Genomic DNA, 72089 nt, shown 5'->3' with positions numbered 1-72089 from the left:
AGATACCTGCATAGCCTGGAATTCCAATCTCCGGTATATGTTCGATTTGAATTGTTCCACGTTTGGTGCCTAAACTTCATCTACCAAGGTCATAAATTGTGAAATCTCTTCATGTAAATCGCACAATGCTATAGGAAACGAATTAGTCAATAACAGAAGAAGAAAAGCTGTAATCTTTGTTGAAATGAGGGCAATTAATTGTTATCAATACTACATCGTGCCTTTCACATAATGGAAACTTCAAAGCTGTTCCTCTGGAGGGAGTTTAAACAAATTTTGAACCCAGTCACATTATGCGATATTGGGAAGCTGACAAAGTGTCATATCAAACAAGTGATCACAGAAATGGGTTTCAAGTCGTATTTTAAAACAGAAAACGAAGCTTCCATTACGAACCTCGGACGACGGAATTTGCTGTGCTAGAGTTCATCATTTTCTGTTAGTCAGAAAAATTGCTTCTTTTTTGCCGGTGGCTCCATAGCTAAAAGGCTAGCGCATTGGTCTGACCAACTTTTGGTCGTGTATTCGAATCTCGCTTGGGCCTTGTTGAATTTGTTTACAACTGTTGCAACACACATTTACAGAAGCATTTTCCGTGTTGCTTGGAATTATTTCTGAGGGAACATCGTGAAGTGATTTTCCTCACGGACCAGACCTCATCTGCTTGACTTTCGAAATCCACATCTGTGTTTCCTCTTCGAGGAACATAAGGACGACAAGCATCTGATGCCAAGAATGTTCTAGTTTATCCGGAAGAACAACGTGATACAGTCGAAGCAGTAAAGTAACAGTGAAATAGTGGGGGAGGAAAACATACAGCAAAGTGGCTGAATGCTTCCGTTCCTTATGTAGAGGCAGGAATCTGCTGGAATCCAAATGAAACAGGTAGGAGGCTGGAAGAGCACAGCTAGCCAGGCTACCTCAACAGGTGGAGAATTCAATGATTAGCATGGACCAACTATTCACGACTGTGCCAGTCCTCGAAGGATAGTCGCCTGCCTGTTTACCCCATTGCGTATGCAAACAGAATCGGGTTTTAAAGCCCGAAGTGAAGAAAGAAGAGGCAAACAGTTCAATTCCTCATTTTCTGAATGTTGGCCTCTCCTCAGGCCTTTGTCATTCTCACAAGATGTGTCTGTATATTTCCCTCTTTGGATGAAAATGCGGTTCAGTTCTCCAGCAGCTCAAGATCAAATTTAATGGTATCTGACTTCAGTCTCATTCGCTTCTTCATTTGAGATTAAACCTTTGCAGGGAACGTGTCTTTGAGACGAACACTTCAGAAGTCAGGCTGCGGGCTACTGGAAGCTGGAAATGAGAATGGATGGATGTTTGATGGACTGGCATTGACATAATGCATTATTCTGTGCTGTAAAAGCTCGGTGTCACGAATAGCATTTTGGAAGAAACGTCTCATCGCTGGAAAAAAAACTATGCTGTTAAGAGAAGATGCAATTGCACCTGCCGTCCTAAATGTCAGCTAGTGGTTACAATTCAGCACTATCACCGCTGTGGTTTGGTTTCATTGCCTGGTCAGGGAATCAGGATTATTGTTCCTGATAAGGACAACAACAAAAGCAGAGCATCTTTGGCAGGAAACGCATAGTACACGCGTCCGCATGTGTCTTGAAATATTGCTGCAGGGCCGCAAGGTGGCTCACTGGTTAGCACTGCTGCCTCACAGAGCCTGAGACATGGCATGAATCCAACTGGGTCGACTGTCAGTAAGGTCCCTTATTCAGGAACAAATGAAGAGTAATAGGGTAAGGAATTGTTCTGTGAGGGTTAATCCCTGGAGGATCGGTGTGAATTTGTTGCATCAAATGGCCAGAATCTTAACTGTCCGCATTCTATGATACCTTACTGTGTTGTTTTAGCACATGTTCAGAGAGGGGAGAAAAGTGAAGAAAAACAGTCATTTCCCAGTCAGTGGTTGATCCATTGTGTGACAACCAACCGATTCACCTGTGACTGAACTAGCTCCCATCTTCCCTATACTGGTAACGACAGTATACACCATTCGAGCGGGTTTTCATGTGTTGCATCGGAACAGCATTCTTTCTCAAGATGGACTTCCCTGGGATATAAAAGACATGATAAAAGACATGGATGCCGATGACTGGAATCAAAAGAAGTCAGGAAGAATGGAAAGCGTCTACTGGGAAACAAAAAAGAATGGAAAGGAAGCCAACGAAGTACTGGGGTATAACGCCATTAGAACAGACAAGGCGGGGTTTCATGGATGGTGGAACAGATGAATAGATCATGTGGCGTGAAACCAGGTAAAACTGAATCCATATGGAAGTTTCCCTGATGATGTGAATTTGCTGAGAGTAAACAGGAGGGGAAATCCTTCATTCAGATGTATCTATAACTAGACTTTCGAACTTCAAAACCAGCGGTGAATGATTAGGAAAAGTTTGGAGCACTTTTTTTTCATTCTGCAGTAACTGAAATCGAAAATGATTATTTTTCAGGAAAAATGTGTCAGAAGCTGATTCTAAAGTATTTGTAAAAATGCGTGCAGAAACATAATGAGTGAATTTCACCAAGACAGGGAGTCTAGTCGGCCGGGTCGGGTGTTAGGTGCACAATTTCTAATTGGTTAACGTTAATTGGAAATATACCACATATCACCTTCAACTGAGTCCGACTAAGTGTAGAAAGTGCTGGTTGTGAAGAAAGATGTAGCAGCTTGTTCTACGTGAACTTCCATAAATTGTAAAAGAACTGAAATGTTTCTGTTAGCTCAGCATTAAAGGGAAGTCGGTAAGCTCAGTCCGCTGCATAATTGGTTTATGATATAAAGTGATGCCAACAGTGTGGGATTAATTATCGCAATGTCTCAGCTTACCATCAGAATCCCGATCTACCCACTCACCTAATCCTTTATACGATGGCGACAATCAAAGCGAAATTATACTATCGTGAGTGGGAACTGACCTGTCGATGGAATGCACCATTTTTTTCATCTATTGCCTTGGACATTTGGCTGCAATCACAGAAAAGGGAGTGAGACCATTTGCTGCTCACCCATCTCCCCCGAAAATATCCAGTGACAAGACTCGAAAAATGTTACTAATTGAATCCTATAATCTTTAAAGCAGTACTTCAAATATCTTTTTCATTTCGGTTCCAGTTTTGCCGACAATATTGTCCAATGAGATAAATCTAATAATCTTTGGATTGTTTTAATGGCCTGTGCGAGGTTGCAACAAAATCAGTAACATGAAACGAACTAAACATCCTTTCCAGAAGCACTGATGATGTCGCCTAGCCAGGGGATGAAGCGTTTGCGACAAAAACTTCCAGCTCAGCGAACAGAACCACAACAACGAGCCCCCGAGCTACAAATCTTCGCACAAACTTTGAACCTTTCCAGAATTTAACATAGCACAGGATCAGCGATATGAGAAACGTCAAATTCTTCAAACGTCACCTCTGTATCTCTATTGAGAGATGGATATTCACTCAGGGAGTATTTCTGCTGGTTGTAAGTTACTGAGGTATTTCCCAATGACAGAACACTCCACAAAATCGTTTTTTAAATAAATGCCATTTCAGTCAACTTTCTTTTGCAACTTTTAAATATATATGCGCACACGCATACATGCAAGTGCACACACATTTTTATATACATGTATATATGTTACAGATATATATATATATATATATATATATATATATATATATATATATATACATATATGTGTGTGTGTGTGTGTGTGTGAGAGAGAGAGAGTATATGTATGTGAAAAATATTAGGAATGGATGGCCGGACATTTGAAATTTCCTTCTGTAGAATGTGAGAGGTCAGGGTCTTCAATAATGTCCCAGATATCCACATCTACGGGAAGTGCACCCAACTCCATCTCCTCGGCAACTGCATTCGGGAACTGAAGCTTGATGTCAGATCATTTGGCGTCTGAGTGGAATTGAGCGAAGTTATAGGGAGGCAGTAACACTTCGGGTACAAGAAAGAGAGAGATGGGATACAGTCGGGAGCTGAAACGCTAACAGGCAGACAGTGCAGGCATCTGCTATGGCCGTGCCCCTCAGTAACATGAAAACCTTATTTCTTATTTTTGGGCAGGATGACTTACGAGGGGAAAGCCATTGGGTATAGGTCTTTGGCACAGAGTATGCCCATTTTTCTCAGAAGAGTGGGGGAGAGAGGAGGAGAGCATTTGTTATTGGGGACTCCATATCGATGGGAACAGATTGAGATTCTGTGGATATAGGGCAGACTCATGATTGGTGTGTTGTCTCCCAGCGACCAGGGTTTGTGATGTCTTGCATCGTGTTTTCAGGATCCTTAAGGGAGAGGGTGGGCAACCCCAAGTCATTGTCCACATATGCACCAACAACATCGGTAATAAAAGTGATATGGATGTATGGCAGAATTTCAGGGATCGAGAGTGACATCTTAAACCGAGAACAAACAGAGGTGTTCTCTCTGATTTGTTGCCCATTCTACGCCATAGTGAGGTGATGTGTAGGGAGAGAGCATTTGAAAATGTTGTTGCAAGGATGGTGCAGGAGGGAGAGATTCCGACACCTGGATAGTTGGGGCTCATACTGGAGTCGATGAACCTTTACAAACAGGATGGTCTTCGCCTGAACATAGAAGAGTACCAATACCCTGAGGGGATAATTTGCCAAAGCTCTTCATGATGGTTTGAACGAATTCAGCCGCAGAGTGGGAAGCTGAATTGTAGCTCCAGTTTGCAGGTGGTTGTGAGTGGTTTTGTGCATAAATAGCGTTTCAGGTTTACAAGAGTGTACTGGAAAGGATGAAGGTGGCTTGAGGTGTCTTTACTTCAACGCCAGAAGCATCAGGGATAAGGTAGGTGCCATGGGTTGTTACCTGGGACTTCGATGTTGTGGCCATTTCAGAGACATAAACGGAGGACTGAAGAGAATGGTTGTTCCTGGTACCTCAGTTTCGATTTTTCAGTCAGAACAGGAGGGTCGTTTCAGAGAGGGAGATGTGGCATTATTCGTCAAGGACAGTATTATGGTAGCAAAAAGGATATTGGTGAGGACGCGACTGAATCTGCTGAGGTAGAATGGACTGAGATTAGAATCAGGAATGGAGAGGTCACCACAAAAATGTTCTAGATATATGGAGGAAAAGATTGCAAACATGATTCTGGATAGGATCAAAACTGACAGGGTAGTTGTTATGTAGACCTTTAACTTTCCAAATATTGATTGGAAATATTATCAGTTCAGCACCTCGGATCGGTCAGTTTTTGTCCAATGTGTGCAGGAGGGTTTCCTGACGCAGCATGTAGACAGGCCAACAAGACGGAAAGCTACATTGGATTTGCTTATGGGTAATGAACTCAGCCAGCTGTTTGGAGGTAAGTGAGCACTTTGTTGATAGTGACCAAAATTCGGTTATATTTATTTAGTGATGGATAGGAATAGGTATTTATTGTAGAGCATGAGGTATCGAGGGGAGAAAGGCCATTATGAAACGATTAGGTAAGAGTTAAGATGCACCGGATGTGGAAAGTAACTTCAAGGGTTGTGCACACCTGAAATATGGAGCTTGGTCAGGGAAAAGCTACTGCATGTCCTTGGTAGGTATGCAAGCGTCATGCAGGGAATATGAGGTGGACACAGGGAGCTGGGTTTATTGAAGAAGTTGAATCTCTTGAGAAGAAGGAGAAGGAGGCGCACGTAAAAACATGAGATATGAAAACTGAGGTAGGACGCTTGGGAATTAAAAGCTAACCAGGAAGGGCCTAAAGAAAGAGCTACTTCGAGCGAAGAGGAGGCATGAAAAGTCTTTGTCTGGCAGGAACAATCCTGAAGCTTTCAATTAATAGTTCAAGAATAAAAGAATGTCTAGGATATGATTATGGCCTGTCAAGAACAGAAGTACGAAGTTGTCAGCGGTGTCCAAGGATAGCAGAGACACTGAATGTATTTTTTATCATATCAAAAATGAAAAAGACAATGTTGTCGAAGAGAGTATTGAGATGCAACCTATTAGATGAAACGAAATTGACATTCATAAAGAGGAGTTGTTAGCAATTTATGAAAGTCTAAAAATAGGTTTGTCCCCAGGACTTGATGGGATGTATCCGAGGATTCTCTGCGAATCGTGGGAGGAGATTGCAGAACGTTTGACTATAAGCTTTATTTCGTCAGTGTTTATGTCATTAGTGCTAGAAGACCCGAGTTTAGCAAATATTGTCCCCTTCTTCGCGAAGGGGAGTAGAGACAATGCTGGTAATTATAGAACAGTGATCCTTAGCTTTCTTGCAGCTAACCTTTTGGAACAGATTATGAGAGATAGGATTTATGATCATCGAAAAAGGAAGAAGTTGATTCGGGATAGTGAGTACGATTTTATGAATAGCAGGTTGTGCCTCACAAACCTTATTGAGGTCTTTGAGAAGGTGAGCAAACAGGTGGATGAGAGTAAAGTGGTTGATGTGGTGGATATGGTTTTCAGTGAGGCACTGTCGGCTGTTGCATGAAATACAGAGTCATGGGATTGAGGATGGTTTAGCGGTTTGGATCAGAAATTGGCTCGCTGAAAGAAGACAGAGTGTGGCAGTTCATGGGAAATGATAATCCTGGAGTTCAGTAACTGATGGTGTACTACAGGGTTCATTTTTGTGTCCGCTGTTGTTTGTCATTTTTATAAATGACCTGGATTAGGGCATGGAATGATGGATTCGTAAGTTTGCAGATGACATTAAGATCGACGATGTTGTCAATAGTGCCAATATCTGCTGACGGTTACAGAGGGGCATGGATAATCTGCAGAGCTGACCTCAGAAGTGGCAAATGGATTTTAATGTGGAAAAGTGTGAGATAATTTACTTCGGAAGGAGCAACAAGAATAAAGAGATTTTGGCTAATTGTAATATTCTTGGAAGTGTAGATGTGCAGAGTGATCTCGGTGCCCATGTATATAAAACTCGGAAAGTTATGACCCACGTTGACAGGTTTGTTTGCAAGGAGTTAGTTTTTCTTGGGAGATTGATTCAGTTTCAGAGCGACAGTATCACTTTGCAGCTCCAGAAATTAACTGGTGTGGCCGCACTCGTAGAATTGCGTGCATTTCTGGTCGCCACATTATACGATGGATGTGAAAGCATTGGAAAGGGTGCAGAGGACATTTTCTAGGATGTTGCCTTCTATGGAGAGATTGTCTTACGAGGAAAGGTTGAGGAACTTGAGGCGGTTTTTGATAGCGACAAGAAGTTTGAGGGCTGAATTTAGAGAGACATAGAAGATGATCAGAGGTTGCCATAAGGTGGACAGTGAAGGCATTTTTCTTCAAATGGTAATTTTGGCACAAGAGCACATCGATGTAAATTGAGGGTGATAGATACCGAGGTAGGTTCCTTTATCAGTGAGTAGAAAGGGTGCTGAATGTCTTGTCTTCAACACTCGTAGACTCAACAACTTTCAGGGCAATTAAATGGTCATTTTATAAACTTGCGGATTATGATGGTAAAATACTAGTCAGATTGGTATCACAGGTCGGTGCAACGTTAGGGCCAAAGTGAACTTTATTGCGGTGTAATATTCGGTCTTTGAACTGTTCTTCAGCTTGAAGTTGCAATCATCTCTGGTCACTATCAGTGAAACCAACACCTGGCGAGAACCGAATGTGCAACTTTGGCACCTTACGCACTTCCAGTCTGTCGTGCAATTACATCAAACTGACGAATTGCACCACTGGAGCTGCCGTGTACTGGTGACCAATGGCTACTGATCTTACCACTGGGCCCCTCAAACCAATTACTCCCTTTTTGCTGAAGATCTGAAATGAAACACAGCGAAGAGAAAGTTATACTGATGATGGATTTTCGATTATGGAGCATCGGGTTCAGGAAAATGACATAGTAAAATTTGGTGAAAATAGGCATAATTGAATTCTGTGTTCGTTTACCATGGCTTCCTGCGTTGGTCACAGGCAATGTCATGTCGCTACTGTACTGGGAGTTTCCTTCTATCGGTATCAATTCGTCAGAGAATTCGATTCACTGGTACTTCACCAGTATCCTTTGGAATGTTCATACGGCTAAATGACCCACACTGTACACAACGTCAACAATCTTCTGCATTACTACATCCAAGGACACGTTGCATGGCTTTTTTTATAAATAGTGAAAAATTAATCATGTTATACACGGGCAAATTGAATTTTAGTTTAATCAGTAAAGTCGCATGAATCCAGAGTAAGTTCCAAAATGTCAGAAATTCACGTTCATTACCTTGGCCAGAATTCTAGCCCAGCAAGAGGGAAATCTGTCCCTCAATCCCCAGCATCCATGTAATCGCTTGCTCCATGTGTCCACTTGGAAACCTATGTGAAGGGATGTTCAGCCTGACAGAGAACTTGTGAGAATCCTCCACTGTCTGACCGAAAGCTGAAACAGGAGCTATCTATTCCAGCTTGGAGGGTAGCGAAGTGGAGGTGAGACAGAAAATATTAATTGGTGTAGATTCACATTGTTCTAATTGTGATTGTTTAAAAACCTGGGCCAGAAAAGACTCAAGCAGAATGGAGCAAAAGTAGGCCATTCTTAACCCCGCTCCTGCCCGGCCACGCCATTCTGTACCATCATAGCTCACACAGCACTTTTATGTCTTTTTCCAGCGTATCCATATCATCGTGTTGCCAAGTGGCTAACACATATTTATCGATCTCTACCATAAATACACATCGAGGTTATTCATCGCTGAGAGGAAAATGTTGCATTTGGAGCCAGTTGGGTTTCTTCATGAATGTCATAGGTTTTGCAGATGAGCAGCCGAGTCTGGTCTGAACACCTTTCAAACCATAAACTAAAACTCGACTCTGATGAGATTTGCATCCACAACTTTTGAATGGCAGTCTTAAGAAAGGCGTAGAAATTCAACGCGCTTTCCATTGCACCACAGAGTCGCGGCCTCACCCAGTTTTCAGCAGAAAAGTTTGCCTTAGAACGATTTCGTTCGGGGCACCCACCTCACGTCCATCTGACGTCGTCACACTTTCCAGAATCTGGTCCTTATCCGCGTGTGCTCTGGATCTTCAAGTGTTCCGCTACATACTGCTGAAATGTCATCATAACACTTAGCATTACCACACGTTCAAATAAGAAATTCCAGATGAACAACACTCTATGGGTGAAAGCGTTTTTCCTAAATCTCCTCTAAACTGCTTTTCTCCTGCTTTTCATCTATGTCACTGGTTATTATTCCTTCCCGAAAAGCCTTATTCCTGCCATACATATCTATCTGCTTCATAATATGTGCATGTTAATCAGTTTCTCACTCAGTCTTCTCTGTGCTTAGTTGCACAGCCCCAGCTTAGCTCATCTACCTTCACAATGGGAATGGTCCAGCCCTTGGCATTATTTTCATCTCCTGTGAACTTCTCCGCCTGCAATCAGACGGTTCCTGCAGTCTTGCGATTACAACTGAACAATAAATGTTCTTTGAAGAAATGCCAAAATGTCTGAACAAAATCAGCAGCTCTTGTCCATCTATGATGAGAAAGGACAGTGAACGCTTCGAGTCCAATGATTCGTGTTGGGAACAGATGGGATGTATAGGTGGGTGAAAAATGTGGAAGAGGGCGGACAGAATCCAAAATGATTGAACTCGATGTTGGGTCCTGAAATCTGCATGGTCTTTCAGTAGAAAATGAATTGCCGATTTTCCAGCTTGTGCTGTGCCTGGAAGAAGAACTGCAGCAGACCAGAGACTGGTATGATGCCTTGGGTACACAATGCAATGTTAAAGTGACAGGACAGTGGAAGACCGGGGTAATTTTTGTTGATTCTGGACAGAACTTAAGTGATCTCAGCTTTGTCACCGACTCTGTTTTCCTCTCTCCATTGTCGAGAGATCACATTCTCAGCAAGAACGACAGTTTTCTGGATTGAATGAAGTGCAGACAAATCACTGGAAGATGTGTCTGGAAGTTTCCACAGTGAGGAGAGACATCGGAAACCAGCAGGAAATGTATCTTACAATAGCGAACGTTACAGTGCAGTACAGGCACGTCGGCCCCCGATGGTGCACCGAACTGTGAAAATAATGTGATGTCCATTATAATGGAAAATTAACATTTCTTTTGAAACCAATAAAAGCACAGGGAAACAAAAAAAGTAAGGGCCTGACTTTTCAGAGGGCAGGTGTTGCAGACAGAAAGACAATCTATGTATATTTAAACCGAACTAATTAGCAGACGTGCAAGGCCAACAAACTACCATATCAACAGCCAAGGAATTAGAAAAAAAAACAACTCCATATCTGGAAAGGAACTCGAATGTCTCAGGCCACTGACCTTGAAGTGTTGTTAAGAAGAAGCGAATTGTGCTTTAAAGGGAATATGTGAAAGCTATCAGGCACCCATTACATGAGGTGTCTTGCCAATGTATTACCTGGGACACGGGAAAACCTGAATTTGATGGAACTCCACGCGCTACATGCTGAAAACGTTCTGGCCCAAGAGAAGGAAAAACGGAAATTAAAGATGGAACAGCAAACACATAAAGCTCAGCTGACTATGATGCAAATGGTCGCCCAGCCGTTGGAAGGAGGTGCTGCGTGAAAAGAAGGGCTGGCAGAGGTAAATCTGGCGGGTGCTTTGTTTGCAGAGCAATGAGTGAGACAGTGCACGCCCAGACAGTCTCAATCGGCCGTGGAGGCTGGGCAGCAGGGTGACTAATGGAGGAAGGTTGTGGTGGAGGTGGGCAGCCCCAAAGTTACAGGTAAACCTCTTTGCTTTATGCTTGCAAACGAATAATCGCTTATGCTCATCTCTACTACTAACCTTATTGGCACTGAAACATGTCCCAGCTCTACACTGAGCATTGAGTTTGCGAAGCATGAACGATATTTTCAGTACAACGATGATGCATATAAGTCAATGCTTACATCTATGTTATATGTGGAAGGTGCACCTCTTACTTTTTTGGAAGATACAAGGGCAACATATTCAGGTCATAAATCAAGGCAGTTCAGAGAGTCGACGCAAATAAAGATGAACGGAAGCTTCCTGAACTTAATCGGTGCATCAGGAGTCGTGACACGAGAGCTTTACCGCACCCCTATTGTGCAAAACCAGTAATGGGGAAACATTCCAATTCTCATTTCTGTTATCGGAGTTCTGTTCTTTAAATCTGATGTCTCGGGATCTCATAGTGAGACTGGTGTCGGATTTGCGCAGTACCCCGACGGGCTTGCAGGTAATACAAAAAGAAGATTTAACAGTGCAGGCTGGAAAATACGAATCACGACCCCTGATGCATGTCAGAGAGCGATAGGTTCCATGAGCGATTCACTCACCCAGGAAGCAAGTAGCCATGTTAATCCCATTAACACCGATTTTCTTGCTGGAGATATGCTGCACTGCACAGCACACATACACCGCGATGGTCCTGACAAATCATAAGAGAAGGATTGGTTCAGGAGATTGGTTAAACCAGATCAGTTGTTATTGTGCGAATTTTATTGGAATGATCACAGATGTGCTGTCACTTTAAACGTTTTTAAGTATCTGTGACGGTAAGTAGACCCTGTTTTTTTGATGTGGAAGGCTTTTTTCCTCACGGATCATTGACGAAGGCATCTAGCGACAGGTGTCAGAATTTGGGACCATGGGTACGACAGGCACAAAAAACGAAAGATTGTATCTTCAGAGTCGGTGTGGGTATCTGCTTCAATGCAGTTAAAAGGACGTATAGGAAGATACTAAATCGGCTAACTCAGGCAGACAGGGCAGTCCAGGTAATCCCCGCCAGGAGTGTCGTCTGGCGTTTACCTATGGTAGATGTCTCGGACCCAAGATTAAGAAGGGTCCCAACTGATTTCAGGGCAAAAGGCAAACACGATGTGGGGCTCATACGAACCCTTAAGAATAACCCCGAAGTCTGAGTATCGTCCTTGCAAAGCAAAAGAGCCGTCAAAACCCGAGGCTGTGAAAGGAATTACCCCAGTCTTTGAATCTCTCTTATAGGCTGGAGTGATAATCCCCGATGAATAATCACTGGTGAGAACACCCAGTTTTTTCGTTCAAAAAGGCAAACATTCCAGGTGAATCGGGGGAATAGAGGTTTGTTCATGACCTGCAGGTTATCAAGAACGCTGTTGTTCCGCACACCCCAAATGTTCCGAACCCCTATATTATATTGGCTCAAATTCCACCGGATGTAAATGGCTCTCTATTGTGCATTTAGCAAATGCCTTGTTTTGTGTACCGTTACACGCCGACAGTCAATTCTGGTTCACTTTTTCATTCAAAGGCAAATAGTATACTTTCACGTGACATTTTCAAGATTACTGTGAGTCCCCGCCATAATTAAAGAGGCTCTCCACAGGAGTCTGGAGACTCTTGTTTTAACCTGGGGGATCAGCGCTTCTGCAGTATGTAAGCAAATGCTTAATCGCAGCATCAACAGAGAAACAATGTGAGAAAGGTAGGCTTGCGATGCTCTGCCATCTCGTCTCGCAAAACTACAACTTGTGGAACAACAATTGAAGTTCTTAGGTTTGAAGCCCGAGACCAGACGTGTAGGATTCGCCAATTTAGAATCTGGATACGTCGTTTAATGTGGATAGGTCAGCATTCAGAAGCAAAGAGATAGGCCAGTGTCTGGTATGATGTAGCAACTACCCACGAGGTAGTCAAAGCGGGATCATTTCCTTCTCATCCATCAGCGCAAGCAGCAGAGCTGATTGCCTTGAATGAGGCATGTAAATTGGCCGAAGGCAAAACAGTAAATATTTACATCGACAGCAGATATGCATTCGGGGTTGTACATAATTTTGGATCCTTGTGGAAATACAAGGGCTTTCTGACCTCCACTGGAAAGCCAATCACAGAGAATGGCCTGATCTCTGACCTCCTGAAAGCAGTCCGATTGCCTAAATCAATCACTGTGTTTCCATGTAAAGCCCACAGGAAAAATTATGATTCAATTTCTCAAGGCAATGAAAATGTAGACTCAGCGGCAAGGACGGCAGTCAATCAGCCGCCAAGTGATCAGTTTGACATGTGTATGTCAAATATTTATAATCCAAAGCAGACTTATGGGACTTACAGTCGCAGGCCACAACGAAGGAGAAGCGTGAATGGACAAGGGCAGGGTGCAGAATGAGGGAATGGGTGCAGTGTCGCCCCAATAGTAAACCATGTCTACCACGATCTTTATTCCCTTTCTATGCCAAAGTAACACACGGTAAGGACCATGTGTCAAAAGTGGGGATGTACGACAATATTTCAACACGCTGGTACAGAAAGGGATTTACTCATTGCTCATAATAAAAATGTGAATAATCTGTTATCTGTGCCACTAATAATGTGGGGAGGGGAATACAAATGAATCAGGCAGAACACCCCCAATCCCAAAGACACTTTGAACATTTACAGATGGAGTTTATTGAACTAACACCCAGCGAAGGGAAAAGGCATCCCTGAAAGTCTAAGCAGCGACAATGGAAAGCCATTTATAAATATTGCCCGGCAGCAGATCAGTGATTACTTGTGAATAAAGGTGAGGCAACATTGTGCTTACCACCCAGCGAGCGGTGGGGTAGTGGAAAGAGAGAAAACTACCCTTAAAAATAAATTGACAAAATGTTGTGAGGAATTAAAGGTGACATAGACAAAGGCATTTCCAATTGTGCTAATGTATATGAAGGAGAAGAAGAGTAAATCTTAGGACGTTTGAGATTTTGTTTGGAAGGTGTCCCAATACAGGAATTGGCCCAAGACCGATTGTAAGACAGATAACAGACCACTGTGAGGACGAGATGTTATGTTACGGTTATAAAACTCTCCACACTTCTGTCTGAAATACAGAATCAAAAGAAGGGCGCCCAATCAGCAGAAGGGAAGATGCATAATCTAGAACCTGAAGACTGGATAGTGGTGAAAGACTTCAGGAGGAAAAGCATGAAGGCGAAGAGCTGGCTGGGACCGTTGCAAGGGCTCCCGACAACACAGACAGCTGTTAAGATCGCCGAAAGAGCCACGTTGATACACGCCAGCCATTGCAAACGTGTAGCTGACCTTGAGGAGACATCGGACAACACCGGATCCAAATAAGTGTAAGTAGTGATTAGAAGACTCATAGAAATATGGGGCTGCATGGCAGGACGAGTCGTGAAGGCAGGGGTGTCTGGGGTACAACCGCAGACGGTAATCTTAACCGAGGATGTTAAGTTGACCTTTACATGCCACCCATGCCCGTTTGGTAACCAGGACGACTATAAATAAGGTAATAAATGTTTATGCAGAGATCCTTGTGTCCCCAGTTACTGGCACTGAGTAGTATCCACCACGGCTACAGGTACACCTGACACGGGATATCGGTTTCCAGTATCAAAGAAGGAGGTGCCATGGCAAAGGTAATAATAATCAAGGTTCAGAAGAGCGATGAGGAAGCCTGGTGGTGTGGAATAGATAGACCCTTCTCCGATATCGAAAGACAGGTGAATATAGTGGTACACACCCCACCCGAGATGAAGTGCAGAAGGTCCTCCAAGAAATAGTAGCTCCTGGACTCGAAAAGATGAATGTCCAATGACCCGCACTGCACATGGGCGGAAAGGCCTTTTCCAAGCTGACAGAAATGGAAGAAAGAAAGAAACTGATGTGCAGCTAAAATGATCACAAATGAAGAAATTAAAAGTGGATTCATTGAGAAAACATACAGCGCCATATTTCACTTTCCGTGGAAGTCTACTGTTAAGGACTCAGTGCTCTCACTGTTGTAGCAATGGGGGATTTCCTCTGACCGTTTATGTTGTTGACAACCTTCCCAAAGCAGGGGATTTTGTATGGAACTGGCAATTAATCGAGTATTGTCACAAACAGGATTCAGACTAGTATAAAACAAAGAAGTGTGAATCCTGGAAATCTGAATCATCAACAGGAATTGACAGAGAAACACTGCAGGCCTGACAGCATCTGTGGAGACAAAGAGATTTAATGTATCATATCACAGATTCAGGCTACTTATGCTTTTTATTGTTTTATTGCCTGGGTAATTGTCAATTTCACTTCGTGAAACAGCATACTTACCAGAATCTCTCATTAGCTGACAGACGTCATCTGTAAAAATGCAAAATTCCTTTATTGGCTGTAATGCTGTTACTGTTGCCCTGAGTTGGTGAAAGGCTGGCCTTCATGACCTTTTTCTTCTCCTTTATGTCGATGAGCAGCCATGGTGAATGGAGAATTTCTGTTTGTCTCCCTTTGTCTCTCTGTACCATCTCACTCTCTTCTACATTCTCCCACTCTCTGTCTGTCAATATCCCTCATTTTTCATTTCTACTCTTGGAAAAGTGTTAAAATCGGAGTCTGTTCCGTGGCTTTCTCCGCCCCGCCCGGCCAGAGTGTGTAGAACTGGGCTCACAGTCTCTAAGTAATGTCTCTGTTACTTAGGTCTGAGATCAGGTGACATTTGTTCACTCAAAACGTTATGATCTTTTACAATTCTAAATAGTATTCATAATAGAACAGAAAAAAAAGCAGTTCCACTCCAATTATAGGATTTCTATGATGCCATTGCCGTTTGCCTAAAATCAATGAATGGTGACAGCAGACAATGACAGCCATTATCTCATTGGATGCATTATTACTAAAACATTGTCCTGCAAGTCTGCAGTGTCTCCTGCGTCTCTTCATTATTCCCAAAAAAAACTTGAAAAGACGGATGGAGAATAATAGTAGAAGAGATAGACAAATCCTTGTCGAACAGAGTAAAAAGAACTCTGCGTTGAATTAGTAGGATAGAACATAGATTAATGGGTCCACATCAGGCGGTAGGGCTTGGTAGCACGAAATAACAACGGACTGAGCTCAAACACAAGAAGCATCACTTTCGCGATGTTGGATAAACAATACGGCTTTTACAAGAAGTTTAAACAATTAACTTTCAATGTACAGAACATTTGACAGCATTTGACACCATTAACGCCTGGTTATTACCATATGCTTGAACTGACGAATCTACAGACACTGTTCTTCAAATCAATAAGGGCATTTAATGAAGTATTTGATCACAGTTAATCGGACCACCTTTCTGTAATAAAGCTGCTCGATGAGAATTTATATCAACGTCTGCTTGTGCAGGAAAGAAGTTCACAGCTGGTGACTCTCCACTGAAAATGTTCAGGAAGAGGCAATCTCTTCTTGCTTTGATTTCAAACGGATGCCTTCACCTCTTTAACCTGACAGGATAAACAGTATGCGTTCATCATCCCTGGGCCGATTTACCGCGTGAATATGCACAGAGGAAAACTCATACCAAGAGACCAGGGTAATTGTGGTGAATTTACCAGGAGTGGTGTGTGAGTCGGTGTTAACAGTGGGCAGTAAGGGCTAAACCATTAGCACTGACATTGATCCTTGTACCAACAGCTCCTCACTCACTTTCTGCCTCATTCATCACAGTCATCATTGACTTTCAGTTTATCCTACTTTCCCTTCGAAACCTTACACTTGTACCGGATCACTTTCGGGTATCCACTTGGAAACTGAAACTTTTTCAAACGAAATTCTGGAGAATGCACGTCTTTGGGATAGGCTTCACTGCCCAAAAATAATTACTCAAGAGATTGAGATGGTAAGTTACTTTACTTCGTCCTCGAAGTGCTCAACACAGTGATACAGTCATGATGTCGATAGGGATGGAGTTCCAAGAATTAGACATAGCGACATTGAATCAACAGCAAGATAGTTTCAGCTCTGAAAGGCGAGATCCTTAGAGGGGATTTGCAGTAACAATTTATTCGTGTATGTGCTGCCATGGCTGCCAGAGGATGAGGTGGAGGCTCGTACAATTGCAACATTTAAGAGGCATTTGAAATGGTAGATGAGTAGGAAGGGTTTGGAGGGATATGGGCCGTGTGCTGGCAAGAGGGACCAAATTGGGTTGGAATTTCCGGTCAGCATGGACAGGTTTGAACGAAGGGTCTGTTTCCCTGCAGTGCATCTCTATGTCTCTATGATTCCAGTTGGATGCAATCAATCACTGGATTCCTTCTGGCAGAACCGGGTCTGTGCTCTCTGTGGAAGCAGAAAATGGTTTTCATTCAGATTAGCCACAAGAAGAGGAGAAATAAATCTTCATTTCCTGACTTGGAATTTTATCCAGGCCATAAGACCATAAGACCATAAGACATAGGAGTGGAAGTAAGGCAATTCGGCCCATCGAGTCCACTCCGCCATTCAATCATGGCTGATGCGCATTTCAGCTCCACTTACCAGCGTTCTCCCCGTAGCCCTTAATTCCTCGAGACAACAAGAATCTATCAATATTGGCCTTGAAGACATTTAGCGTCCCGGCTTCCACTGCACTCCGTGGCAATGAATTCCACAGGCCCACCACTCTCTGGCTGAAGAAATGTCTCCGCATTTCTGTTCTGAAATGACCCCCTCTAATTCTAAGGCTGTGTCCACGGGTCCTAGTCTCCTCGTTTAACTGAAACAATTTCCTAGCATCCACCTTTTCCAAGCCATGTATTATTTTGTACGTCTCTATTAAGTCTCCCCTTAATCTTCTAAACTCCAACGAATACAATCCCAGTATCCTCAGCCGTTCCTCATATGTTAGACCTGTCATTCCAGGGATCATCCGTGTGAAAGGCCTGGGTGATTCAAACCCAGACTCTGAAGCAGGGACTCCACTGAAGTTGACAACAACCCTTTCGACCGAACCTGTACAAACTCTTGTGCCTATCGTTCTTTGTCCCCACATTTTGAAACACCGGTCCTTGCCGTGGGTGGTGAAGGAGCTAACTACTGCCTCGCAGAAAAACCGTGGGGTCAGAGACCCGATCGATCTCTAATGCAGCGGGAATTGCATTGCTCAGAACAGATGTGTTTGCTGTGTGGGACTGAATCTGAGCTCGATCACACACAGATACGGTGGAACAGCTGCCAGCAGATGTGGAGACGGTTGGGATGGTTTCATTCGCACTCTGGGAAAAAGACTGGATCCTAAATTCAGGGGAGCTAAGTGTCACAGATAGAAGGCTGAAAATTGGTTTGGGAATGATATGAGTCATGATCGAACGGCGGCAGACCAGATGGGCTGAAAGCTCGAACTGTCCTCCAATGCATTCTGGTCTCTGGCCATCCAGTATCTAAGGAAATAGAAACAGAGTTAATCGTGCATTTCGAAGTCCTCCTCTCATAACTCGGCGAGGTGAGAGATGAAACAGTTCTGCTATTAAATTTGGAGGCTGGGAGAATGTTTTGAAACAGAGTAATAAAAGATAAACTGAGTATAAAGTTGAGAGTCAGGAGATATTCAATAAAATGTAGACGGAGATGGACATGGAGAAATAAGTGTCACTGGCCTTGAAGACTTAACTCGGTTTTCCATTCCAAGATTCTACCAGACCTGCTGAGATTTTCCCGCAATTTCTTTTGTTGGTACTGAAACAGAAGGGAGAAGTGTGATCCTGGACCAATCAGCTATGTCTGCTCTGTGGACGTTTGAATTCCCTGTTTGAACAAATCACTTCTGACCCACACGGAAACCTCACTATCCTGCATCACCCCCACCCGTGTTACTGACAATAAGCTGTTCATGACGTAAACCCATATGGGTACACAACAGCATCATTTACCGAGTGAATTGGGAAAATTTCACGGAGAGTTCCATTCGGTTTCCATCAGAGCATTCTCATTCAGTTAATTCTATTGCCGCACCATTTGACATGCAGCTGTCACTGTCATGTGGCCATTCGCATTCGACGTCTCTGGACATTTTGGTTGGGGCACCTTTGGAAAGGTACCTTACGTTTTGGAAGGGACATCGTTTATAGCATATTCGGCTGAACTGATAACCTTGTCTCTTGCACCTGCAGTACAGTGGAGACAGTTTTCACTCAGAAACCAAGAGATGATCAAAAACGGAGGAAAAATGTGTCAACAAAACCTGCCTCAGCGAGCGAATTCGCTCTTGCAACATTAATGGAGAGCGGCATACCTATTAACAAACAACAGCGCCCTGCGTGGGTCTCGACCCCACACCATTGAGATTAAGGTCTCAAGCTCTACCGACTGAGCGAGCCAGGACAGGATTGATGTTGGTTAATTTATCATTTCATACTGAGTTTAATTCAGCTGAAACGGCAATTTTCAAAAATCTCGTTCATTCCTCCCCATTGCAAATAACATTTTTCAAGTCTATCAATTTTCAGATTTATTCCTTCAGACCATTACAATCCATTCAGGCCTTGGGCCGGGATTTACGATTCTCTGTTAATATTTTCATATTTTGACCCTGATCCTTAGGTCGCTGAAGTGATTCCCAGACAATCTGGCAGACTGCAAATCAATCGGGAAAATACCTCAGGAAACCAAATCATTTCTGATTAGAGTGTAGGGAATCCCATCTGCTGAAGAGATACAGTCCTCACCATCAACACTTTCTTTGTTCTACCTGCCTACAAAGTTTACCACTTCTCATATTCGAGGCAGGAATTCTGACTATAAAATGTTTAAAAACAGGAACAATCTTCTGAAGCCATTTCCAATTTGAATTAGAATGTTTTACCTTTTCACATGGTAACAGCCGTTCCTGAGGAAGGAGTTTCCATGAGCTGTGTCCCAGGTATGGGCAGGAAGCCGCTGACTGAAACCGCAGTGGCCCCTTTCTGTTGGCAGCGGGGGCTTGTAGAGAGTGGGGTGACATTCTGCCGCACGTGACCGTTTCACTCACTGCGGACTCAGGGTCAATCATGGATGGGTTCTCGTGGTTGTATTGTCAGAAGATGGTCGGTCTCAATACTTAGAGTCATAGAGTTATAGAGATGTTCAGCTCTGTGCTGTTTTTCGGCTAGGAGAACCAACATTTCGACGAAATGCTCTGACCATTTGAGACACAGCAACTGGCAGCAAAACTGTGCGTGTACACATCCAAACGCACAGCGCTCGAGAGGACAGCAAAAGTTCTTGTTGAAAAGTTCGGTGACGCGAGGAAGATGGTTTGCAGACTTTTCCTCACCTGTCTGGGTGACAATCTCAGCGCTGCAGAGGTTCCTGTGAAGCGCTGCTCTCATATTTTGGTACGAATTCATTTGGTTTCATTCCCGCTGCTTCCGTTTGTTGGGATTGCAGATTGGGTCCAACGGACAGGAATAATGTGGACAGCAGTAGTTCTCATTATTTTAAGAATCAGTTGCTCATGTACCCGTGTTTACCGCAGAGAGGGTGAGATACCCGAGGAGTAACAAACACACCCATAAAACAATATCAGGACCTGTGTAGTTCTGTCATAAAAAGCTGCCTGCTGTTGTTCTATTGCAAAGTTGGGTTTCAAACCCACGACGCAACAGAGATTGGACCCTAAACCCAGCACATTTAACCTCTCTGGATTAGCGGTGCTGGAAGAGCACAGCAGTTCAGGCAGCTTCGAAGGAGCAGTAAAATCGACGTTTCAGGCAAAAGCCCTTCAGGGAATCCAGGGTTTCGCCCGAAACGTCGATTTTACTGCTCCTCGGATGCTCCCTGAACTGCTGCGCTCTTCAGCACCACTAATCCTGAATCTGGTCTCCAGCATCTGTATTCATTGTTTTTACCTACATTAAACCACTCAGCGACGCTCCCTGACGATAACTAAGCGCCAAACCTATCAAGACTAATGTTTCAGCATCTCTTCACTTCGGGCAATTTCCCCTGGCACTTTCTTTGAATACCTTCGCATAATTAAAAAAAATTACAACGATTTGAAAGGATTGCACAGTGTGGACATTAGCGAGAAGCTGAATATTCTTCGACAGTTTTCCACGGAGCTTCAGGCCTGAGGGATGTACTTGGAAAAGTTTACAAAATCATGAGGTAGACGAGCAGAGGACATAGTCAATCTACACTTTTTCAGAAGTCACGTGAGTTTAAAGCGAGATAGCATAGGTTTAATGTGAGAGCAGTACAATTTGAAAGGGATGTGAGCGACACTTGTTTTTAATACAGACATTTTTGTGCATGTCGAATAAATTGCCAAATTTAGTGGCAGAGATTTGTGCACTCACAATACTCCAAAGGCATCTAAATGGGTATACAGACAGGAAGTGTTCGGAGAGATAAGGAACAAATATTGGCAAATATGTTTAGATCAGTTACGGTCATCTGTTCAGCAGGTGCAAGTTGGATCGGAAGGTTTGCTTCCGTGCTCGGCAATTCTGTGACACTCCAGTACCTGACAACAGTTTGAATAGACCACTTGCAAAAACGCATGCTGTTTGTTACTAAGTCAGCGTGTTTGAATTTTATTTTTTCTTGAGGCGTAATGTTTTGAAATGACACAGAGAGGAATGTTTTCCAGACATTTACAGACAATGACCATTCTCCTTGATACATTCCCAAGTTCTCCATCAAATAATTTCGTTGACTAAAAAAAACCTCACAAATCGTGTTGTCCCATCAACTCTCCAGTGAATCCAAAACTGACAGCTCTTAACGTGGACCAGGTGCAAAACTCAAAAGGCAGAGTCATTATCAGACACACAAACTCATTACTTCTGTCTGTGAGGCAGTGCGAGACGTGTATGTCCAGAACTGCTCACACAAATAGCACCGAAGCAATTCCAAACGGAGCTTCCCGACATTCTGGAGATTTAGTGCATTGCCAAGTAACAGAAAGTGCTCAAGTAACATAAAACAAAACAGAAAAATGTACCATGCAAAGTGAATATTACCAATTATATTCTCGATTAAATTAGGTCAACAATGCGTTGGTGCCTCCATCTGATCGAGCGAGCTAATCTCCAGCCTCCCTCACCAGAACAGTAATTAAGGAAATGAGAGAAATATAACAATGTTTTACGTTGCGATTGCCCAACTTTTAGCCACAACAACAAAAAACGAGGGAGCAGATTTAGTGCAGGATCTGGCTTCACAACAGCGGTGAAATAACGACGTCCACTCACTTTTAGGGAAAACTGTGAACAACTCACATTGTCCAGAATATGAATACACAGCGCGGGCTGTTCAGTTCCCATATTCTACTGCTGCCCCGACATTCATACGAAAATGTACCTTTCAAAAAGAGCGTTTGTAGCTGTGGAATGACAGTGGCAGCTGTTTCCCCTCGCTCTTACTGCCGCCCTTGGTAGTGTAGGGGCTGGTATTCTCATCTTACACGCGGTAGTTGAGTGTGCAATTCTCTATTGTGGAAAAGCGGAGTGTTTTGGAGCAGAAAGATGTGAAGTTCGGATGCTTCTGGAGTTCTTGTTGAAAAGTTCGGTGACTCGAGGAAGATGTCACCTGTCTGGGTGACATTCTCAGCGCTACAGAGGTTCCTGTGAAGCGCTGCTCTCATGTTTTGGTACGAATTCATTTGGTTTCATTCTCGCTGCTTCCGTTTGTTGGGATTGCAGATTGGGTCCAACGGATGGAATCCGTAGATGAGTGCCCTGCTTCCAGGAATTGTCTGGCTGTCTTCTGCTTGCCCTGTCCTATTATTGTTGTGCTATTCGAGTCGAATGTGTGGCCCTTGCCGTTTGTACGTATTGCTACTAGGGACTGCTGGACTGACGCGCACACAAATTCTTTGCCAAGAACCAATATCCACTCACCTTCATTCGCAGATACATGGCACACAAAGTTCGCAGCGAGGATATGCTTTGATGTAATTTTTAAATCATGCTTCCCTGTATGAAAAACAAATTCTGGAAAACGATATCCAGACTCTTCTGAACACTCGGACTTATGACAGCACAGAAACCGAGAGCCTCATTCAGACAACAACTCACGAGAAAACAAGACCCAATCCGCATCATGTGCAGGTCAAACGTGGTTGACGAGATTCCATGCAGGGACTGCACGAAACACGACATAGGAGAAAGAGGCTGACAACTAGAGAGCTGCATTCGTAATTTCACCTGGACTGTAAACGCCTCGGACAGCTGTTCCTTGCAGTTATGCACAGAATATTGAATGTCTCTGATTCCAGGGCTTGGAACTCGGATGATATGACCGTCTGCAGCACTGGTTACTTCTTTGTGTGAGGTAACCCCTGATGGAACACATGTAACACTCTATTGCTCATTGAGAAATACATCCAAAATAGGAGTTCATAGCAGCATTTCTGTTGTCTTTCTGGTGCTGTCCCTGACATGCCCTGTGACACTGCACTTATTCTGTGTTTCCTGAGGGTTCAGCACATGCTTCCACGATCGTATTATGGGCAGTAATCTGCATTTTCGCTTCAATGATGGGTGTGTGAAGCGGAGGTCCACCATTCTCGATTCTATTTTTCTCTTCTTATGCGCAACTGCAATACAGTAAAGGATTAATTAATGTTGTAAGATGATATACAGAGGCCTGTGAAATACCGAAGTTTTAATGACATTTATGCAATGGTTAGCGATTACCTTGATTCAGGAAATAAGGATGTAAAGTCTGTTTGGCTGGAGTTGAGGAACAGTGAGGAATGAACTCACAAGCATGTGTAGTTTACAAGCCCACTTGCAGAAACCACAAAGCGAAATAAATCGTACAAGGAAAAAATATTGTGTGTGAGTAACAAAAATGGCAATAGTCATGCGTGATGTTAACTTCCCATCTAAAACTCTCGGTTCCATTATAAAAACGTTTGGAGAACCATAATCAAAAAAATCCCACATGTCCCATAAAACATCACGAGGGATATCTTGGTAATTGATTACTCTACTGGTGACTTAATTTTCCCATTTTCTTGGAAACCATCTCTTTAATTTTCTGCACATCGTTTGCGTTTCTATCGATTTTAATAGTAGCGTGTCTTTTGATTCTTCCCAACAAAGTATATGATCTCGCATTCCCGACATGAAACTGCATCTGCCAAGAATACTCCAATTGTTGGCGGGAATCCTGAGGAACAGAATTTACATGTATTTGGAAAGACAAGGACTGATTCGGGACAGTTCACATGGCTTTGTGCGTGGGAAATCATGTCTCACAAATTTGATTAAGTTTTTTGAAGAAGTAACAAAGAGGATTAATGAGGGCAGAGCAGTAAATGTGATCTATATGGACTTCAGTAAGGCGTTCAACAATGTTCCCCATGGGAGACTGATTGGCAAGGTTAGATCTCATGTAACAGCAGTGGACCTAACACCGACCCTTGTGGTACGCCGCCAGTACCTGGACACCAAGAAGAACATATTCCATTAACTACAACACTGTTTTCTATTGGCAAGCCAATTACTGATCAAAGCTGCAATCTCTCCCACAATTCCAGTCCACCGCATTTTGTATAATAGCCTATTGTGGGGAAACGTATCGAACAACTTTCTGAAACCCATATACATCACATCAACTGGTTTACTGTCATCTCCCTGTTTGGTCACTTTGTCAAAAAAATCAATACGATTCGTTAGGCAAGGCATACCCATCACAAAACCGTGCTGACTGTCCCTGATCAGATTATTCTTTTCTAGATGGTCCTAAATCCTATCTATAATAACCTTTTCCAACACGTTACCAACAACTGCAGTGAGACTCACTGGTCTGTAATTAACAGGGTTGTCTCGACGACACTTTTTGAACACGGGAACAACGTATGCTATGCTCCATTCCACAGGAACTATTCCTGTAGACAACGTTGATTTGACGATCGACGCCAAAGGCTCATCAATCTCTTCCCTTGCTTCCCAGAGGATACTAGGACAGATCCCATCCAGACCAGGGGACTTGTCTGTTGTCACACTCTGCAGTATTTCTATCACCTAATCCTTGTGAACCTCAATCTCTCGTACTCTGGACGCAAGTATCTCAGTATCTTCCTCGCCAACATTTTCATTTTCTATTGCGAACACTGTCGAAAAATATTTATTTAGCGCTTCCCCAATCTCCTCTGACTCCACACACAACTTCCCATTATTATCCGTGATTGTCCCAAATTTAACTCTCGTCATTCTTTTAATCCTGACATACCTATGGAAAACCTGAGGGTTAACCCTGATCCTATCTGCCAACAAGTTCTCATGTCTCCTCCTGGCTCTTCTCAGCTCTCTGTTTAGATCTTTCCTGATATCGTTGGAACCCTCGAGAGCTCTAACTGAGTTTTCACATTTTGTCCTAACATAAGACTTCTTGTTCTTCTTGACCAGGGATTCCACATCCTTAGTAAACCACGGCTCACGCGTTCTATATCTTCCTCCCTGCCTGACAGGTACATACTCACCTTGGACACACAGGAGCTTTTCCTTGAATAAGCTCCACATTTTAATGTGCTCACCCCCTGCAGTTTCCTACCCCATTCTACGCTTCCTAAATCTTACCTAATCTTCCTAAATCTTGGGACTTGTGCCTCACAACACACTTCACATTCAACAACCAGATATACGAACAAATCAACGGAACACCCATGGGCTCACCGATCTCGGGACTCATAGCAGAAGCAGTAAAGCAAAGGTCAGAGCAGTCTTACCGCAAATTCAACCCAAACACTGGTTCAGATACGTGGATGACACCTTTGTAATCATTAAAAACACGGAAATAGAGAAAACACACAGGATCATCAACTCCACACTCACAGGAATCCGATTCACCAGAGAGGAAGAATAGGGCAACCAACTCCCATTCCTAGACGTGATGGTACAGAGAACACCTAATGGAGAATTCACCACAAAGGTACACAGGAAAGCCACGCACACAGACCAAGTCCTGAATTATGAGAGCAACCACCCCAACATACACAAACGAAGTTGCATCAAGACACTATTCAAAAGGGGCACAACATACTGCAGCACACCAGAACTGCAAAAAGAGGAAGAGGAACACCTATACAAGTTATTCGCCGAAAACGGATATCCTCGCAATTTTATCATCAGATGCCTAAGGGATAGACCACGGAATGAGGACATGCCACAACCCAAAGGACTAGCCACACTACCACACATCAAGAACATCTCCGAACTGACAGCCAGAATTCTGCGACCACTAGGACTCTTAACAGCACACAAACCAACAGCCACACTCAGACAACAGCTTACCAGAACTAAGGACCCGATACCCAACATGAGAAAAACTAATGTGGTAGACAAAATCCCATGCAAGGACTGCACAAAACACTATATAGGACAAACAGGACAAACAGCTAACGAACCGCTTACAGGAACACCAACTAGCCACGAAACGAAGCGACCAACTATGCGTAATCGCCACACACACAGACGACAAGCAACATGAATTCGAGTGGGACAACACTACTATTATAGGGCAAGCCAAACAAAGAACAGCCAGGGAATTCCCAGAAGCATGGCAGTCATCCACAAACTCCATCAACAACCACATCGACTTGGACCCAATATACCAGCCACTGCAGCGGAGAGCTGAAACTGACAACAGGAAGCGGAAAGGACAGGCCACTATAAATGACGCAGGAAACAACACAGAAGCGCTTCACAGGAGGCTCCCAAGCACTGAGGATGCCACCTAGACAGGGGACATTTCCAACAAAACCTTCCAGCTCGGCGAACAGAAACACATCATTGTCTTGAGTGTTCCAGAGTTTTTCATTGTCCCAGAGTCCAGATGAAGTTTGCATTCCTCACGTACGTGAGCGAGAATGATTTCAATGTCTCAGATCAGTTCCTGTCCCGAGAACATCAGAGTCAATATCCCGTCCTCTACTCGGTCCGACAGTTCACACTTCTTCATTCTCCTCTGATTCCATTTCCCAAAGAGTTTCTCAAGATTTACAAAGCTGGAGCCTAAATTATATGGTTTGCTTCCTAACCATTTTTTCAACTGCCAACTGACAATATTTTCACAGTATATCTTCACAATCCTCTGGCTTGCACCATGTCCAGGGATGAGAAGTCCCGTTTGGTGGAGAGATTCCCGAGGCTGATGAGTTTCACTTTGGAACAAAGATGGTTAAGTGGCGATTTCCTGCGGTTGTTTCTAATGATGGGAGAGGGAGCGGTGGGGAATGAGCACTTTGACGAGCAGGAGGAATTGTTGCCACTGAGCCGAGTCAGAGAACAGTGGACAGGGATGAAAGGAATCTAATGAAAAGCAGCACTTCTGCTCAGGATGTTCAATAACAGCTGCAGAAACCCGATGTGTCGAGCAGTGTATCTGGAAAGAGAAACAGAGATAATGTTTTAAATATGGAACATTTCTGACGTAGAACTCGAGTTTCCCAAGTCTAATCAAATTACCGGCCTGGTTCACAAAATAGTTTTTCTGAACTTTGAGCGAAAATTGTACCAGCAGGAAAGCATTCATAACGTAGTCAGCAGGATTCGAACCTACGTGGGGAAACCCCAATGGATTTCTAATCCATCGCCTTAACCACTCGGCCATGACTACAGACGGCTCAGGTGCGTTGAGCATTGACCAAATCAGCCGTGATCTCATTGAAAGCTACCGTTGACTTGATGAGCGAAATGCTCCCATCTCCTTTCATACCTTTGCTGTCATTTGTAAGCTGCGAGACACCAATGTAAAAGAAGAAAAGCACAAAGGTAGGAAAAGATATTTGCAGGCAAACTGAGTCAAAATTATTTATTGAAAGGAAAATCACACTTGGCAATTTGCCGTATCTCTTTGCGAACATGACCAGCAGAAGTAAGCAAGGGAGCTATTGATCTGAGTATTCTCGGACCTGAAGCAAACAAAGGTTAGTGACATATTCATTTCTTTTTCTGGCGAACGAAATGATCTTTCCTGATGGTTACAATGAAAGAGATGGTTCCCAATAAAAGACAGAGATTAATTCGCATGTAGATATATTTCAATGTGACACGATTCATTTTCAGTCCCTAATTACCCCAGAGATGGAGGAGGTGAGTTACTTTTCTTCACTCTTCAACTCCTCAGCACGGAGGTACAAACATGAAACCGCTAGAGATGGACTTCTTGAATTGGGAACCAGAGACACTGAAGAAACTAGGCAAAAGTGATGACTGCAGATGCTGGAAACCTGACTTTAGATCAGAGTGATGCTGGAAAAGCACAGCAGGTCAGGCTGCATCCGAGGAGCAGGAGAGTCGACGTTTCTGTTGCCAGTCATGCTCCGCTGCACAAATAATTTTCGTTTTTGACTCAGATTTCCAGCACCTGCAGCTATTTGTTTTATGTTAACCTTCATAATGTTTTGGACAAAACCAATGACCTGCCAGCATCGGAAAATCGGCAGAAGTACTGGTACACCGATATGTTTGCTGAACAATACAACCATTCCATGAGCGGGAATACGATCCGGGCCATGGTGCTGAGAGTACCGAATCCTCACAAGTAAATAACAAGACAAGGCGATAGATACTATCGTATTTGGTGTAAATAAAACACCCTGTCTGAACATTTTCGTTGCAGATTTTTTTCAAATTGTCTTCGAAGATTTACAAAGTGGGAAAAGGCCATTCCGCCCGTGTGCATTGCGGCTAATCAGAGAGCCATGTATTCCAGTCGCAGTTTCGAACTTTGGCCCAAAGCCTCGCGTGTTCTAATGTTTCCAGGTCAAATGTCAATGAGGTTATCCTATGTTCTTACATTGCACAATAATGGGACAGAAGTATAACGAATTGTAACTCTTTTGAGGAACTCATGCTCATTTTCACCCACAGAGGGAGACACACCAGAAGATACCGCCAAACTGACGGAGGTGTCCGTTGTGGAGAGCTGGAATTTGAAATGGACAATAGGACAAATGCAAGCTTTACATGCGGAAGCACAGAGGAGATGTCCCGAGAGAACTTTACAGGGGAGCGTCAACGTATACTACGGTTAAAGCAAAACATCCCCCCTCGAGCCAGGTAGGACTCGAACCTACAATCTTCTGATCCCAAGTCAGACCCGTTATCCATTACGCCACTGGCCCAAGAGACAGACCTGCATTTGGCAGAATGTCGATATGTAATGCCATGGACTTTCACGGAATCAGAATTAAAAAGGTGAACAAGCACCGAAGATAATCACCAACATTGCTTCACTTCGAAGTTTCCAATTTGTGAAGCAGTGCCTTTCACTGGCAAAGGAGAGACATTTGTCCTCAGCTGCCTGCTTCAGGGTCGCCTCCTTCTCTGCTGGAAGTTTCCATCGTTTTATTCACAGTCACGACGCGATTTCATGATCCACTCCAGTGAAAAAGTGTCATGGTGTCGTCCAAAAAAGACCCTGCAGAAACTCGGCGAGAAACCTCTGGTCATTTCGAGCTCAGGATGTGGAATTAGACGAGATGCGTGACACCTTTTATTGGCGCTGCCACTTCACTGAAATTAGCGGCTCAAAACGAGCCGTTGTAAGCATCAGCTTGATTTGTACCTTCCTGCAGTGCATTTGCTAAACAAAATCAGATCGCTCCCATCCGGCCCAGCTGACTTATCTATTTTCACACTCTGCAGTATTTCTAATATCTCTTTCTTGTGAACCTCAATCTCTTCTCGTCTAGACGCAAGTAGCTCTGTATCTTCCTCGCCAACATTTTCATTTTCTATAGCGAACACTGTCGAAAAATATTTATTTAGTGCTTCCCCTATCTCCTCTGACTCCACACACAACTTCCCACTATTATCCTTGATTGTCACAAATTTAACTCTCGTCATTCTTTTATTCCTGACATACCTATGGAAAGCCTTAGGGTTAACCCTGATCCTATCTACCAACAACTTCTCATGTCTCCTCCTGGCTCTTCTCAGCTCTCTTTTTAGGTCTCTCCTGATATCGTCGGAACCCTCGCGCGCTCTAACTGAGTTTTCACATTTTGTCCTAACATAAGACTTCTTGTTCTTCTTGACCAGGGATTCCACTTCCTTAGTAAACCACGGCTCACGCGTTCTATATCTTCCTCCCTGCCTGACAGGTACATACTTATCGAGGAGACACAGGAGCTTTTCCTTGAATAAGCTCCACATTTTAATGTGCTCACTCCCTGCAGTTTCCTACCCCATTCAACGCTTCCTAAATCTTACCTCATTGCATCGTAATTTCCCTTTCACCAGCTGAAACTCTTGCTCCGTGGAGTACACCTATCCCTTTCAATCACGAAAGTAAACCTGAGAGAATTGTGATCGCTGTCTCCAAAGTGCTCACCTACGTCCGAATCTAAAACCTGGCCAGGCTCGTTACCCAGTACTAAATCGAAAGTGGCTTCTTCCCTTGAAGGCATGTGTACGTATGTGTCAGGAAGCCCTCCTGCACACACTGGGCAAAAAATGACTCATCTATAGTACTCGTACTGTAGTGATCCCAGCAAATATTTGGATATTGTCTTGAGTGTTCCAGAGTTTTTCATTGTCCCAGAGTCCAGATGAAGTTTGCATTCCTCACGTACGTGAGCGAGAATGATTTCAATGTCTCAGATCAGTTCCTGTCCCGAGAACATCAGAGTCAATGTCCCGTCCTCTACTCGGTCCGACAGTTCACACTTCTTCATTCTCCTCTGATTCCATTTCCCAAAGAGTTTCTCAAGATTTACAAAGCTGGAGCCTAAGTTATATGGTTTGCTTCCTAAACATTTTGTCAACTGCCAACTGACAATATTTTCACAGTATCTCTTCACAATCCTCTGGCTTGCACCATATCCAGGGATGAGAAGTCCCGTTTGGTGGAGAGATTCCCGAGGCTGATGAGTTTCACTTTGGAACATAGATGGTTAAGTGGCGATTTCCTGCGGTTGTTTCTAATGATGGGAGAGGGAGCGGTGGGGAATGAGCACTTTGACGAGCAGGAGGAAGTGTTGCCACTGACCCGAGTCAGAGAACAGAGGACAGGGATTAAAGGAATCTAATGAAAAGCAGCACTTCTGCTCAGGACGTTCAATAACAGCTGCAGAAACCCGATGTGTCGAGCAGTGTATCTGGAAAGAGAAACAGAGATAATGTTTTAAATATGGAACATTTCTGATGAAGAACTCGAGTTTCCCAAGTCTAATCAAATTACCGGCCTGGTTCACAAAATAGTTTTTCTGAACTTTGAGCGAAAATTATACCAGCAGGAAAGCATTCATGACGTAGTCAGCAGGATTTGAACATACGTGGGGAAAGACCAACGCATTTCTAATCCATCGCCTTAACCACTCGACCATGACTACAGACAGCTTACGTGGGTTGAGCATTGACCAAATCAGCCGTAATCTCATTGAAAGCTGCCGTTGACTTGATGAGCTAAATTCTTCCATTCTCCTCTCCCACCTCTGCTCCCACCAACGTAAAGGAAGAAAAACACAAAGTTAGGAAAAGATATTTGCAGCCAAGCTGAGTCAAAATTATTGATTGAAAGGACAATCCCACTTTGGCAATTTGCTAGATCTCTTTGCAAACATGATCAGCAGAGCTGATCAAGAGAGGTATTGATCTGAGTGTTCTTGGACATGAAACAATCCAAGGTTAGTGACATATTCATTTCTTTTTCTGGCGAAGGAGCTGGGCTTTCCAGATGCTCACAATTTAAGAGATTTTTCCCAATAAAAGAGGCAACTAAGTCCCATCTAACGCTGACACCATCGTGAGCGCTGCTGTTTCACAATGCCACAGAGTCAGGGTCAATTCCCGCCTCATGCAACTGAATGTGTGGAGTTTTCACATTCTCCCCGTGGCTGCGTGCACTTGCTCTGGTTTTCTCCCATAGTCGAAAAATGTACCGGTTAGGAGAAATGGCCGTGCTAAATTGACGGGGTGAATGGAGAGGAATGAATTTGGGCTGGGGCGGGTCGGTGTGGAGTTGCTGGGCCGAAGGACCTGTTTCCATATTGTAAGTATTCTAATCTACGGTAATCAATGCAAAGGTATGACGCACGTTGTTCGATGTTGCATATATGACTTTTCGATTGTTTTTCTTCAAAGTTTCTTTACAATTCAAACGGGAGTGGAAGATGGGAAATGAATGTCTCCCATAATTCTTGCCTTCTTTTAGCATTCACAGGTGGTATTTTTCCTGTACGTTTTTTTTTACACTGTGGTTACTGTTAGTGTTCTTGTAAGCTACACCGGTTGGTTTCCTCTTTCCTCAATGTTCCTCATCTCTACCCAAACACATTTTCCATCCTTATCTTCTGAATCAATGTAATCTCTAACCATTACATAATTGCCACGGAAACTGGGCTTTTCACACGCCTGTGTATGTCATTTTCCAATATTAATTGATCGTTTACTGTGTTGCAATTGCGCATGTGAAGAAGAAAACAGAATAGAGGCAGGTGGTCCTGGGTTTCAAACGCACGTAATTGCAGTTAAAACGCAGATTACTGCACACAATGCAATCACGGAAGCATGCACCGAACCGTCAGGAAGCACACAATAAGCACAATGCTGGATGTCATGTCAGGAACAGGACCGGAAACACAACAGAATACGTCTCTTGGGTACTATTTTGGACGTTTTTCTCAATCAGCTATCGTGTTTTACATATGTTCCATCGGGAGTTACCTCACACAAGGAAGTAACCAGTGCTGCAGACGTTCATATAATCCGAGTCCCAAGTCCCGGAGTCAGAGACACTCAGTGCCCTGTGTGTACCTACAAGGAACAGCTGTACATGGGGTTTACAGGGTAACAGAACTGCATGAATGCAGCTCGATGGTCGTCTGTCTGCTTCTCCTCTATAGTTTTCTGTGCAGTCCCTGCATGCAATCTTGTCAACTACGTTTGTCCAGCACAAGAATGGCATTGGTCGCTTGTCTCTGAGAGAGGCTGTTGGTTTATGTGTTGTCATAATTCCGAGTGTAAGGAGGAATCTGGTTGTCAGTTCCCAGAAACTGACTTTAATTAATGGAAGCGTGCTTTTTAACTTGCCGCGTGACATATCCTCGTTGTGAAGTTCGTGCACTGCGAATCACGTTGCGGGACAATCCAATTTTGGCAAATAATTTGTGTGGCAGTCACGAGTTGCCACGACCAGCTATCCCTAGTAGCAATACGGACAAATGGCAAGAACTGCAAATTCGATGAGAGCAGCACAAGGTTAATGAGAAAGGGCAAACAGAAGGCAGCCAGAAGATTTCTGGGTGTAGGGCAATCACCCAAGGTACTTTTTCATATGAAAGTCTGTGCATCAGTAGAATCTGTAACCCGAGTAGTCTATGTTGGTTATTCATTTTTCAGACAACTTGTGTTGTTCCCCGTTTACTCTGAAAGTGAATAGACATAGTTACTTCACCGTTATTTCGAAAGAAGATCCTGCATTGAATCTGTTCGCTGTTATTTGATGCTGTGGTGAAAAGGTGTGCAATCGCGATGTGAAACGTTGCTATACTTTCATTTCCTTCATTACTGTCCTGGCGAGGGAGAAAGGTGATCACTGGGGCATTGATGGCCTAATTTAATCACGGATACAATTGGAAATGTTCACTTTTATTGGTTCATTGTTGTTCTGTTTTGTTTTATGATACTTGAGCACTTTCTGGGACTTGGCAATAAACTAAATCTCCAGTAGGTTTGGAATTGCCTCGCTGTTACTTGTGCGAGCGGTTCATGTCAGAGACGACTCACAGTGCATCACAGACAGCACTTAAGCTTCGGTGTGTCTGATCATGATACTGCCGTTTCAGTTCTGATTCTATTCCACGTTGAGAGCTGTCAGGTTTTGGATTCGCTGGAGAGGAAAGTGGGTAATGCGAGATTTTTAAGGTATTTTTCTTTAGCCAAAATCTTTGATGGCGAACTTGGGAAAGTGTCAAGAAGAATGGTCATTGGCAGCAAATATCCGGAAAACCTTTATCTCTGGATCGGTTGGGCCCATCCACCCTCCAAACAAAATAGCCAAACTCGCTGACTGAGTAACAAACATCATGCGTTTTTTTTTGCAAATGGTGTATTCAAACCGTTGCCGGTGGCTGGAGCATCTGAGTTGTCGAGCATGGAAACAAATCCCGCGATCCAACTTGCCCTTGCTAAATAGATAACCGAAAGTAATCCATTCATATCTGCCAATATTTGTGCCTTATCTCTCCGAGGTCTTCCTGTCTATGCACCCATTCAGATGCCTTTGAAATGTGAGTGCACCAGACTCTACCACTAAATGTGGCAATTCATTCCACACACAGAAAAGTGTTGTGTGAAAAACATGTGTCCCTCACTTCCCTTTTAAATTTTTCCTCTCTCACATTAAATGTTTGCTATGTAGATTTGAACTCGCGTGTCTTGTGAAAAAGTGCTCCCTGACTATTTACTTTGTCTGTCTTCCTCATGATTTTATAAGCTTCTGTGAGGCCATATCTAAGCCCTGAAGCTCCTGAGAATCTGACGAAGCCTATTCAGTTTCGTTCTCACGTCCAAGCAGTGCAAACCTTGCAAATCCTTGTAAAGGTTTTCTAAACGTACACTTGAAAGAAGTGTGTCCAGCTGCAGCACTTGCTTGACCGTGTAGTCACTCTGGAGCTGCGGGTGGACTCACTGTGGAGCATCAGCAATTCTGGAGAGTTATGTTGCCTCCCAGGTGCTCAGGCCAGGGATGTCGCCCATCGGCTAAAGATCATTCGAAAAGGCGATCGTGAACAGCCAGTTGTCTTGGTGCATACAGTCACGAGATGAGGATCTGCAGGGAGAATTCAGGGAGCCAGGAGAGAAATTACAAAGGAGGACCTCAAATGTAGTAATCTCGGGATTACTGCCGGTGCCATGTGACTACCAGCGTAGAAATGAATAAAAAATGGCACGATGAACACGTGACTTGAGGAATGGTGCTGCAGGGCGGGTTTCAGATTTGTTGGACTGTGCGACCAGTTCTGGGCAATGTGGGACTATAAGGCAATTGCCGATCCACATCTGAACCAGACGGGAACGAATGGCCTTTCGGGAGTTTTTGCTACTGCTGTTGGGGAGGTTTTATACTAATGTGGCAGGGCGCTGGGAACCACAAGATTAAGCAAGTCGGCAGTGAGGTGGAAACTGGAAACGCTAAGAATCAGGAAGATAGCATTAATAATGGGAAGAATAGGCAGAGAGCAGATGAATGCAAAAGAACTGGTGGCCTGAAATGCATCTACTTTAATGCATGGAGTATCGACAGATGAACTTAGGGTTTAGGTTGGTGCCTGGGAATATGACGTTATTGCGATCACAGAGATTTAGTTGAAGGAAGGGCATGGTTGGCAACCAAATGTTCGAGGATATAGATGCTTCAGACGGGACAGGGAGGGAAGTTAAAAGGGAAGGAGTTGCATTGCTGGTCAGGGATGATATCATGGCTGTGTGAAAGGAAGACACCATGTAAGGCTTGGGTCGTGAGACACTATGGATGGAGCAGTGAAATACGAAGGGTGAGGTTAGATTTTTGGGGCTGTATTACAGTGAGCGTGAGGTGTAAGAAAAACATAGTTAAACAGATCATGGAAAGACGTAGAGGCAATTATTTAGTGTTGATTGGAGATTTCCGTTTTCCCAACATTGTCCGGGATACTCAAGCGTCAGAGGTCTGGATGGTATACCATTTGTAAGAAGCCTCCAGGTGAGTTTTCTGCGGCGGTATATCAATAGTCTGACGAGGGAATAGGCCATATTGGAACTGATATTGGGGAATAAGCCAGGGCTGGCGATAGCAGTTGCCGAGGGTGATTTCTTTGGGAAGTGTCCAATATTCTGTAAGTTTTAGAATACTCATTGACAAAGATGAGAGAGGTCCTGAGGAAAGAGTACTATCCTGGGCCAAAGCTAATTATATCAAAATTATGCAGGAGGTCGGAAATGTGGATTGGACACAGCTATTTGTAGGAAAGTGCACAGTTCATATGTGGCAGGCTTTCAAAGATAGGTTAAATATAGTGCAGGATAGGCATGTCCCGTTGAAGGCATAGGATTTGAAAGACAATATTCGTGAACTGTTGATGACAGGACAATTGTACGACTCGCCAAGAGGAAAAGGGAAGCATACCTAACGCCTCGGCAGCTAAGAACATAATGGTCCCTCGAGGAACATGAGAAGAGTAGGACAAGTCTTAAACGAGAAATCAAGGGGGTTAAAAGGGGTCATGAAACGACTTCACGCCAGCACAATTAAGGAGAATCCTAAAGCCTATTATTCATATATAAGAAGCAAGTGGGTAACCAGAGAAAGGATTGGTCTACTAAAGGAAAATGAAGGAAGGGTGTATGTCGAATCTGAGAGACTGGGTATGATTCTGAATAATTATTTTGCATCAGTGTTCACTGAATAGAGGAATATGATGAATATTGTGTCTAGAGTAAGACATTTGATTAGTCTGGATCATGTTGACCTAAGTAGGGAAGTTGTGTTGGGCAGGTTAGGGGTACTTAATGTGGACAAATCCCCAGGAACGGATGGGATCTATCCCTGGTTCCTGAGTGAGGTGAGAGAGGAAATAGCTGGGGCCCTGACAGATACCTCCGTGGCGAACTTCAGCACAGGTGAGGTTCTGGCCGACTGGAATGTTACTCATATTGTCCACTGTACAAGAAGGATAATAGGGATATTCCAGATAACTACAGAACAATGGGCCTAACATCAGTGTTGGGAAAGTTGCTGGAGAAGGTACTGAGAGATAGGATCTATTCATATTTAGAAAATAATGTGCATATCAGTGAGAGGCATAGAGTTTTTTGGGAAAGTGCCCAAGTTGATAGATGAAGGAAAGGCTGTTGATGTCATATACATACACTACAGTAAGGAGTTAGATAAGGTTCCCCATGGTAACCAAATACAGTACGTAAAGTAACATGGTGTGCAGGGTGTTCTAGATAGGTGGATAAAGAATTAGTTGAGCAATAGGAGACAGAGAGTGGCAGTTGAATGGAGTTTCTGGAAATGGAGAAAGATGACCAGTAGTGCTCCACAGGGGTCAGTGTTGTGGCCACTGTTGTTTGTGATATAGATAAATGTTCTGGAAGAGAGCACTGTTGGAATTATCAGAAAGTTTGCAGATGACACGAACATTTCTGGACTAACAGAAAGTATAAGTGACTGTTAAAGAATCCAGGAGGATACTGGAAAGTTGGGCGGAAAAGTGGCAGCTGGAGTTCAAACCAAACAAATGTGAGGTGACGCATTTCGGTCGGTCTAATTCTAGATGGGGTTATACAATGAAGGAAGACCTTCGGGGAAAAAAAGTTGATGGACAGAGAGATCTGGGAGTACAGGTCCATTATACACTGAAGGTCGCTGCACAGGTGGATAGAGTGGTCAAGCAGGCATATAGTATGCTTGGCTTCATTGGATGGGGTATTGAATAAAATGGCTGGCAGATCATGTTAAAATTGAACAATACATTGGTCTGGCCACACTTAGAATACTGTGCAAATTTCTGGTCGCCACATTACCAAAAGGATGTGGACGCTTTGGAGAGGGCGCGTAAAAGGTTTAAGCGAATGTTGCCTCGTATGGAAGGTGTAATCTAGGAAGAGAGGTTGAGTTGTTTTGTTTTCATTAGAAAAAAGGAGTTTGAGTGGGACCTTTTTGATGTTTACAAAATCATGAAGGGTACAGACAAGATAGATAGAGAAAAGTTTTATGTCCCAGATTGAAGGATTAAATACCGAGAGGTCACGCTTTCAAGATGAGTGGTGAAAAGTTTAAGAGGGATACAGTGGGTGGTGGGTGTCTGGAATGCGTTCCCAGCAGAGACGGGAGAGGTAATCACGGTAGATACATTTAAGATGCGTCTGGACAGATGCACGAGCAGGTGAGGAGCAGAGGGATACAGGTGCTTAGGAATTGGGTGACAGGTTTAAACAGTAGATTTGGATCGGCTCAGGCTTGAATGGATGAAGGGCCTGTTCCTTGTCTGTACATTTCCTTTGGTCTTTCTTCTTAAATTACGCCAATTTCATTACATAATCTGCGAGGTCTAAGTGCCTGAAGTGAATTGATGCTGAAACACTAGTCATAAAAATTCTGAGTGTGGGCTTTTGTGTGGTAGCGGGATCGAGGGTTTTAACATGCTGGATTTTAAGCTTCAGTTTCTATCGAATCGTGGCTTCAAATACCAGCATCGTAAGTGAGCTACTATGTGGAGATGTATGCGAGAGAACTGCGCATGTGTGGATGCCTTTTAATTTGAGTGTTTGCAGCTCCTCAGTGTGCTTACCCTCTCGGTGATAAAATCAGCGACCGTCTCTGAAAACAACGCAAGTTCCTGCTGTCGGACGTATCCTCATATCCCGTCGATAGCTTTGCTTTAGGATATCTGCGTTGCCAGTTTCTGTATCTCAAATGGTGAGCGCAGTTGGCTGAAATGTTGGTGGTTCGACCCCACCCAGGGAATAAGCCTCAAATATTTCAGCACAAGCATTCACCCCGACCATGTATTGACATTGGAACCGGGAAAACTTATCCATGATTCACCCCAAGTCCGCAGGGAGTGAGACGTTTACCCGCAGCAGAATACGACATCACTTTCTCCAAGCTCCCGATGCCAACAGAGAGCGGCCACTGCAGCTTCAATCAGCGACTTTCTGCCAAGCCATGGGAACCAACTCGTGGAAACTCCTTCCTTAGTAACAGCTCTTTCCGTGAGAAAGGAGAAAAACTTTCACTTTAAATTGGAAAGGGCTTCAGGACATTGGAATGTTGCTCCAGTTCTTGGAACGTGTTATAAATAAAACTCCTGCCTTGAAAATAGGAAGTGGTAAAAGGTTTTAGGTAGAAAGAACAAAGAAAGTGTTGATTGAGACGACTCTGTCTCGTCAGCAGATGGGAAATGCCCAACACTGTAAACGGAAATGATTGGATTTCCTTAGGTAACGTCCCGACTGATTTACGGCCTGCCAGAGTGATTGGAAATCACATCAGCGATATAAAGGTGAGGGTAAAAATATGAAGATATTAAGGTTGAAACTTAAATCCCGGGACAAGTGCTGAATAGATTGTAATGCTTTGAAGGAATAACTGAAGTGAAAGGTGTGAATGATATTGTGATTAAGAGCAATGAACTGGATCCTAACAAAGTGCTGATGAATTATGCTCGCAATGTAATAGCAAACTAATCCACAGTGCACCGTGCTTGGTTAGCTCAGTCGGTGCAGTGTGAGATGCTTAATCTGTGGTTGTTGGGTGCAAGCCTCACAATGGGCGCTTTCACCGCTTAATACAATTCCAGTTCTTCTTTCCACGTGCAGTATTGCAACCCTTCACAGGGGAATGTTCTTGCTGCTTTCATTGACACATCTGTCCGCCTGCTTTTGATCACACGTCGGTTTCTGAGTGAACACTGTTTCCATTTTACTGGAGACACCAGAGACAACTTTATCAGTGCAGCCGAAAATACGATGAATGATGTCCGTTTCAAAATGTGAGGTTCCAAACCAACCGTGCACCACCCAATGTGTTCAAAGGCACGGAAAGTGAATGGCCACTTGCTATCGGTCTGACAGAAACGGATCAATGTCACATGGGTACTGAACCAATTTTTAGTGATTCAGATTGTTCTGATGGAAACCGAAGGGAACTCTCCCTCAACGTTTTGCAATTGTTCTTCTTGTGTTTAACGTAATGAACAGTATATTGTCAGTAACGAAGGTGGAGGTGCGGCAGGATCGTGAGGTTTCAGTGTGGGACATAGACACAGTAAGTCAAATATCCCCAGAGCACGGGAGAGCTGTTTGGTCCAGGATCACTGCCATCTTCTCTTACTAAAACAACAAATGACATTATTGGAAAATGCTGGTAGCATCTTGGAAATATAAATCGATTTAAGACTTCAGGACTAGTGACACTCCTTTTCCATGTGCATCTCCACCTGCGTTTGCACACTCTTCCTTTTTATTGAATGTCTCCTGACTTCCAACTTTATATTCAGCATCTCTTTTATTACTTCCTCTCCAACCATTTTCCCAGTCTCCGATTTTGTATCAGAACTGTTCCATCTTTCACATTGCCCAGGACTTCGAACTGAACAAATAAATCTGTTTCTATTTCCTTAGATAGCAGATGACCAGAGACTGGAAGGCAGTGTTGTTCCGAAATCTCATCCATGATTCACCCCGAGTCCACAGGGAGCAAGACGTTTACACGCAGCAGAATACGACACCATGTTTCTCCAATCCCCCGATGCCAACTGAAAGCGGCCACTGCAGCTGCAATTAGCGGCTTCCTGCCAAACCCTGGGACACAGCTCGTGGAAACACCTTTCTCATTAACTGCTCTTCCCGTGGGAAAGGAACAAAACTTCCATTTTAAATTGGAAACGGCTTCAGGAGATTGGAAGGTTGTTCTTGTTCTTGGAACGTGTTATAAACAAAATTCCTGTCCTGAAAATAAGAAGTGGTAAACGTTTTAGGCAGGAAGAACAAAGAAAATGTTCATTGTAAGGACTCTGTCTCGTCAGCAGATGGGAAATTCCCAATACTGTAAACAGAAATGATTGGGTTTCCTAAGGTAATTTTCCGACTGATTTACTGTCTGACAGAATGACTGGAAATTCACTTCATGTGAAAATATTCGGGTTGAATCTTAAATGCCGGGACCAGTGTTAAATAGATTGTAATGTTTTGAAGAAATAACAAAAGTGAAAGATGTGAATTATGTTCTTTGTGATTGGAAGGAATGAGCTGGCTCTTTGCAAATTTCTGTGCCAGGTGAATTATGCTCAGAATGAAATAGCAAACTAATTCATCGTGTCCCAAGCCTGGATATCTCAGTTCGGTGCAATGTGAGTTTTTAATCAGAGAGTCGTGCGTCCAAGCCCCATAATAGTCGTTTTCACTGTTTAATAGAGTTCCAGCTCTTCGTTCCACATGCAGAATTGCAAGCCAATGCTGGTGGAGCATTCTTGTTGCTTTCGCTGACATATATGTCCTCCTGCTTTGATCACATGTCGGTTATTGAGTGAAAACTGTCTGCACTTTACTGGAAGCGCCAGATACAACTTTATCAGTACAGCTGAAAACACTATGAATGATGTCCATTTCAAACCATGAGATTCCACTTCATCCGTGCACCAACCAAAGTGTTCAAAGACACAGAACGCGAATGGCCATTTGTTAGTGGTCTGACAGAGACGGCTTAATGTCTCATGGGTCCTGAACAAAAATTAACTGATTCAGAATGTGCTGATGGAACGGAACGGAGCTCTCCCTGTACGTTTTGCAATTGTTCTTGTTGTGTGCTCATGTAAGTTTATGTAATGAACAGTTTATTGCCAGTAACGAGGGTGGAGGTGGGGAAGGATTCTGAGGTTTCAGTGTGGGACAGACGTGATCTGATCGAACGGGTACGTCAAATATTCCCAGAACATGAAAGAGCTGACTGGTCCAGGATCACTCGCATCTTCTGTTTCAGAATCAACAAATGAAATTGCTGGGAAATCTCAGCAGGTCCGGTCACATCTTGAAAATGAAAACCGAATGAAATTTCGGGACTGGTGACACTTCTTTTTTCCATCTCCATGTCCCTCTGCCTTTATACAAACTTCCTTTTTATTGAATATGTCCTGACTTCAAACTTTATATTCAGCTTCACTTTTATTGCTTCCTCTCCAAACATTTTCCCAGTCTCTAAAATTGTATCATGCTTTGCCCACGACGTCCAACTGAACAAATAACTCTCTTTCTATTTCCTTAGATACCAGATGGCCAGAGATAGGAAGACATAGGAGCGGTTAGCGCTTTCAGAATATCTAGTCTGCTTCGCCATTCGATCTTGGCTAATATCGTTCTTAACCCCATTCTCCAGTCCTCTACCTGAACACTTACTCCCCAGTCTTAGGATCCTGTCTTTTTCCCAGAGTGGGTCCTAATCCGTCCCAAAACCCTCCGCGTGTGTTGGCAGCTGTTACACCATGTCTACGTGTCATCAATCTCAGTTTCAGTGATTATCGGCAAACACGAACTGTTCTGAGCAGCTCGATCGGGTCTCTGGCCCCACTGTGATCCTGCGGGGGAGCAGTAATCATCTTCATCTCCTAGGGAAAGGATCGACGCTTCAAAAACAAACGGACAGAAAGAAAGATAGGCTTGTGTGTCAAGATATGTGCCCGCGGCATGCACTCTTAGAGGTAATTGCTTTCTGACCTGGTCAGTAAACCTTACTCTGTTTTTCCCCGCACATTCTAGCTGTTGTGGTGAAAGGGAATACAAGTGCAATTAATTGCCATCTATGCTTTTATTCGATATGTATTCTTCCTTGTTTTGAATATGCAGGGAGTTTCCAGCACTAATGGTCACCATTTCTAAGAGTGCATGCCGCGGGCACTGATCTTTTCTGGAGAGTAGCAGTATCAGTTTGTGCGAAAGTGGCCCAGTACAAAGCTTAGAAGAAACATTGTTGTTCCCTCTTTCCGGACGACAGTCTTTCATATCATGATCGATGGGGTTTTATTGCATTCTCATCAGCAAACCTTGTTTTGAATTTACTCGCCCAATACTGCTGTAGCAGTGAAAAGAATATAATTCCGAATACCTGCTGCCTGAATTTCATTTTCAAATTTCTATTCGCAGTGGTCCTTCATATGTGGCGATGTCTATAGCACTGCTGGCCCATCCTGTTTAAGAGTGCCGTTACATATGTTCCTCTGTCTTGGCGCTGCAGGGAAAATTGTCTGCGCCTTTTCAGCCAATATTTCCTGGATTTTCAATCATGTCCTCTTTAAGGACACAGTTACTGGGCACTGATCCTTTCTGTAACAACAGTACCACATTTGCTTGACATGCGAAGGTGGCCTGGATCAGTAACAAGGAGAGCATTCATTTCCTTCTGTCACAGCGAACACTGGATTCATGATGTTAGTCTCTGTCAAATGCATCCGAAAATGTGCTGTGAAAGCTTCATTTGAACGCTGTCTGGCGTTTCTCAACGTGGTCAACCAAAACCAGAAATCCTCAATCATAGTTTGGAGCAGTTCACATATTCGAGTTTCGAAGCAGCAGACACGGATACAGTTCATTCAGTCAACAACAGGAATGAAAAGATTTACAGGCACAGATGAACTATCGACTCTTGTTCTCATACTGTTACTAATATTCCCGTGTGGCCATGTTGTAACTGAAAATGAGGAAATCACAGACAGGCTGCCGAATGACGCGGGATGTATTTTGTTTTCTTGTTCTCACAGAGTTCCAGGAAAGTATGACAGCGAGGGAAAGGAATGCAAGTCAAGTGCAGCTCTGGTGAAACACCTTCTGTCTGATTCAGTCATCAACAAGAAACGTGAATGCGACTAAAGCGGGAAACCATTTCACAACTCGAACAAAGAGCAGTCACGAACAGTGACCACCTCTTTGACATCTCACATCGCCTTTGACCTTCCATGAATATGTATAGAAACTAATTTTTGTACACCTCAAAGTGAGAAGTGTTTGATTTACCGACAATAAGTGAGTCGCATGTCGTTGATTGCCACATAGGTTTCCAACTCAGCTTGCAGCCAGGTGGCAGTTGCTCATGGCTCTGCTGGATAATGCACTATTATGGAGAAAGAAAAGGAAAGTTGGAACTCTTATTGGCTCTGGGTTTCGAATAATCTTGCTACGTGTTCTGCCATTCTCGGATTCCAGTGCTAAACCAGTTTTTCAGTTCATCTGAGATGCAGGAGAGTCGGCGTTTCTGGCAGGAGAGAAAAATGAACAAAGTTTCACACAGCGACTCATCGGAATTGCATTCCGTTTCAGCATGGTAGTAGGTATGGGTTAGCAAATTCAAAGCCAGATTTGCTGATGAGAACAACAAGCACGACCGCTCAGATAGAGCAATTTCTGTTAAAGTTGAACAGAAAAAAAACCCAGTCATTTCTTCTAATCCGGCTGTGATGTGACACAGCAGAAAACAACCAACATGTCAGTGCCCATGTTTTCCTCTTCTGCTGTAGTTGTCACGTTCCCCTCCAGCTCGAAAGGCCACCAGCATAATATGCGACTCAAAAACAGGCTGCGCCAATTTTTCATATTCCAGACAATTTGCATTTTTCACTGTTGCTCTGAAAGTGAATGGAGATATTTATTTCCCTGTTTATGTGAAATTAGGTTCTACATTGAATCTGCTCGCAGTTTTCTGTTGTTGTTGCGTAAAGGAGGGAAATTGCGATATGAAATTTGAGTACATTTCCCTAATTTCCTTAATTTCTGTCCTGATGAGAGAGGCTGGTGATTGGTCCTCTCGATCCGGTGGAGACATCAGCTCAATTGTTAACCTCATCTAAGCGAGACTGTAACTGGTAATCTTCACTTTTCATGGTTCATTGTTAGTCAGTTCTGATTCATGTTACTTGAGCACTTTCCTGGAGGTATTGGTGCACTAAGGTGCCAGTACGTTGAAAGCACCATTTGGAATTGTCTCGCTTAATTTGTGTGAGCAGCTCATGACCAGACGACTTGCTCTGCCTCACAGACAGCATTCATGAGTCCGTGTGTCTGAAAATAGGTTCTCTTTGTCAGTTCTGCTTCTGGTCATGAGTTGTCAGTTTTTGGTTTCGCTGGAGAGCTGCGCGGGCAACATGATTTGTGAGGTATTGTGAGGCAGCCAAAATCTCCCACTGAGAAGTTGGGAATGTGTCAAGAAGAATGGTTATTAGCAGCTGGTTTTAACCGCAGCAGCCTGTGGGAGTTATCTCAAATGGGAGAGTACTCGCTTTGCATGCGAAAGATTGCGGGGTTGCTAGCTGCGTTCTTCATCCTCTTTTAGGGCGGCACCGTGGCTCAGTGGTTAGCACTGCTGCCTCACAGCATAAGTGTTCCACGTTTGATTCCTGTGCGTAGTTTGCACATTCTCCCTGCGTCTGCGTGGGTTTCTTCCCACACTCCAAAGATGTGCAGGGCAGGTGAATTTAACATGCTAATTTGCCCATAATGATCGGTGCATTAGTTCGAGCGAAATTGGTCTGGGTGGATTAATCTTTGGAGGGTTGGTGTGGAATAGTTGCGCTGAAGGGCCTGTTTCCATACTGTAGGGAATCTAATCTAACCATCTTCCAGAAAACTAGCCCAACGCTCTGACCAAGTGATGAGTGCCTATTCAAACTGGTGTTCGCCACTGCAGCATCTCAGAGGGGCTGAGCCCATAAACAAACGCTCTATTTGCCAAATTTTCACGTTTATTCTTTTTCAACTTTTCTGTCTGTATACAGATCCATATGCCTTTGAAATGTTGAGAGTATACCAGACTCCACCACTAAATCTGACAATTCATTCCAAACACGCAAACCTTTCTGTGTGAAAAAAACAATGTCCTTCAGATCCCTTTTAAATTTTACCACTCTCCCCTGAAAACATTGTTCCCTTGTTTTGAACTTGCCTGCCTTGGGAAGAAATAGTCATTGACCATTTACTCTACTGTCTCCTTCATATTGATATAAACCTCTGTAAGCCCATCCCTTAGCCCTCAAGCTCCAGGGAAAATTTTCATATCCTATTCAGCTTTACGCTACAGTCCAAACACTGTGTGCCTTGCAACATCCTCATAAATTTTATCGAACTTACGCGAAGTTCGCCATTGAAAGTGCGTGTGGGTAAGTGCCTGAAGTGAGGCGATGCTGAAACACTAATCATGAAAAACGTGGTTGCAGGGGTTTGTGTAGCAGCGTGGCAGAGGTGTCGAAGGAGCTGTCTTTAAACTATAACCTCGATCCAGTCATTGATTTGAAATCGCACCACGACCAGAACCACAGTTGAAGTCGGGAACTCTGTTTTTCATGAAAGACATATAAACAGTGCGATGTCAGGATTTGATCCCATATTCTGCTGTTTTTTGATAGGAACTTTCACTAACTAAGGCTGAGGAACTGCCCAAGCTCAACGATTCAAAACTATGCGTGCATTTACTTGGCTATTCGAACACAGGAACTCGGACTCATTTTTTGTGTGTTTCACAGTTACTCGGTGTAAATTTAAAACAGCCTCTGGTGATCCAGAAGAGTTCAAAGCTGGATATTCTCCACTGAAAATGCACAGGAAGACGCAATCTCTTATTGCTTTTGTTGTAAACTGATAACTTAGACTGTTTAAGCTGACAGGATAACGCGATCCATCCATCCTCTTGGGCACCGCCTTAATATCCGCAAAGGTAAACTCACACTAAGAGGAATGGGCTCATTGTGGTGAATTGTTAAGGAGTGGCGTGTGAATCAGAGTGAATAGTGGTCAGTAAATACTGACACTGACATTGAACGTTGCAACACCAGCTCCTCACTCACTTGCTGTCTCATGCCTCCCAGTCATCATTGCCTTTCACATTTTCCTCCCGTCCGTTCCACTTGCAAGACCGACAGCTTGCAAGTGTTCCCTTAGAAACTGCAGCTTTAGGAAACGTATTACTGGGATAAAGTCATTGCTCAATGTGATGGGATGAACCGTCAATCCCTAATTACTCGAGATTTTGAGTTACTCCGCATAACCCTGGATGTCCTCAGTAGCGGGGTACAGGCATGATGCCATGAGGCAAGGGTTTAGACGTAGTGACATTGAAGGAACAGCGAAATATTTTCAACTGGGAAACGTGAGAACCTTGAAGGGGTAATTGCTGTGATAGCTTTCGCTTGTATTTGCTGCCATTGTCCTTCCAGAAAGATACTGATCGATCACTGAATTGTTCTGGCAGGATCCGTGTGTGTGTTCTGGGTGCAGCCGGGATTTAGTTTTCATTCGGATAATTCACAAGAAGCGAATTAAATCTACATCTCCTGACTGGGAATGAAAGCCTGTTCTGTGCAATGCAAAATCAGACTCGTATGCAGGGATGTCCATTGATACTGTAGTAGCCTTTGGGACCTGTACAAACTCTCGTGCCTGCTCTTCACGTCATAATCGTCTTCGTCAGCAGTGTTACTCTCTCCAAGTTTCCAAGTCGGTTCATATTATCACCCTTGGTTTCAATGTGAAGAAGGCAACACTTTTATAATCTGATGTTGTTCAGCAGATATACTGCAGCAAGTTAAGTAAAGACTGATGCAAACACGAGCTCGTTTTGAGCTGCGCTGAAGTTTTGGCAGCAAGAAAGGCATCGTTCTACTCGCCTCATTCCGGATGACGGGCTCGAAATGACCAGTGGTTTCTCGCTGAATTAGTTCAGGCTCTGGAATGTAAAAAACTTCAAATATGAAAGTACAGTGAAAGGAAATGGTTCACAGAGTGGGGAATTCCAAGTGAAACAGTGATGGTGATTATGTTTGCTGATTTTTCGCCTTGTGAATGCTGTTTCCCTGATGTGGACGTTTACATTACCTATAGACAAACTGTCACAGCCAAACCTGGTCTTTGGCAGAATTGGTAACACGCCTGACATCTAGTTAGGGGATTGTCGGTTCGCATTTAAAATCACGAGGATGTAGCGTGCTAGTCCATTCCTGTTGTCTGTCAGGAACGGAAGGGTTTGAGTTTTCGAATTTACAGTTTCTTTCGCCCTCTTCAAATTCTAGCTCAGATCAACGTCTCTCATTGTCTGTAGAACTGGCTTTGGTTTAACCAAAAGCTGCCTTTTGGCGGTTGAACTTGCATGTTGGAGCGGACAGCTGAAGTGAAGCACAAGGAGCTGGTCAAATCCTGAGAACTCTGCCACTCTCGGGGTATGTGTCTATGTGTCTCTTTCTGTGGGAGACACGACGTGGGTAATAACGCAGTGTGACTATGTCAAACTTCAATCCCATTGTTGTGTCATCTAAGATCAAAGCGAGCACCTCACTGCCATTTGCACTGGAAACATCAGAACACATAAGGTGGAAACTGGGAATGGAATAGACGAATGTCTTTAAACCAGACTGCACCATGGGCCAAATGGGCTTTTCCATTCTGCAAAACTTGAAGACCAGTAGAAAACAATCTGCAGTAAAATTGATCAGAAATGAAAGGGAAAAGCCATTTCATTGAGAATAAGTGCAACATCGTCTGTCTTCATTCCGTGTAATGTCGCAGTTAGGATTTGGAACTAGAAATGCCATGGCATTAGTTCTATTTTCGGACTGGGAATGAATGTATTATTGTGCAAGTATATCGTGGTCCCAGTATTTCTGACCACTGGTCCGAACCTGGTAATGCTTGGTTTTGTGCCAGGTTATCAAAAATCAGAAAGATGCAGGTTTTGGAAAGCTGAACTAAAAACGAGAATTGATAGAGAATCCCGCTACACCTGGCAACATCTGTGGAGAGAAACAGATTTTTTTTTAGATGGACAGGAAACAGGTTAGTTATAGATTTCTAGATTATACTGTTGGGAAAATGATAATCTTACCTGTCGAATCAGGATATTTATCAAAATCACTCTTGAGCTTACAAACGTCGAATTTACAATCTTTAAATGACTTAATCAGCTGTCATGCTACTTTCATTTTCCTGAGCTGGTGGAAGGCTATGTTTTAATGGCTACATTTCCTTTTGCTTTCCGTTATTTAGCAGTCACGCCGAATGGAGAATTGTTTCTTTCAGTGTCTGCCTCAATGTGTGTCTTCGTTTTTTCTATATTTGTCTCTGTATCCTCCTGGGCCTTTTTCACATTCTCCGACTCTCTGGCTGTCTATATCCCTCATTTCCCATTTCTGCTCTTGAAAAGCCTGACATTCACAGACAGCTTGAGATTCGAACTGCTGAGAGGCTTTCTGACGCCTGGCTGGAGTCGGTCGAAGTAGTCTCACATTCTCTGGATAATGCGTCTGTCACTTCGACCTGAAGCAAGGAGACATTTCTTCCTCAAAATCTAAAGACCCTTTCGAAGTTAAAGTTGAATTCCTTATCCAACAGAAAAAGAAAGTAATTACATGATAGCTGAAGAAGAACAAGGATGCATTTACTGTTGGTGTACAACGAATGAATGGTGACAGCAGAGAATGAGGGTGATCATGTCGTGGTGTCAATGCCATTACCACAACCTTCCCCCGGAATGCTGCAGTGTCTCCTGCCTCACCACTTAATTTCCACAAAACTGGGAATGAAGGAATGAGAATAAGAGGATGAGAAGCAGAAGTGCTTGTGGAACTGCGGGAAGAATCTCCAGGTTAAAATAGCAGTTAAAAAGAGCAACATACACTATTGGATTTAAACCAGGAAAATGAAGCCGGAACGAGAAATCAGAATATACAGCAATTCAAACAGGACACTGAGTTTCTCGATCAGCAACACAATACTTGCGAGAAATAACGAGCTTTCAATACAATGAGCAGGCACCAGTGTGATGGGAGTTGCTTTCACCAGCTAACCCACGGAACCACGTTAAAAGGCAGATTTGTCGTCCATATGTGCAATGTCTGAACCATTTGATCACAGGAATTCGAAAACGTGTTTTCTGTATTAGCGTTGCTCAGTATGAATGGCAATCAAACTTTGCTTGTGCAAAAACAGACATTTCAATGCTGAGCATGCCCAACTGAAAAGGCACAGAAAAATATAGTATCGTCTTGCATTGGCATCCAACAGATATTTTCATCTGTTTAAACTGACAGAATAAAGAGGATGTGCTCATCTCCTCTCGCGTCCCATTAACCACGTTAATACACACGCAGGGATTTTCAAACCAAGATGAACAGGCTCATTGTTGTGAATTGACAACAGTGGTGTGTGAGTCATTGCGAACAGTGAGAAATAAATGCTGAACCAATAGTACTGACACTGAGCCTTGCACCATCAGCTCCACACTCACATCTTGTGTCATGTCTCCTCGGTATCAATGCATTTGACTTTAATTATTCTACCTGCACCTCTCCTCAAATTATTCCCTACCGCTTGCAGTGTCAAATTAGTACATGCAATTATTAGAAATGTATTTCTGGGACACGGTTGTCTTTCAATGACATAAGATTCACTGCCCATCCCTAATTATCCCAAAGATATAGGGGACGAGTTACTTTTGTTAACTCCTCAAATCCTTAGTAGGGAGGTACTGACAAGAAACCGCTAGAAATGCAGTTCCTGGATTGCGGAAAGCAGACCGACCCCAAATTGCTAACGTAACTCACCCAGGGAAGAGCAGATGGAGCTGAAAATGTGTTGCTGGAAAAGCGCAGCACGTCAGGCAGCATCCGGGGAACAGGAGAATCGACTTTTCGGACATAAGCCCTTCTTCAGGATGTTCCTTGGATGCTGCCTGACCTGCTGCGCTTTTCCAGCAACACATTTTCAGCTCTGATCTCCAGCATCTGCAGACTTCACTTTCTCCTCAAAGAGCAATGGACCCCACTCTGTCAATGTAACTCAACCAGGGGACAGAAGTCTGACAGCACACAATCAATGTAACTCAACGAGGAAATTATGGCCTGACCGCACTCTGTTAATGTAACTCACCCAGGGAAGAGTAGAATGACGCCACTCTGTCAATGTTAGTCATCCAGGGAAGAGCAGACTGACCCAACACTTTATATGTAACTCACCCAGCAAATGGCAGACTGACACCACTCAGTCAGTATAATTTACCCAAGAAAGAGCAGACTGATGCCACTCTGTCAACGTAACTCACTCAGAGAAGAGCAGGCTGGACCCATTCTGTCTCTGTCACTCATCCAGGAAAGAGCAGGCTGATCTGATTCTGTCAATGAAACACAAGCAGGGAGACGAGCCTGACCCCAGTCCTTCAAATAACTCACTCAGAGTTCTGTCTGTCTATGTGAATCATCCAGTGAAGACAGTAATGAAACCATACTTGTTGTTAAACTCAGACAGAGAAGAGCAGACTGTCACGACTCTGAGAAAGTAACACGCCCGTGTAGGAGCAGACTGACACCACTCTCTTAACGTAGCTCACCCAGGGAAGAACAGACTGAGTGCATTCTGTGATATTACTCACTCAGAAAGGAGCAGACTGATCCCTTTATGTTAATATGACTCTCCCAGGGAAGAGCAGATGAAGTCCAATCTGTCAATGAGACCCAACCAGGGAAGAGCACTCTGACCTCACGCCATCACTTTAACACAACTAGGAAATTGCAGACTGACCGCATTCTGTCAATGCAACTCACCCAGGGAAGAGCAGACTGATCCCACACTGTGCAAATAACTCACTACGTGAAAAGCAGACTGACGCCACTCTGTCAATGTAACTCGCACAGGAAAGAGTAGACTGACGCCACTTTGTCAATGTTACTCACTGAGGGAAGAGCAAACTGACGCCACTCAGTCAGTGCTACTCACCGAGGGAAGGGCAGACTGACTCCACACTCTCAGTGTAACTCAGTAGACTGATCCCATACGGTCAATATAAGTCATTCACTGAAGAGCATTCTGACCCCACTCTATAAATGTAATTCACTCAGGGAAGAGCAGACTGATCCCATTCTGTCTATGGCACTCACCCAATGAATGAACACGAACCCCAATCTACCAATGTAACTCACCAGGGAAGAGCAGACGGAAGCCAGACTGTCAACATAAATTATCGAGGGAAGAGAAGGATTTCAGGACACGAGAACGAAGCATTATTTCCAATGTATGGTGGTTGAGTTCGACCGCACTTGGACTACAGTATGAGGAATGATTATCCTCAATTTAGGAAATATACTAACGCCATATGAGGGATACCACGAATGGTGATTAGCCTTGGTATCATGGATGAACGTTAGTCCTGTGAATTGAAATTGGGCAAATATGACCCCTTCATACTTAATGCGTCACGTTCCCTCTGGCACCCTCATACTTCCTGCATCACTCACACCCTGACACATGCGCACCTACTGCATCCCTATCAGCCAAACCCCACTCACTAACGGCGTCACTCTCTCTCTAACCTGCTCACACTTCATGCATCACCATCACCTTGACACTCTCTCACTTAGTGCATCAATATCAGCCTGACCCCCCACGCTTACTGCATCACTACCAACCTGATCCCTTCAAATGTACTGTGTCACTATCAGACTGACCCACTCACACTTGCAGCATCACTATCACTTTGACCCCCCGAAACTTACGGCGTCCAGATCACACTGAACCTTTCACTTATCTTGCATCACCTTCAGCCAGACCCTGCACACTATCACTCTGACCTCCTCATACTTGCTGCATCACTATAACCCTGTCCCACTCACACCGTGTGTGTCACTATCACCCTGACAACTCATACTCACTGCACCACTATGATCCTGACTCCATCACAATTAGTATATCATTATCAGCCTGACCTCTTACACTTACTGTGTCACTATAAACCTGTCCCCTCACATTTCCTGTGTCACTCTCAATCTGACACCCTCAAAGTATCTGCGTCACTGTCACCCTGAACACGTCACACTTACCGCATGGTTGTCTACCTGAAACCTCACACTTATTGCGTCACAATCATCCTGAGCGACTCACACTTACTGCGTCACTAGCACGCCAACACTATCACCTTTACTGCGTCACTATTGGCCTGACACCTCACACGTACTGCATCACTATTAGCCTGAACCGCTCACATGTTTTGTGTCACTACTACCCTGACCCCCTCACAATTGCTGTGTCGCTATCAGCCTGAGCCCCTCACTATCACGCTGACCAAGCTCACAATTACAGCATCACTATCCACCTGACCCCTTCACACTTTCTCTGTCATTATCACCCTGACCCTCTCACACGTAATGCGTCACTGTCACACTGAGACACTCACATTTTCTGCGTCGTTATCAGCTGGACCCGCCGGCACACAGCATCACTATCAACCTGGCCCCTCACACTTGCATGCCTTAATATCAGCGTGAACCCCTCACACTTACTGCATCACTGTCCTTCTGCCATCCTCACACTTACTGCATCAGTTTCACCTTGACATGCTCAGTTTTACTGCGTCAGTATCAGCCTGAAAGCCACACACATATTGCATCACTATCAGTGACGCCCTCGCACTTCCTATGTTAATATCATCCTCACTCCTAAAACCTACTGCGTCTCTATCTGCCTGACTCCATCACACTTTTTGTGTCAGTATCAGACTGACGCCTCACGCTTACCATGTTACTAAAACTCTGCCCCATCACACTGACTGCGTCACTATCAGCCTGATCCCTCAGGCGTACTGTGTCAATATCACCCTGACCCACTCACACTTTTTGTATCAGTTTCAGTCTGAAGCCTCTCACTTACTGTGTAACTAAAACTCTCCCACCTTACACTGACTGTGTGACTATCAGCCTGACCCCTTCATATACACTGCGTCAATATCAGTCTGACCACTCAGACTTACTGCGTCACTCTCACTCTGATCCTCTCTCATTTACTGCGTCACTCTCACCCTGACCTCCTCACATTTACTGCGTCACAATCACCCTGACCCACTCACACAGTCTTTGCCATTTTCACCTTGCCGGCCTTATTTTTATTGCATCACCATCAGCCTAACCGCCACACACTTATTGCGTCACTTTCAGTCACGTCCTCACACTTCCCATGTTACTATCACCCTGAATCCTTATACTTATTGTGTCACTATCAGGCTGACCCCTCACACTTACTGTGTCACTATCAGCCTGACTCCATCACATCTATTGTGTCAGTATCAGGCTGACGCCTCACACTTATCTTGTCACTAAAACACTGCCCCGTCACATTGACTGTGTCACTATCAGCCTGACCCTCTCACACTTACTGCTTCACTATCGCAATGCCCCTCTCTCACTTATGACGTCATTTACGCCCTGACACCCCACACTTGCTGTGGCACTATCACACTGAGGGCCTTACACTTAGTGTCACTGTCATCCTGACGCCTTACGCTTACTGCGTCACTATCACACTGGTATCTCACACCCACTGTGTCACTATTATCCTGTGCCGCTTACATCTATTGCGTCACTATCACTTTGACCCCAACACACTAACTGCATCAATATCAGCCTGACCATCTCACACATACTGCGCCACCAACAGGCTGACTCCCTCACATATACTGCGTCACTATCAGACTTACCCACTCATGCTTACTGCGTCACTATCACCCTGACTACCCACGCTAACTGCGTCAAGATCATTGTGCCCCCATACACTTACAGCGTAACTATCATCCTGACAACGTCGCGCTTACTGCGTCAAGATCAGCCTGATCCCCTCAAACTTAATGCGTCACTATCAGCTTCAACACTCACATTTACTGCGTCACTTCTAGCACTACTCCTGCACACTTACTACATCCCCATCCGCCTTTCCCCCTCGCATTTACTTCATCACTATCAGCCTGAGACACTCACACTTACAGCTTTACTACAACCTGGCCCTGTGAGTGCATCTACATCACTGTCACCCTGACCCTTTGCCCATACTGCGTCACTATAAGCCTAGCCCCTCAAATGTTCTGCGTCACTATCACACTGACATCTCACACTCACTGCGTCACTATCACCCTGACCCCTCACAATTATTGCATCACTACAATCTGACCCCCTGAAAGCATCTGCGTCACTGTGACCCTGACCCCATCCCACTTGCCATGTCTCCATCACAATGAGCTGAAAATGTGTTGCTGGAAAAGCGCAGGAGGTCAGGCAGCATCCAAGGGACAGGAGAATCGATATTTCGGGCATAAGCCCTTCTTCAGGAATGGCAAATAAAAGAAGAAGGGCTTATGCCCAAAACGTCGATTCTCCTGTTCTTCTATGCTGCCCGACCTGCTGCGCTTTTCCAGCAACACATTTTCAGCTCTGATCTCCAGCATCTGCAGTCCTCACTTCCTCCAGCATCACAATGAAACATTCACACAGTCTGCTTCACTGTCATCCTGACACCTCACACTCACTGGATCACTACCATCCTCCCCCTCATACTGACCTGTCACTAACATCCAGAGCCGCTCACACTTATTGCGTTCCTATCAGTCTGCTCCCAACACACTTTCTGCGTCACTATCAGCCTGACACTCGCACACTTCCCGCATCACTATCAGCCTGAACTCTCACAATTTCACCCTGTGTATCAGTCTGACTATCACCCTGTCACTTAACACTTACTGGCCAGTATTAGCCTGACGCCCTCAACATACTGCATCAATATCAGCCTGAACACTCACACTTACTCCGTCACCATCACGCTGACCACCTCACACTGACTGCGTCACTATCATTCTGTCCCCTCTCACTTCCTGCATTAGGATCACTCTGACTCAGGGACACTTACTGCATCATAATCAGCCTGACCTCTCACACATACTGTGACACTATCAGCCTGACCCCACCACACTTGCTGCGTCTCTATCAGTCTGACCCCCTCACACTTACTGCTTCACCATCAGACTGACCCCTCACAATTACCGCATCACTATCAGCCTTACACCTCATACTTACTGCGTCACTATTCCCCTAACACCTCACTTTTATTGGCCAAGATCAGCCTGACGTTCTCAACTTACTGTGTCACGACCAGCCTGAACGCACACACTTACTCCCTCACTATCACCCTGACTGTCTCACACTCACTGCGTCAGTCTCTGCCTGACCCCATCACACTTACTGCGTCACTATCACCCTGTCCCCTCCCACCTTATGCGTCAGGATCAGCCTGACACAGTAACACTTACTGCATCACTATCAGCCTGATCTCCTTCCAATTACTGCGTCACTATCAGACTGACCACTCACTCTTACTGCGTCACTGTCACACTGACCCCTCACATGAAGTACTTCAATCACCCTGACCACCTCACACTTACTGCGTAAGTATCGGCCTGATCCACTCACACAATCTGCGTCACTACCACGCTGACACCTCATCCTCATTGTGTCACTATCATCCTCACTCCATCACACTTATTGAGTCACTGTCAGCCTGATCCCCTGTAATGGAAAATTATCATTTTTTGTGAAATGTGTGAAAGCATGTTTGAAACAAAGAAGTATGGACCTAACTTTGAAAAAAGACAGAAAAAATGTAAAGTTCAACCTAATTTATAGCTGACTCTCAAGGCAAATAATCTATTATATCAGCAGTCAATGAATTAGAAAAAGCAACTTCATGTGTGGAAAGGAACTCGACTGATACAGGTTTCTGGCTTGAGGTGTGATAAGGCAAGGCGATACATAATATAAAGGGAATATATGAAAACCATCAGGCGTCCATTTTATGAGGCGTCTTGCAAATGTGTCGGGTCCACTCTGCAAATTTCAAAAATAAACTTTTCCTTTGCTCTTGGTAGCATTTGCGGTGAGTAGATTGAAATTCCACGGCAGTAAACCAGGGGGCTCACCTGGGACCCTGCGACTGGGTAAGATTTGAAGATTCCCAGGAGGTGTACGCGCCACTGTCTTGAAGGTCTTTCACTTCATCTCGAGCGCTGAATTAGCCCCTTTGCGTGAGAGGACTGGGGATACGTGGATCGCCCCAGAGTCGCGTTCCGAATCGAATAGGGCCAGGGTAAGAGTTGTGGCTAAAGTAATCCGACATAGAGACTCGTTCGAAGAGAATAAATGAACCAGGAAGAGGGACCAGTGAACTCTCGCGCGGTATTCGAGTAAAACTCAAGGGAAAGGATTGCCGTCTCTAGAGAGGAAAAGAGATAGCAAGATTAACGGTGGTTTGAGACTCGGAGCCACCATGGGCAGCGTTGGAGTCGCCAAAGCTGTCCCGATTACGTGGGCTCTTGGTTTGTGAAAACCAAGGCAATGAGACGGTCGGGCCCAATGAGAGGGGACCTCCGGAGGTAAAAGCAAGTAGCACTGGCAAAGAGAAGATTATGGCAACGTGTGTGAGAGAGAGAGAGAGAGAGAGAGCGAGAGAGAGAGCGAGGGAGAGAGCTAGAGAGAGAGATACAGGCAGAGAGACAGATAGAGAGAGACGAACACTTTTCCAATATCCATGAAAATCGGTTCCAGCAAGAGCGAACAAAAAGAGGGTCGACAGACAACTCGGAATGGTCAAGAAAAAATACAATATATGCTAAATAATTATGGCCCAGTTTCTGTAAAGCAGTTAAAAATGTAAATCAAGGAATGTGTATTTTTGGAGGAAGGAAGTTTTAGTAACATGCAGTTGCAAATGCTGAGGTCACCGTTGGAGGAGAGAGAGAAGGAGAAACGGAAGGGTAAAATAGAACCTGTGAATTGGAGTGCTTATAACATGTTGAAGGCTGAACCTGATTTTAGGGAAAGAAAATCTCGAATAAGAGATAGATCAAGTACAGGTACAAACACCAGCGCACATGCACACACATAAACCTCAGCTTATTGTGATGCAAATGGTCGTTCACTCGTTGGAGGGAGGAACTGCGGGAAAAGAGAGAGGCACAGGTGGAGTTCGCAAAAGAGGAAGGGATCGCGGAATTGCGCTTGCCGAGATAGATCTGGTTGGTGCTTTGTTTGCGGAGCAATGGACCACTGGTCGAGATAGTGCCCGTACAGACAGCCTCAATCGGTCCTGGAGGCTGGACAGCATGGTGATTGACAGGGGACGACTGAGGTTAATCCTATTAACACCTTTTTTTGTACGGGAATATGCTGCACTGCACAGCACACATACACCACGATGGCCCTGAGGAACCATAAGAGAAATATTGGTTCAGGAGATTGGTTAAACCAGATCAGTTGTTATTGTGCGAATTTTATTGAAGGGATGCAGATGTGCAGTCAGTGTGAACTTATGTCAAGTACCTGTGACATCAAGTAAACTCTATATTTTTGATGTGGAAGACTTGCTCCTCGCGTTTCACTGGCGAAGGTGTCCAGTGACTGGTGGCAGGATTTGGGGTCATGAGAACTAAAGGCAAAAATAACGAAATGTTGGGCATTCTGGGACGATGTGGGTATGTGGTTTAATGCAGATGTGCGGACATATAGGAAGAAATTAATTTGTCCAACTCAGGCAATAGAACAGTCGAGGTAACCCCCACTAGCCCTGAAGAGTCCAGAAGGCTGCCCTGGCGTTTCCCTAAGATAAACTTCTCAGACCCAAGATTAATAACGGTCCCTACTGAATTATGGGTAAAAGGCAAACATGATGTGGGGCTTATACGAGGTTGTGAACCAATACGAGTAACCACGAAGTCGGAGTATCGTCCTTGCAGGGCACAATACCCGTTAAAACCCGTTACTCCAGTCTTTCAATCCTTCCCAAAGGCTAGAGAGATAATCCCCTATGTAAACTCACCGGTGAGAACTCCCATTTTTCTCTCAAAAAGGCAAAAATTCCAAGTGAACCGGAGGAATGCAGGATTGTTCAAGACCTACAGGCAGTCAATAACAGTGTTGTCCCGCGCGCATCAAATGTTCCCAAACCCTATCCTGTATTAGTTCAATTTAGACCGGACAGTAAATGGTTCCCTGCTGTGGATTTAGCAAATACATTCTTTAGTGTTACGGTGCATCCAGATAGTCAATTCTGGTTCGCTTTTTCATTCAAATGGAAATCTTATGAGTTCACACGACTTTGTCAATGTTATTGTGAGTCACCCACCATATATAATGAGGCTCTACGCAGGAGTCTGGAGACTCCTGGGTCTGTGCTTCTGCAATCTGTAGACGATTGCTTAATAGTAGCACCGACAGAGGAATAATGTGAGAAGGATTCCCTTGCATTGCACGAGGGAAGGGCACAAAGCCAGGTTCGCAAAGCTTCGATTTATGCAATAACAAGTGAAGTTCTTCAGTCACTTAATATCTGAACAAGGGAAGGCCATTGGTCAGGACAGAGTGCAAGTTCAAAGTTTGGGAGAAGGTTTGTAGCTCGGGTACTCGTTGTTGTGGTTCTGTTCGCCGAGCTGGAAATTTTTGTTGCAAACGTTTCGTCCCCTGTCCAGGTGACATCCTCAGTGCTTGGGAGCCTCCTGTGAAGCGCTTCTGTGGTGTTTCCTCCGGCATTTATAGTGGCCTGTCCCTGTCCCTGACAACCGGAAGCAGCAGGGACAGGCCACTATAAATGCCGGAGGAAACACCACAGAAGCGCTTCACAGGAGGCTCCCAAGCACTGAGGATGTCACCTAGACAGGGGACGAAACGTTTGCAACAAAAATTTCCAGCTCGGCGAACATAACCACAGTACAGAGAGCAAGTAATTCAGCAAATTCCAAGGCCTCACATGAAGAAACAATTGCTGTCCTTTTGGGGCATAAGCTCCTACTGAAGAATGTTTATCCCACATTACACAAATCTTGAGGCGCCCTGAAGTGACATGGCCCATGGAAAAGGGTAGCAGAACCAAGGTCCGTTGCAATGGATCCCAGCGGCTGTGTTGAATTGAAAAAGACGTTTCAAAGTATACCTACACTGGGGATTCCGAATCCAAACAAGCCTTCTGTCAAACGGTAGATGAGAAACATGACTGCATGACATCTGTGTTGTTGCAGGATCATGAGGGAAAATTCAGGCTGGCAGCTTATTTTTCAGCTAAGCTAGACCTCGTAGCGGCAGGATTGCGTAAATGCCTCCGAGCTGTGGTTGCAGCTGAAAAGGCTGTTGCAGTATCCAGGGATATAATCGGCTATGGCGACTTAACCAAACTGATCGCACATGCAGTATCCTTACTGCTTTCCGAGCAAAAGACAGTACATATGTCGGCAGCGCGTTGACTCAGATACAATGCTGTGTTATTGGAGAAGCCTAACATTGCAATAAAACGATGTAACTTCCTTAATGCTGCTAATCCTCTCACTGGAGAAGGAGACGGAGACCCACATGGTTGTATCGCTGTAATTAATGAAATGTGCTGACTAGACAAGACTTCCAGAATTCACCACTTCAGAATCCAAATATGGCGGGTTTTCTTTTGTGGATGGGTCAGCATTCAGGAGCAAGGAGATAGGCCAGAATTTTATTGGGCATGCTTTAGTAACTACCCATCAGGTATTCAAAGCGGGATCACTCGCTTCTCAACTGTCAGCGCAAGAAGCGGAGCTGATTGCCTTGACTGAGGCATGTAAATTGGCTAAGGGAAACACAGCGAATATTTAACCGATAGCAGATACGCATTCGGAGTTGCACATGATGTTGGAAGCCTATGGAAAAACAGGGACTTCTTGACCTTCACCGGAAGACCCATCACACACCGTGATCAGATTTCCGACCTCTTAGAAGCGGTCGTATTGCCTAAATCAATCGCTGTGTGTAAATATGAAGCCCACACGAAATATAACGATTCCGTTTCTCAAGGAAATGCAAGGGCAGACTCAGCGGCAAGGACGGCAGGCAGCAGCCGGTAAATGATCAGTTTGACATGGGAATGCCAAAAATCCTTACACAAACAGCAGACGTACGGGAGTCACAGTCGAAGTCCAGGCTTGAAGATACGTTTGAGTGGGAAAAAGCAGAGTGCAGTTTGAGGTAAGGGGTATCGTGTGGCCCCAATGTTAAACATATTCTACCACGATCATTATTTCCATTCTATGCCAAACTGACACACGGTAAGGAACATGTGTCAAAAGAGGGGAGATATGACAACATTTCAGCACAGTGGTGCACTGAGGGATTTACTCATTACTTCCAGAAATATTGTGAACGATGTGTTATCTGTGCCACAATAATGTGGGGAGGGGAATACAGATGAGTCATGTATTCGAAACCCCAAAAACAATTTGAACATTTACAACTGGATTTTACCAAACTAACACCCTGCGAAGGAAAACGGTATTGTCTGGTAATAGTTGATATGTTTTCCAAATGGGTGGAAGCGTTCCCCACGGCAAAGCAGAACGCCAGTGCCATGATCAAAGCATTCCTAACTGAAATAATTCCGAGATGGAGCATCCCTGAGAAGCTTAGTAGTCCCAAGGTTTGTGAACGTTTATAGCTCCGGTTGAGCTGTACGTTTGTTATCCAGACGTTTCATTACCTGGGTAGGTAACATCATCAGTGGCGACCTCCAAGAGAAGCGAAGATGTTGTCTCCTGCTTTCTATTTATATGTTTGTCCTGGACGGGGTTCCTGGCGTTCGTGGTGATGTCATTTCCTATTCGTTCCCTACACTGTGCCTACCACCAAACGAGCGGTAGGGCAGCGGAAAGAGAAAATTCTACCTTAAAAATAAATTGACAAAATGCTGTGAGGAACTAGGGATGACATGGACAAAGGCAATTCCAATTGTGCTAATGTGTATGAGATCTAGGAGGAGAGGGAGAGCTAATCTTAGTCCGTTTGAGATTTTGTTTGGTAGGCCGCCAAACACAGGAATTGTCCCGAGACGTAAGGAAAGCCAGAAAACAGGCCACTGTGAGGATGAGTTGTTGTGTTACTCTACACTTCTGTCCCAAATACAGAATCAAGTGAAGACAGCACTACCCCAATCAGCAGAAGGGAAGATGTACGATCTATAACCTGGAGCCTGAATAGTGGTGAAAGACTTCAGGAGGGAAAACTGGAAGGCGAAGAGGTGGCTGGGACCGTTTCAAGTACGCCTTACAGCACAGATAGCTTTTAAGATCGCTGGAACAGCCACGTGGATACACGCCAGCCATTACAAACTTGCAGCTGGGACTGAGGAGACATCGCACAATGAAAACCAATTTAGAGCATGTATTTATTAGAAGACTTAAGCAAATGTGGGACTGCCCCAGTTCACACTGTTGGCAAGCGCCCTGGTAGGACTATTCATAAGGGCAGGGGCGTCTGGGATGCAGCAGCTGGCGGTAATCTTAACTGAAACGACGAAGTGAATCTTTACATGCGACCCATAGCCGTTCAGTAACAAGGACGACTATAAATTCGATCATTAAGATCTATGCAGGGATCCATGCCGCGCCGGTGACTGGCATTAGTAGTAGCCACCATGGCAAAAGGGGCACCTGACATGGGAAATAGATATTCTATGAGCAAAGTAAGACTCTGAAGAGCAATGAGGGAGTCTCGTGGTGTCGAATAGATAGATCCTTCTCCAAGGTCTGTAGACAGGTGAATATAGTGGTGCAGTCGCCCCACTCCCGCCCTCCGAGATGCAGTGCAGAATGTACTACAGACGATTGGAGCACTGGAGCATGGCAACCAATCAAACCAGATCATGGAGCTAACCCCAAGCCGGGCAAACGTCATTAATGACACACCCGAACTCGAAGGGAGACGGCCGTGGCGAGAGGGCGAATTTAAAGCAGGAGGGGAATTTGCCTGCTGGAACTAAATGGCGTAAATGCGACGCCAGTAGGGTGGGAGCTGCAAAGCGTATTTGCTAGACGTGAAGGGAACAGAGCTTGTGCTTTGGTCATAAGACAAAACGAGAGATTAGACGTTGGCTACACTTGTTGGATATGTTTGCACACAGCCCAAAGGTCGTCTGCCCAGCAAATTACTGAGAGCCTGGCGAGAAATGCCAGCTGTCTGCTTCCACGGGAGGCGACGAGCCTGACCCTGATAATGGGGGGCACTTTGTGCAAATCTCGTGTCACCACCCGAACTCCAAGCTAACTACAGCCCCAAGCCTGACACACTACCGAGCACAGCATTCCAGATAGTGGATTGTAGGGGAGAAAAGTGTATTTGCACCAATCGGGGGAGACTCTTTTTGGGTATCTCCCAGTGTAGCTTGATGTTGTACTTGAACAATGACTCTTGTACAGCAACATACGCAAATGATACGACCATAAACGTTGCTTGTTCCTTTATCAATGTTCAGACCATGAGCGGCACGGTGGCACAGTGGTTAGCATTGCTGCCTCACAGCGCCGGAGAACCCGGTATAATTCCCGCCTCAGGTGACTGACAGTGTGCAGTTTGCACATTCTCCCTGTGTCTTCGTGAGTTTCCTCCCACAGTCACCAAGATGTGCAGGTTGGGTGAATGGGCCATGCTAAATTGCCCATAGTGTTAGATGTTAGGTAAATGTATGGGTGCGTTGCACTTCGGCTGGTGTGTGTGGACTTGTTGGGCCAAAAAGCCTGTTTCCACACTGTAAGTAATCTAATCTAATCAGGATGGCCGGTATAATATGGGCAGGTGTCGAGAAAGTGTATTACCACTCCCGCAGGGAGAAAGAGGTGCTGCTACACCGCGATACTGTCCACCAACACAGTAGTGTTCGCCCGAAAAGGCAGCAATTGCCGAACTCGAAGGGGCATCCCTCTGCATTGGAATGGGTACACACACGCAGAACATCCTCGCATATGGTGTATTCGCAAATGAGACGGAGGAAGGCCTAGCACTCATTAACACTGAGTTAATGATGGTTAGGAAGCAGTGACACAAAATCGATTAGTACTAGAAATCCTGACAGCCGAGAGATGGGGCGTCTGCAAATCGTTAGGTACCTCATGCTGTATTAATGTTCCTGATGAGTCCCAAAATATTACTAGTTGAATAAATGGCATGAAGGCAGGTATATGACCGCCTCCACGAGCAGATGACTCCTGCTCGCGATGGCTCACGTCCCTTATGGAGGATGGGTGTATTGGATCCATATCGTTCTACCAGTTGTAGGACTGGTCTTACTCATACTGCTTTGAATAAGACCCTAGTTGTGTACCTGCCTATACCACTTGCTTATGAATGCAGTAGGATACGAAATGAGAAATTATCCGTGGTCCCAAAGAAGGAAGATCCGATTGCTTGTCTGCACCCTACACCGACGTTGACGAATGTGACGTGTGAAGATGGGCTGTGTTTCAGGCAAACCAGGGAAGTGGAAAAAACACCACAAAGCTTTGTTAGAGTTAGGTGGTGCCTGAGGAAATGTCAGGTGTTCATAAATGATTTTTGATGTATAGCTATCTGGCTTTTTTTTTGGTTGTTGTCCTTGTAGTAAAATGACAAAAAATTGGAAAATTAGCAAAATTACTGTGAAATCTGTCAGAGAATGTTTTGCAAACTTTAATACTTCGCTGAAATATGCAAATACTTTGCTGAATTCTGCGTCGAGGAGTCAGCTTGTCTTTGTGGAACTTTGCAAACATTTCAACTGGTCTTGCGAGCAGCCAAGTTCATAATAAAGCTTCGGAAAACATAAAGACAATTATGTCCAAGGCATGGAAATGAGAAAATATGAGCTCGAATGTTTCCCAACACTTGTCCTTGAGCATATGATAAGAATAGTATAAAAAGAATATGTGAATTTTGTTCACAGCCCTTACATAAGGCACTTTTGTCAAGTATACTGCTAGCCTTTCCTTTGCCCTTGCTAGCAGTTGATTCAAGTCGATTAAATTTCCACGACAGGCGTCAGGGTGACAGGGTGTCAGGCAGTGGGAGAATTGTTGGGTATCAGTAAATGGGAGAATTGTTGCACAGTGCCATTACATTGGAAAATTAGTACAAATTGCCTATTCATTAAAGAATTTGAGCAGAACACCTCTAATTGGAAGAATAGGGGCAGGGAATCATTGAGAAGGAACAATTTTGCAAGCAGCAGTAAAGTCCGAGATTCGAGTCCGCCCACCAAGAAATGAAAAAAAACTTTGGAGCAGGGAAGTCATACGTGGAGGAAGAGTATCAGGAAACCACGCAATGGGACAATTGACGCAGGGCATCAATAATGGGAGAGTTGGTGCCGATGTCACGAAAGTAGAGAATTGGTGGAAGATGTGGGAGAACTGGTGCTGAATAATATTAAATGTGGTGGAGGTGCAGTTGCTGACGAAAAGAAGATTCGTGCAGGATTCGAAAATGGTAGAATGGTGCACGGAAGTGAAGCTGTATTTGGGACAATTGTTGCACGAACCACGAAATGGAAAAGTTGCACAGTGGAACTTTAACAGCGAATTGGGGTATGGCACCACTATCTCAGAGAGTCACAGTGGCGTTCCCCAAACTGGGAGAAGTTGGTTTGGGTATCAATGAACATGAGAATTGTTTCAGGGCAATATTGAATTCGAGAATTGGTGTGGGGTGTTTAAAGCATGCAGAATTGGAACAGAGCATATTTAAATGGGAGAACACGGGCAGGAAACAGTAAGTCGGAGAAATGTTGTAAAGTGCAGGAAAGTGGCCATTCGATGCAGGGCGACATTAATGAAAAAACTTTGAGCAGTAAACCATTATGTGGAAGATGTATGTCAGGAAACAGCAAAACAGGAGAGTTGGGGCAAGGCAATACTCAGTGGGAGAGTTTCTTCAGTTCATGACGAAAGGGTGGATTAGTGCAGATTTGGCAATTTGAGAATTTGATGCAGTAAACGCCAACATTGGAGAATTACAGAAGTGGACCACGACATGGGAGAATCATTGCAGCTACATAGTTAATGGAAGAAATGGTGTGGAGTGGACCTAAATTAGATATTTGGTGCAAGTCACCATTAAAATGTAGAATTAGAGTAGGGCACTCCAAACTGCGAGATTTGAACTCGGGCATCAGAAAATGAGAGAATCATACTGGGTTATGAGGAAATGGCAGAATTAGTATCGTTATATGAAAAAGCAGGAGAATTTAGTGTCGGAGTATGAGAAAATTGGAGAATAAGTATAGGGGTATGAATAAATGGAGCTGCAACAAGATCTCACGGCTCTTAAACTCAATCCCCCTGTTAATGAAAGCCAAAACACCATATGCTTTCTCAACAACCCTGTCCAGCTGAGTAGAAATCTTAAGGGATCTATGTACTTGCACACCAAGATCCCGCTGTTCCTCCACACTGCCAAGAATGCTACCTTTAATCCTGTACTCAACTTTCAAGTTCGACGTTCCAAAATTCATCACCTCGCATTTATCCAGTTTGAATTCCATCCTGGCAATGTCATACTGCAGCCTGCAACAGTCCTGTGTACTGTCAATGATACCTCCAACCTTTGTGTCCTCTGCAAACCTGCTAACCAACCCTTCAATCTCCTCATCCAAGTCATTAATAAAAATTTTAAAGAGTAGAGGCCCAAGAACAGAGCCCGTGGAACACCACTCACCACTGACTTCCAGGCAGAATATTTTCCTTCCACGACCACTCGCTGTCTTCTGTCGACCAGCCAAGTCTATATCCAGACAGCTAAATTTCCCTGCATCTCATTCCTCCTGACCTTCTGAACGAGCCTACCATGGGGAATCTTATCAAATGCCTTGCTGATGTCCAGATACACAACATCCATCGCTCGACCCTCATCAACATTTCTAGTAACATCCTCAAAGAACTCAATAAGTTTTGTGAGGCATGACCTGCCCCTCACAAAGCCGTGCTGACTGCATTTAATCAAGCCATGCTCTTCCAGATGGTCATAAACCCTATCCCGTAGAATCCTTTCTAATATCTTGCAGATGACAGACGTGAGACTAACTGATTTGTAATTTCCGGGGATTTCCCTATTTCTTTTCTTGAAGAGAGGAATTATATTTGCCTCCCTCCAGTCCTCAGGTACGACTCCAATGGAGAGCGAGGATGTAAGGATTTTCGCAAGCAACGAAGCAATCACATTTCTCGCTTCCCAAAGCAGCCGAGGACAAATCTGGTCTGGCCCTGGCGAATTGTTAATATTAATGTTTGTCAAAATTTTCAACACTTCCGCGTTCTCAATCTATCTGTTGCTGCATGATTACCTGCTCCTCAATGGTTTCATTCACTACAAAGTCCTTTTCGTTCGTAAAGACAGAAGCAAAAAACTCATTTAGGGCTTCCCCTAACTCCTCAGTTCCATATGCTATCCCTGATCGGCCCTACTCTTTCTTTGATCATTCTCTTATTCCTCACATATGTGCAAAATGCCTTTAGTTTCTCCTTAATCATTCCTGCCAAGTCTTTTTCCTGCCCCCCTCCTGGCTCTCCTCAGACCATTTTTCAGCTCCTTCCTCGCCTGCCTGTAATCCTCCAGAGCTGAGCAAGACCCGTGCTTCCTTCACCTTCCGTAAGTTGCCTTCTTTCTTTTGACGATAAGCTCCTCCGCTCTCGTTATCCAAGGTTCCTTTACCTTACGCTTTCTTGCCTGTGTCAAAGGAACACTTTTGTGCATCACTCGCAACAACTGTTCCTTAAACATGTCTATAGTGCCCTTTCCATGGAACAATTGCTCCCAGTCCATGCTTCGCAAAGCAGTATGATAGTATCATAGTTTCCTTTTCCCCAACTAAATATCCTTCCATTGTTCCTGCTTCTCTCCTTCTCCATGGCTATGAAGAATATGAGGCAGTTGTGGTCACTATCACCAAAATGCTCTGCCACCGCAAGATCTGACACCTGCCCCAGCTCAGTGCCAAGCACCAAATCCCAAATGGTCTCTCCCCTCGTCGGCCTGTGAACGTACTGAGTTAGGAAACCCTTCTGAACACACTTTACATAAACAGCTCCTTCCAAACCATCTGCTGGAAGGAGGTTCCAAACAATATTGGGAAAGTTAGTCACCCATTACAACTACCCTATTCCATTCATACTTTTCCAAAAACTGCCGACCTATGCTTTCTTCAATCTCCCTGCTTCTATTGGGAGGGGGGGGCTGTATTTAACCCCTAATGAGGTGATTGCTGCCTTACTGTTCCTAATTTCCACCCATACTGACTCAGTAGGCAGACCTTCCTCGATAATATTAACTTCTGTAGCTTGATACCCTCTCTGATTAGCAGTGCTGCACCCCCTCCTCTTTTTACCTCCTCCCTATTCTTTTTAAATGTTCTAAACCCTGGAACATCCAGCAACCATTCCTGCCCGTGAGAAACCCATGCCTCTATAATGGCACAACATCATAGCTCTAATCGGATCACTTTTATTTACATTTCCCAAGTATTACCAAGCACAGTGACTCCGTTTTGGGGGAGGGGGCGGGGAGGGTGCATGGTGTCTCAGTGGTTAGCACGGCTGTCTCTCAGTACCAGGGACCCGGGTTTGGGGGAGGGAGAAGCGGGCATGGTGTCTCAGTGGTTAGCACAGCTGTCTCACAGTACCATGTACCTGGTTTGGGGGGAGGGGGAGGGGGCATGGTGTCTCAGTGATTAGCACGGCTGTCTCACAGTACCAGGAACCCGGTTGGAGGGATGGGGGTGGGGAATTGGGACATGGTGTCTCAGTGGTTAACACAGTTGTCTCAAAGTACCAGGGAATCGGTTTCGGGGAGGGGAGTGGTGCATGGTGTCTCAGTGATGAGCACGGCTGTCTCACAGTACCAGGGACCCGGTTTGAGGGGAGGGGAGGGGGCATGGTGTCTCAGTGGTGAGCATGGCTGTCTCAAAGTACAGGGAACTGGTTTTGGGGGAGGGGGGACCTGGTGTCTCAGTGCTTAGCACGGCTGTCTCACAGTACTAGGGACCAGGTTTGGGGCGATGGGGAGGGGGCATTGTGTCTCAGTGGTTAACACGGCTGTCTCACAGTACTTGGGACCCGGTGTGGGGGAGAGGGGGAGGGGGTCATGATGTCTCAGCGGTTAACAAAGCTGTCCCACAGTATCAGAGACCCGGTTGAGCGGGGAGGAGGCCATGGTGTCTCAGTGGTTAGCACGGCTGTCTCACAGTACCAGGAACCCGGTTGGAGGGATGGGAGTGAGGAATTGGGACATGGTGTCTCAGTGGTTAACACAGTTGTCTCAAAGTACCAGGGAATCGGTTTCGGGGAGGGGGAGGGGTGCATGGTGTCTCAGTGATGAGCACGGCTGTCTCACAGTACCAGGGACCCGGTTTGAGGGGAGGGGAGGGGGCATGGTGTCTCAGTGGTGAGCACGGCTGTCTCAAAGTACAGGGAACTGGTTTTGGGGGAGGGGGGAACTGGTGTCTCAGTGCTTAGCACGGCTGTCTCACAGTATTAGGGACCAGGTTTGGGGCGATGGGGAGGGGGCATTGTGTCTCAGTGGTTAACACGGCTGTCTCACAGTACTTGGGACCCGGTGTGGGGGAGAGGGGGAGGGGGTCATGATGTCTCAGCGGTTAACACGGCTGTCCCACAGTATCAGAGACCCGGTTGAGCGGGGAGGAGGCCATGGTGTCTCAGTGGTTAGCACGGCTGTCTCACAGTACCAGGGACCCGGTTTGGGAGGGAGGGGGAGGGGGTGCATGGTGTCTCAGCGGTTAGTATGGCTGTCTCACAGTAACAGAGACCCAGTTTGGGGTAGAGGGGGAGGGGGGCATGGTGTCTCAGTGGTTAGTACGGCTGTCTCATAGTACCAGGGACACGGTTTAGGGGGGAGAGGGAGGGGTTGCATGGTGTCTCAGTGCTTAGTACGGCTATCTCACAGTACCAGAGACCCAGTTTAGGGGAGAGGGGGAGAGGGGCATGGTGTCTCAGTGGTTAGTACGGCTGTTCCACAGTACCAGGGACCCGATTTCGGGAGGATGGGGAGGGGGGGTGCATTGTGTCTCAGTAGTTAGCACGTCTGTCTCACTGTACCTGGGACCTGGTTTGTGGGGAGGCAGAGGGGGTGCGGGGGGGGGCGGGGCTGGTGTCGCACTGCCTTTGACATCTTCCAAATCCTTTCTCCAAACACCTTAAAATTATGCTCACCTCGTGACAATCATTCGTGGGAAGAAGTCTCTGGCTATTTACTCTGTCTGTAACTCTCACCATCTTGTTCAGCTCTATCAAGTTGCCTCTCATCCTTCTTTACTCCAATGAGAAAAGCCATAGCTCCCTCAACCTTTCTTCACAAGACAAGCCCTCTCGTCCAGGCAGCATTCTGGTAAATCTCCTCTGCACCCGTTCTAAAGCTTCCATATCCTTTCTTTACTGAGGCGACCAGAACACGTCAAATGTGGTCTCACCAGAGCTTTATAGACCTGCAGCATAATCTTGCGGCTCTTCAACTCAGCCCCCCTGCTAGTGAAAACCAACACACCACACGCCTTCTTAACAATCCAATCAACTTAGGTGGCAACTGAGACACCTATAGGCATGGACCCCAAGATCCGTTTGTTCCTCCACACTGAAAGGAAACTTACATTTGACCCAGTAATCTGCATTCAAATTCGACTTTCAAAATGAATCCCTTCACAAAATAGGAAATTGGAACAGAATTAGACCATTTAGCCCCTTGCATCTGCTGTGCCGAATGATCACAGTTAAAATGCTTCTCAGCCACATTCTCCTGCCTTCACAAACTGACCATTGATTCCCTTATTCATGAAAAACATACTTATCTCTATCTTAAAGAAAACAAGGTGTCTGTGTGCGGGAGTGTGCATGTGTTTGTGGGTAAGTGTCCATATCTGTATGTATGTGTGTTGTGAGTTTAATGTGTCTATGTATGTTTGTGTGCATCTTTGTGAAATGATGGCTCTGTGATTTTGGGGGTAAATCCATTGAAATTGAGATAAACCCTGACTCCCTTCCTCCACCTCTACGTCTGTCCCTGTTAAGTTTATAGTCATACGATGACACCCTCTGCTGGTCTCCCCATGCCACTGCACAAGTGTCAGTTTTTTTTCTATCAGAGGACATCAAATACTGTGAATCTCGCACATTGCACGGCTGTTTGGTTTTGCAAATATCTTTGGATGCACAGAACAGTTTTGTCTGATACATAGATATATTACCATCCTCACTGGGTCAATTTCAGGACATTTCAATCTTTTCTCACTTACACCTTGTAGGGGTGAATTATAAAATATTTCAATTTAACGAACGTGCAATAAATTCATCGCATCACCTTACAAGTGTTTTGGTCAGAATTGCTTGGATGCGGTTGCAGTGGAAATACTCTTCAAGGTTTGCTCTCTGTGTGACGAATAATCTTCAAAGACAAATCGCTTCCATATTGCAGATCAAGCACAGATATTACTCCTCAGGAGCATTCGCCACTCTGAGTGTCCTCAGTCTAATTATGATCCACCCTATGCCCAACTGTGTGTGTGTGTGCTTGTCCAGGTGGTGCTGTCAGTTTGGTTGGTGCTATGATCTACCTCCCTCGCCCCACCTCCTAGAGTGAATCCCTTATGGTCTTCTCCCTCTACTGCCATCAATGCAGTAGAGTGTGAAAGCCAGCAGAGGCGGACATTGCATCACTTTAAACACCACAGAGGCTGGCAGATCCGCTGTGCACACGGATACGCACAGAGACACGCAGATACACACAGATATGAATATAGATACACAGGCACATGTAGAGACTGGTGCAGTCACACATATACGAAAGCACACAGAGACAAATGCCAATGCACTGATGCACGTGCACACATAGATAAACAGGCATCAGTACAGACGCACCACAAACACTGACACACTGACGTTTATACAGACATGCAGAATCTGCCAGTATTTATTTTTCGCGTGGTGACTTCCTCAATATTTCACTCGATCGTGTGGTGTGTGCTAATATTTTTGTTGATCCGTTGGGATTCCTCTGCACCCTCAATATAGCTTCTACATCTTTCCTATAACAAGGTGGCCAGCACTGAACACAATGTTCCAAGTGTACTCTTACGTCACAGCAATGAACCCGTTTGTTAATTAAACCAAACACCCAGAGAAGCTCACCTTGCCATATAATTTGTTAAAGCACGAGTGACAGAGAGCTCGAAAATTTCAGTATTTAAAGAAAAATAATATCAGTTTATTCCTTAACTGTTAAAGTGAACATTGAACAACAACAACTATTCACGGCTCTAAGCTCCCTTTCTCTGAACTGTTTGTTATCTGCTTCCACCTCTCCAAAAATATACTGTTCCCATTAAAAAGAAACTAAATTAAAATTACATCAATTTAATTTCAAAACCAGGAAGCGGCTGTCATCTCCAGTGTCCTCCTTCTTTCATCTGTAGATGTCTCTGGGTCGTCTTCTGCCTTTTACCGCAAGGAGGTATCATGCAAAAAACATAACTTTAATAGAGAGTGTTTTACATGGCACTCTCTGTCGATGGCAGTTTACTCTCTGTCTAACTTTCATAATGCTTGTCTCTTTATCCGCTCAAAATCAAATCATGCCATTGGTTCAATGTTGGCAAAACAGTAAATTCAAAATCTGTTGCGTTTGTTATCCTGAAGAATGATTAAAACAGATTCGTTAAATATGGAAAGTTGTCAAACTACAACCAAAATCAAGGTATCTGTTTCACAGCCAAATGTTACACATTTTCAATTTTCCAGTACACTCTGAAACTGCTAGCTAGTCATATGACAGGTGCTTGCAAGCTCTCAATGCAGAAAAGCACGAGAGCTGCAGCATAACCTCACAGCACTGAAACCCAGTTCCCCGGCTTGTGCAAGCAACACACCTTGTGCCTTCTCAACAACCACATCTACCTGGGTGGCAACTTTGTGGATCTGTGGACATGGAACCCAAGATCCCATTGTTCCTTAACACTGTCAAGAATACTGCCTTTAACCCTGTTCTCTGCATGAAAATTTTACCTTCCAAAGTGAATGGCTTCACACTTTTTCAGATTTAACTCGATCTGCCACTCATCAGCTCATTTATGTCAATGTCTCTTTGCAACATACAACAATCTTCCACACAATCCACAACTCCACCAACCTCCTTGTCATTGGCAAGCCACTCTTCCAATTCTCCAGTCAACTCTCTAATAAAAATCAAAAAGAGCAGAGTTCCCAGAACCGATCCCTGCAGAACACCCCTGGTCACCGAGCACCAGGCTGAGTACTTTCTATTTATCACTACCCTGTG

The 72089-nt window shown here is 44.5% G+C and overlaps 2 non-coding genes across 2 annotated transcripts; both read right to left on the bottom strand.

The window, feature by feature from the left end:
• Nucleotides 1-27204: 27204 nt before the first annotated feature.
• Nucleotides 27205-27286, bottom strand: trnas-aga (transfer RNA serine (anticodon AGA)). The gene has a single exon. It is a non-coding gene; the product is annotated as a tRNA-Ser (tRNA).
• Nucleotides 27287-28723: 1437 nt separating this feature from the next.
• On the bottom strand, nucleotides 28724-28796 carry trnap-ugg (transfer RNA proline (anticodon UGG)). Its single transcript has one exon. It is a non-coding gene; the product is annotated as a tRNA-Pro (tRNA).
• Nucleotides 28797-72089: the final 43293 nt, after the last annotated feature.

Source organism: Chiloscyllium plagiosum, unplaced genomic scaffold (genome assembly GCF_037043375.1).
Source record: "Chiloscyllium plagiosum isolate Xiang-an unplaced genomic scaffold, Cpla_swu_hap1 HiC_scaffold_38, whole genome shotgun sequence".
NCBI classification, from domain to species: domain Eukaryota; kingdom Metazoa; phylum Chordata; class Chondrichthyes; order Orectolobiformes; family Hemiscylliidae; genus Chiloscyllium; species Chiloscyllium plagiosum.
This window is presented reverse-complemented; position numbering and strand designations above follow the sequence as displayed.